Source organism: Giraffa tippelskirchi, chromosome 13, assembly GCF_054371585.1.
Source record: "Giraffa tippelskirchi isolate mGirTip1 chromosome 13, T2T-mGirTip1v1.2.pri, whole genome shotgun sequence".
Classification (NCBI taxonomy): Eukaryota; Metazoa; Chordata; class Mammalia; order Artiodactyla; family Giraffidae; genus Giraffa; species Giraffa tippelskirchi.
In genome coordinates, this window is record NC_137287.1 from 82,488,927 (window position 1) to 82,558,516 (window position 69,590).

The following is a 69,590-nucleotide window of genomic DNA, read 5'->3' on the forward strand; positions in this document are numbered from 1 at the left end:
TACCTGCATGTGAATGGTGCCCACCCGGGCAGCGCGTTCCTCAAAAAGACATCCAAGAAACTGGCAGCTCTCTTGCAAAACAAGCTGGCATCCTCGCTCCAGGGAAATGCCAATCTGAGCGAGGAGGAGGAGAAGTAGGAGATGGGCCTGGATGCCAACTCTGCCACGTGTCCACGGATTCCTGGTCTTGCAGGTCCCCTGCCCCACGTGCTATTCCAGAGTCCAAGTGGTCCGTTCATCTCTCTGTCCTGGGGGCCTCATTGGGGGCTCCGTGCCAACACTGTTGTTGATAACAGTGGCATCAGGCCCCTGTCACCCGGGCCCTCAGGAACGCTATCACACTAATGGAAGCTTGTGGAGGGGTGTGATCACCATCTGGGTCTAGTTTTCGTTTTTGTTTTGTTTTTAGGATTTTCACACGTGGAGGCAGGGGTGTTCTGAGAGAAACACCCTTGGAGAGATTGATATGGTGCCTTGAAATAAAAGTACTTCCACTTGAAATACTACTCCAGCAAGGAAAATGAATTCTGTTATTCTGAAAGCATTGGCCGGAATTATTCTAATAAAGGGGACATCCTTGTGGAATTATCCGGCTCAGAATACAACAGGAGAGTGCTGACCTGGTGCTCCCTGTCCAGGGCTTACCGCGGGACCTTCGACTTCAGGTTGTTTGGGGGTCGATGTTTTGTACTAGTGGGTGGGTTTGAAGAAGTGAATCTTGAGCGCTGGGTAAAGGTAAACATATGGCTGGAGAGCTGGGCAGAGGCGCTGGGCTCGGCTTGGATGGGCTCACAGACACTCTCGGTGGCCAGGGCGTTCCTGTGGAGACGCTCTGGCTTCCGGGGCCAGGCCTGCTGGCTGAAGGCCGTTGTCCACCCTCCTTGAGTCTGTCACTGGAGCCAAGGCTGGAGCATGAGGAGCCCCGGAGCATACTCAGTGCCCTTGAGTGGTGGTGGTGGGGGGGACAGTGGTGGCATCAGTATCTCCTTCAGGGCCTGTGAGTGCTGAGCGCAGTGACCTTCGGCCACCTGCACCTCCTCACCTGGGACGTTAGCGATAAAGTCGGCCTGAGACTGAGATGGAGCAAAAGGGAAGCCAGGGAGGTTTCCAGGGTCCCCCCATACCTGGAGGGGTGGGAGGAAGGACCCGGATCTCCCCAGAGCCACTGTGGCCAGGAGAGGTTTACTCCAGTCCCAGGAGCTGCCTGAACCAGGCAGGAGGTCTGATCCACAGCACCTCGTTAGACTTCGCTGCCCCTTGACCCCTGGGCGCTGGCCGAGTGCACAGGTTCATTTCCCCTCTGGAAAGTTAAGAAAACCTTGGCCTTGGGGCTAGTCTGGGAACGTTCCGACCACGTGGCCGTTTTCTTCTTTCCTCCCTGCCCGCATGGTCCTCCCCCTCTTCCCTCCCCCATCGCTTCCACCTTCTCTCCCCCACTTCCTCCCCCTGCCCCCAACACTGTGGTCAGGCCTAAGGCTGCAGTCTGGTTTAAGTGGTACATCCTGTAACTCAACGCTTCTCTGTGGAGTCAGCAACACTTTTCTTCAGAAGGACGGAAGGAGGAAATAAATTCTCTTTTCACACCTATGATGCACCAGGCACCAAGCCAAGCATGATGTTCTCTGGTCGCTCCTATAGGGTCAGCATCTCTGTGCCTGGAGCTGCGGCTGGAACTGGCCGCTGGAGGAAGGGTCCAGGGATCCTAAATCTGGTCAGAACTCCTTTCCCCTCCTCTCTCCACCCTCCCTTCAGAAAGGAAAGACAAGGCCTCAGGTTCAACGTTGGCTGTACCTGAGGCTGGTGTGAGACAAAGGCAGGCTTTGGGGAATCCTCACCACCTGTGTCACCTGCCCTGGGGCAGTGGTGAAGGGCAAGACAGCACTGAGGGGCCACATGGGTCCTGTTCACTGTGTCTGAAGCTCTGGCTGTTTGGTTTGGGGCTGTGGTGCCATGTGGTCTGAACAGTACATTCGAGCATCAGCCGTGGCAGGGTCACCCTCGGGACCCACGGCGGCACGTGGGGTGGGATGAGGTGGTTGCCGGGTGCAGTCTCCCGGGACAGAGCCAGTGCTGAGGGCTCAACCCTGGCTCCAGTGAGCGGGTGGCATTGGGTCTCAGCACTTGATGCAGGAGAGAGAAGCTGGGAGGTGGCTGGTTCTTTTTCCTGGGTTATCTGACATGCCTGTAAGGGAATACCTAAGTGACTGTCTGGACCGGCTGCCCTGTGGCTGGTTTTGGACAGGGAATTGTGAACTAGCTGATGTGTTCTCTATAGGGTCAGATTTTTATTAAACAGAACTCTTCTTGTTGCAAGTGACAGAAAATCAATTTAAAATGACTTTAATGGACAAAAAGAATGTATTAGCTGTAACATCTGGGGTTTTTCCAGCTTCAGGGGTGGCTGGGCCTAGGTGCTTAAATCATTTGATCCTGTATCTTTTTTTCTTTTATCCAGTTTTCCTCCAGGTGGCTTCTTTCTCAGGCAAGTTCGAATGGGGGCTGGATGACCATCCAGTGTTCTGGACGGGGCTTTATCCTGGGCTGATGCTTCTTGTCTCTGATTGGCCCAGTTTCTCTCTCATCACTGCCTCCCCTTGACCCCAGCCAGTCACTATGCTCTGTGCCCAGGCCTGACCTGGGGCTCCTGCCTCTTCTGAAGCAGGGCTGAGAGGGCAGGCTGACTACACCTCTGGCCTAGGAGAGGGCTGAGTGGGTCCCCAGCAGGAAAGCAGGGTTCTTTGACCAGAGAGGACATGAATATTGGGCAAGTGTATCAGCTAAGACAGGGCACAGCTACGGGAACAAAGATTCCCAGCACGTGATGTGGCTTAAAGCAGGATGTTTCCTCCTCACCTGGTGGCTCTGGGTTGGCAGGTAGCTCACCTCCATGCCATTACTCAGGGATCCGGACTTCCCGTGTCTGTTGCTCTGGGACCTTGTCAATATGTGCTTGGTTGGAGCTGAGCCTCTGGGTTTTGGCCAGTAAGAGAATTGTCATGGTTTGGTTTCCTCCAGAAGCTGCTTCTGAGGTGAGAGTTCGAGGTCAAGTTGCTGGTTTAGGAGGTGATCCCAGGAAAGAATAGGTGTAGGGTGTTGGGGAGTGGGACAGGAGAAGGAAGACAATCCAGGGACCATAACTAGGGAAGCTGGGCTTCCCCAGGTGGCACAGTGGCAAAGAATCCGCCTGCCAATGCAGGGGACGTGGGTTCGATCCATGAGTTGAAGATTCCCTAGAGAATGAAATGGCAACCCACTCCAATATTCTTGCCTGGGAAATCCCCTGGACAGAGGTGCCTGATGGGCTACAGTCCATGGGGTCGCAAAGAGGGGGACATGACTTAGCGACTGAGCATGCACACACAAATACAACCAGGAAAGTTACTGGTGGGAAGTTAGAGCTTAATCCCAGTGGGGGTTCTCTGGGAGGTAGTTGCCCACAGGAGGGGCACAGCAAGCCATTGTCCACTGGCTCCGCATGCCTGGGGTTTGGTTGAGGATGCTGGCATGGGAGCATTCATTTCTGGGCCTTTCCATCTCGCCCTGTGCACTGACCAGGCATGCCTCAAATGCCAAGAAAACCCCTCAGGCAGAGCCTGAGGGCTTGGCCGTGAGCAATGTTAATACACTAAGTACAGCAAATGCTGAGGGGACATGGATGGGGCGTCACTGGGTCTGGTTCAGGTGTGGACAGGTCCCACCCACCCTCTGAATCTGCTGGCCAGAAATGGCACATAGCCCTTTTAGTCACATTCCAGGGTAAGGACTTCGCCATGTTAGGGAGGGGGGCTGGGGAGGGAACACAGGTTCTCAGCCACAGGCTCTCATAGGCCAGGGCAAAGGGGGCAGATCATGGGAGCAGTTTGCAGATTCTGCCGAGGCAGGCAAAACCAGCTGATGACCACCCGAGCCTCTGTCCCCTCCTCCCACCCGTTTGCTTGTCCTGCTCTCAGCCAGTTGTCAGGAAATCCCGCTACAGCATCCAGGATCAGGATTTAGGGCACTGGTTCTCAGGTTGGCAGCCTGGAAACTTAAGTCCGTAGTGGTGAGGATGGACATGGATGAACCGTTGTCAGTATCTTCTGCCCTCATCGGAATCCATCCATTCACCTGTAGGAAGTCAGGCTAGGTCAGGAAGGTCTTTGCTGTTGGTTGATCTTCAGTCAGCACCGAGAATGGAAACGAATTCTTGTGCTCTCAGACGTGCCTCCTGGCTGTTTGTTTTGGAAACAGGAATCTGTTATCACCTGTGTGCTGTATGTGCTTGATGTCCTAGGTTGGGTACCTTGAAGCAGAGCCTGAGACCGGGAATCGAGGGCATGTGGTTTACTGGGGGAGGCTCTCAAGAGAAACCAGGAAGGAGGTAAGGGATGCCAGGTACAACAGAGAGAAACCAGGCGAGGATGTGTGTGCAGCTGGAGTCTGGCTGCAGCCTGATCTCAGGTGCCACAGACGGTGTCTCACCTCGAGGCCGAGGGAAGCTGCTGGCTGTGGCTCTATCCCTGGGAGGTGGTGGGGAAGCAGGACCACCGGGCTGTTAAGCAGCCAACACTGTTGGAATCCAGGGGTGGTTCATGTGGCGGTTTCCAAGGTGAGGGAGGGAGAGATCATAGGAATGGATTCTTAGCTGTGAAACCGATTGAGGTCCAATATTTACGTTTTGATAAGGGACCTCCTTTGGAGCTAAAGGAGTGAATCACTTATTGCAAATTATCTTGTGTTTGGGAGAGAAATAAAAAATAGTTTTAAATGTATGCAAAGACAAGTCCTTCCCCCACACGTGTCTCTCATCTGCCAAGCCTCTCCTCTACCATCCATCATGATCAACCACTGTTAGCTTCTTGGGAACCTTCTGGAATTTCTTTACTCCTATAGAAGCAAATAAGAACATATGTGTCCTTGTTCTTTACTGTTGTTTTTTAAAATTAACATATAGCATCATGCATACTCTTTGGAATCTTGCATTTTTCTTTTTTTCTTTATTTTTTATTGAAGTATAGTTAAATTACAGTGTTGTGTTAGTTTCTGGTGTACAGCAAAGTGATTTACTTACACGTATACATATTCTTTTTTGTATTCTTTTCCATTACAGTTTATTAAAAGATTGAATATACTAACCTGTGCTATATAATAGGACCTTGTTGTTTCTATTTTATATATAATAGTTTGTATCTGCTAATCCCAAACTCCTAATTTATCCCTCTCCCCACCCCTATACTTTTCTTTTAATAATACATCTCATAGCTCTTACCGTAACAGTACAAAAAAGAAACCTCATTCTCCTTTATAGCTACCTGCTGTTGTATCCTGTGGATATATCATTAACTTCTACTGATGGGCATTTATGTTGTTTCCAATATTTTGCTACTATGAAGAATGCTACAGTGAGTAACTTTGTACATTTGTCATTTCACATATGTGCAGACATATCTGTAGGATAAATTCCCAGAAATGCAATTGTTAGGGCTAAGGATAGACCCTCCATAACACTGATCAATATGGCCCAATTCCCCAACACAGAGATATACCAATTTGATTAGCAGTCTCACAAAGTGTGAGATTGCCCTCTCTCCACACCCTACTGACCTTGTTTTGCCATGGTTTGGGATTTGGACCAAGCTGATAGGGGACAAATAGTTTCTCAGTGTAATTTTGTTTTGTTGTTATTGTTCAGTCACTAAATCTTGTCCAACTATTTGCAGCCGCATGGACTGCAGCACGCCAGGCCTCCCTGTCCCTCACTGTCTCCTTGGAGTTTGCCCAAGTTCAAGTCCACTGAGTCAGTGCTGCTATTTAACCATCTCATCCTCTGCTGCCCCCCTTTCCTTTTGACTTCAATGTTTCCCACTATCAGGATCTTTTCCAATGAGTTGGTTCTTCCCATCAGGTGGACAAAGTATCAGAGCTTCAGCATCAGTCCTTCCAGTGAATATTCAGGGCTGATGTCCTTAAGGATTGACTGGTTTGATCTTGCTATCTAAGGGACTCTCAAGAGTCTTCTCCAGCACCAAAATTCGAAAGTATCAATTCTTTGGTGCTCAACCTTCTTTATGGTGCAATTCTCACAAGTTTTGTTTTCTTACATTTTTCTTATTCTGTGTAAGAGAAAGAGGTTGCATACTCTTCATTTGATTAAGGCCTGTTTGTAGCTCCTTTCCCCATGAACTGCCTGAATGCCCATTTTTCTGTTGGGATGTTGGCCTTTTTTTCTGTCCAACCAGTAGAAATTTGTTTGTTTGCTGGTTTTCTCCCAGATCATCATTCATCCTTGAATTTTGCTCATGCTGGCTTTTCTTGGCCAAGCAGAAGTTTTGTGATGTTTCTGTAGTTTGAATTGATCCATTTTTTCTTTTATGGCTGCTAGAGTGTGAGTCGTAGCTAGAAAGGCCTTCCTACTCTAAGGTTGTATCGGAATTCTGTCATGTTTTTTTCTAGGACTTTAATGGTTTCATTTTATCGTGTATAAATCTTTGATCCGTTTGGACTATTTCCTGGTGTATAGTGGGAGGTATGGATCCAACTTTATCATTTTCCAGATGGCTGACAAGAGATATTTTTTAACAGGGAGCTGGTCCAAAACACACCAGAGAACGCTGTCTTCAGGAAAAGGTCTTATGCCTCGGCAGAAGGTATTGCGAATTATAGTGAGGAGCAGTTTTCTTTAATTAGCAGAGATTCGTGTGTTCAACGAATATTGACTGAGTGCCCACTGTGTGTGCGGTACTAAATACCGAAGCTGGAAGAAATGGACCCAAGTCCTTGCCTTCCAGGAGTACTGTCTCTCTTGGGGGAAGACAGATGGGAAATAAGCAATAAACATGTACTTTTTGGGGGGCCATGCTGTGTGACTTGTGGGATCTTAGTTCCTAGACCAGGGGTTGAACCCAGGCCTATGGCAGTGAAATTGCCAAGTCCTAATCACTGGATCACCAGGGAAGTCTCCTATGTTACATAGTATAGAGAAGATCAGACTTGGTGTACCAATTACTGTGACCATAAACATTGTGCCAAACTTGGCTCGGGGGTAGGGGGGAAGAGACGGGAACAGGGCACAGCACGGGGCCGCAGGGACGGCCGCCCTCCACTGTAGGGAGTCTGGGCCTCAGGCCCATCTGAAGGCTGGTTCTCTTGAGCATCTGGTACCTGATGCTGGCTGTCGCCTGGGGCCTGGATTCCCCTCCCCGTGGGCGTGTCCTCATTGTCTCTCTGCGGGTTTCCTCTGACGTGGTGGGTTCCTAGGGAATGTTGTGCAAGGAGCGTCAGGCTGCTGTCTCCTGTGAGGAGGCTGTCTCCAGAGTCCTGCTGGGTCACTTCTGCCACATTTTCTGTCAGAGGCAAGTCCCTAAGGCCAGCCCACATTAAGGGGAGGGAAATGAGTTTTCCCCTTTGGTGGGAGGATGGTTCTAGATGAGCTAATGAGAACCATCCATGTCTCTGTGGTCCTTTTTAGGCAACGAAATCTGCCATCTACAGCAAGGACAGTGGGACAAGGGAAGACAGAGGGACAAGGGAAGACAAAAAAGGTGGGGAGTTTTGGTGTTTTGTGTTGGGGGGGTGGGTGGGGACATGTGGCCTGGAGAAAGTGAGGGCAGAGAGGAGAGCCAAGGCTGAGGTTGGGACAAGCATGTGCTCAGCTCAGCATGTCTGAGAGCAGGGGCTGAGGAGAGCTGGGCGAGTGTAGACAGGTCAGCAAGGTGGGACAGCAGGAGGCCGCTGAAGGCCATTGTGAAGACAGCAGCTTTTCTCCTGAATGAATTGGGAGACCATTGAGAGTTCTGAGCCGAAGAGAATAGTGATCTCACCAAGGTTGGAGCGGGCTGGTTGTGGCTGCTGTGGGAACAGATTTGGAGGCGGGAGGGTTGGGTGGAGGTGGGGAGACCAGCTCGGAGGCCACTGCAGAAATAAAGGCAGGACACAAGGAACGTTTGGACCAAGGTGATGGTGGAGGAGGTGGTGAGAATGTCCAGAAGCCGGGTTATGTTTTTCAGAGTGGAGCTAACTGGGTTTGTTGATGAATTGGATGTGGGTTATCATCAGACCACACATCTTTCTTTGTCTGGGGCAGTTCCAGTTTAAATATGAATGACATGATTGTCACCCTGGAGTCAAGGATGACTCCAGAGCTTTTGTGCAAGAGTCAGAGTGCCGTTTACTGCTCTGGGGATGACCAAGTGTAAGGAGTTGGGTCCGGGGAGGTCTGGAGTCAGAAGTTCCAGTTTGGATCTTTTCAAGTTGATGAGATGTCCAGGAGTCTGGGAAGGTGAGAGCTCTGGCTCAAGATTGGAGTTGGATATGGGAGCCTGAGCCTTGCTAGAGCAAAAAGAGCATGAAGACATGAGGCCAGATGCCAGTGTTCCAGGGAAGAGAAATGCTGTAGGTTCATGGGCATGTGGGCAGGCCAGTGTGGTGGTAGGGAGTGAAGGAGGGCCCAGCGACAGGGACTACGAAGGAGCTGCCATCGGAAAGGAGGGACGCGGTGGGGTGGGCACAACTTCACAGGTATTTTGTCACATTTTCTTTGTGGCCACCTGCTTGTCCCTTTGAATGAAAATCTTTCACAGATGTGTGTACTTCCTCATCTTAAACTGAAGATGGTGAACACAATCTGATCTGTTATGAGTGACCTGGTCACTTTATAAATGTCGCCTGCTGTCACACCGTTTGTGGGCAAGGCTTCCCGAGCCACCATGGACCATGGGCTGCTTGTCTCCATGCCCTGCAGCTCAGATGGCCACACTTGCCCCGATCTCACTTTCTTCATGTTCTCTCACCGCCCCTCCACCTTTAACCCAGGACTCTCTAGGCTGTGATGGTTGGTCTGAGGACTGACTTGCGGGGCGCACTGGGGTCACAGGTGAAGTCGAGGCTGTCCTGTGACCTGCAGTCTCTATTGAGGCTATTTTCTTCACTTCTTCATTCTCCCTGGATAATTGCTTACTGGAAGGTGACTGAGATAAATGGAGTGAACTATTAATATAAGAACTATTCTGTTGCCAAGTTAATTTAGTTATTCATTATTTACTAGGCAGTCCCGTCCCATATGTCCCAAACATTGTTAGATCAGGACGGGGGTGGGGGCGTTGCAGGGAGTGACCGATTAGTTTGCTCACACAACAAGTATTATTCATGGGCCTGCACACAAAGCCAACCCAAATCCCTGCCTGTCTGTTCACAGTACGTTTTGATTTACAGAAGGTCAGGAAGATCCCCTGGAGGAGAGCATGGCAACCCACTCCAGTATTCTTGCTTGGAGAATTCCAATGGACAGAGGAGCCTGGTGGGCTACAGTCCATTGGGTCGCAAAGAGTTGGACATGACCGAGTGCACATGCACGCAGGACAGAGGTAAGATAAATGAGTAAAACTTGGGAACGTGTAGGGGGTGCTCAGAGCTGTGGCGATGTCATTCAGCGGAGGAGGTACGTGCAGAGCCGTGGACGGGAGGCTGCAGGTGAAACAGGGTGGTCCTGGGGCCTCGGTGAGAGTGATGGGGAATCTGGACCAGAAAGCCCAGGATCCAGCAGCACTGAGACCAGGGGACTGTTGTGGGTCCTGGCAGGTCACAACTCCCCGACCCCCTTCCCTGGCCTGCAGGCTGCCCCCGACCTCACGGCCCAGAGCTTGGCTCCAGCCACAGTGGACTCTGCTTTCCTCTCACAGACCAAGCACATCCCTGCCTCAGGGCCTTTTCACGCCCTGGATAGCTGCATGCTCACCTCTTCACTTTATTCTGGTCTCTGCCCAAATGTCACACCATCATCAAGGCCGCTGGGTGACCAGCGCCCAGTGAACCATGCCCCTCAGTGCTCTGTCCCATGCAGCTCCCCTCCTATATGGAATCTGGGTTGGTCCCATGACTTATTTTAACTGACATGATGTGTCAGAGGTGATGCTGTGCCAACTCTGGACCTAAGCCTTAACGTGGCCTGGCAGCTTCTGCTTTTTTTAAAATAAAATTTTATTTATTTTTAAAATTTATTTTGTTATTTTTTGGCCATGCTGGGTCTTCATTGCTGTGAGGGCTTTCTCTAGTTATGGTGAGTGGGGTCTCCTCTCTAGTGGCAGTGTGAAGGCTTTTCATTGCAGTGGCTTCTCTTGTGTAGAGCATGGACTCTAGGGAGCTGGCTTCAGTGTTGCGGCACACAGGCTTAGTTGTTCCATGGCATGTGGGATCTTCTCAGACCAGAGACTGAACCTGTGTCCCCTGCATCGGCAGGCGATTCTTAACCCCTGAACCATCAGGGAAGTCCTGGCACCTTCTACTTTTGAATTTGGGGAGCCTTGAGCTGCCACATAAGAAGTCTGACCACCCTGCTGGAAAGGCTGTGGGAAAGGCCACATGGACAGGCCAAGCAAAGAGGGGACAGCCCTGAGACTGCACGCAGAGGGGGCTCAGCTCTTTTGACATCCCAGCAGGGCCTGGGCTTCTCACCATCCAGCCGAGATACAGGTGTGTGAGTGAATCACCCCGAATGTTCCCACCCAGCGAAGCCTCACACAATAGCAGCCCCAGGAAAACTCTACAGGGAGCAGAAGAACCACCCAGCTGAACCCAGTCAGTCTACAGAATCTTGAATGATAATAAAGTGATTGTTGTTTCCATCACTCAGATTTGAGGATGTTTGTCATGTGGCCCTGTGGAACTGGAACACTGGAACACTGCCTGATTACCACTCAAGATGTAGCCTCTATCTCTGTTTCCTTTCCTCTGTGTTGTTTTTCTTCACAGCACTTAAAACTTCCTGACATTTATACATGCATTTGTTTACTATCTGTCTCTCCCACTGCCCTGCAATCTCCGCAAAGTGGGCATTTTGTTTGTTCTGCTCACTGTGTTATCCCTGGGGCTGAGGACACTGCCTGGCTTATGGTAGGCTCTCAGTACATACTTGTTGAATGGATGAATGTGTAAGGACCCACTCTTCTGAGATCAAAACAGCCTTGGTGAGATGACCCCTTTCCTCTGAGGGAAAAAACATCCAATCTCCAGCTCACAAGAATACAGAGATCTTAGTTTGGTCCGCCTGCAGCCCACTGCAGTGGAAGCATGGAGTCCTAACCACTGGACCACCAGGGAAGTTCCAAGAATCCACACATTCTTATTGTACTCCTGCCACATGGAAGATTGATTGGAAAACTAATAGATAAACATATTTAATAGCAGCTTTAAACATATCCAGTTTTATGTTTGGGGAATTGCCTCTGTTCCCAGAGAGGGGACAAGAAGCAGGAAGGAAAGGAAGTTGGAAGAAGGGGCAGAGGCACCAGGTAGATGAGTGAAGGGAGATGGCCCAGCTGTTCACACCTCCCAGGGCCTTCCCTGCACCCCACACCATGGAACAATCCCCTGGAGAGGCCTCCTGGGCCCCGGAGTCCTGCCTTCTGTGCCGAGGCTCGAGTCCTGCGGCCGCCACGACAGTCCACAGGGTTGCTATTTTGGGTTTCTCCTCGGTTCCATCCGCCTGACGTTTTCTCAACCGGTTCCAAGCCCAGTGCACCATTTTAGCTGGCGTGGGGGAGTGTTTCGTGGGGACAGCAGATGGATGGGATGACAAATAGCAGGCTGGTGGGGACAGCTGAGAAGTGCTTTTCCTGTGCGGGAGCTGTAGGCTGCGCACGTGCCCCGTGTGGTCTGGACGCGCCAGGAGCAGCAGCCTGCACGGGGCGGTGGGCAAGCTGCGCCCCTGTCCTTTGCTGCCAAGTGTCTTGTCCGTTCATCCAGTTGACCAGCTCACGACTGTCCGGGCAGCAGACAGGGCTGTAATGTGGTCCCAGGGAAGTTAAAAGGAAAGAGAAGCGAGCCCAGGGTTAACCAGGAGCAGGTTACTGCTGGGGGCTCAGGGCTCCCTGATGGGTGGGAAGCTGGCTCTTCATCCACCACGTGTGATCTGTTGGCTGAGGGTGGCCCCAGGGGCATTTAGCCTCATGGAGCTTTGGTCCACCTGCAATACCATGAAACCTGCAGGCTGAAGTTCTCAGCTTCTTACTAAGAAGCCTTAGCTCAGGCTGCTATAACAAAGTACCACAAATGGGGTGGCTTAGAAACAACAGAAATGTATTTCTCCCAGTTCTGGAGGCCACAAGTCCAAGATCAGGGGTCAGCATGTTCTAGTGAAGGTCCTTTTCCGGTTGCAGATGGCCACCAAATTCTCACTGTGTCCCCGAGAGGCAGGAGGAGAGCAAGCCAGCTCTCTGGCTTCTTCCTGTAAGGGCACTGATTCTATCATGAGTGTGCCCACACTTGGTCATCTGTCTATACCAGCAGCTAGCAAGCAGGCTTTCCCTTCCTCTAACTTCACCCCTTTGCACCCACTTCTTCATGCCTGGCCTCAGGGACTATCCACACTACCTGCTCTGTTTATACAGTAGTTTACAGATTAAGAAGCAAAGTGATATACAAGTTCGTTCACAATTGGTTCTTATGGCTACTTCGTGAGGCACGTGAGAAGTTACCAGCTGCATTCTGCCATTGAGGAAACCAAGGTTTCCTACATACCAATGGATGGGCCCAAGTTTACGTGGCTAGGAAGTGATAGGTCCAGGAGGCACACCGGAGACCTTGTCCCACGGTGTGTCCCCCATCTTAGAGCCCCTCAGAGGCCCACGGCCATCACAAGGGTGGGAGGGGGGCCAGACAGGCATTCTCTCCCTCTGGTCTCTGGTCTGGACTCAGTGTTTTCCTGATGACTCAAGTCCATTCTGTGTGCTGCTCCAAATAACCTGAGCGCACTATGAAAAAGGCCTCTTATCTCTCCAATTATACTAAGAAGAAAACCTCTGTAGACTGTAGCTTTTGGCGCTTCTTTAACCAAGAGAAAGTGGGCCTCAGATTTGACCTTCAGAAAGCAAGGGAACTGAGTTAGAATGAAGAGCACTGTTTTGTTTCTGTTGTCTTTATTTTACGTTGCCTTCTGTTTACAGCAGGTCATAGCTCTTTTTCAGAGTGGTGGCGAGATAGTTTGCTCTTCAAACAAATTTCTTCAAATAAGAAGAGCGAGAGTGTTGAAAGAAAACCATTGTGTAAATAACTGTGTAAGTGGTCCTTGGGTATGGTGAATGTCCTGGTGGTGGTACAGGATTGACAGAGATTTAGCAAACACTCGTGCCCAATAGAGATGAAACATCTTCATTACTCACAACAATAACACAGCTACTACTGAGTATCGGTTATGTGCAACGGGCTTTACATTTGTTATTTCTAATCTCTATAAAAGCCCTACGAAGTAGTTATTATCTTGCCCGTTTACAAACTGAGGCTCAAAGACTTTGTGTAACTTGTCTGGGTCATGCCATGACCCATGGGGTAAAAATAGCCCCATTTCTTCCCTTCCCTGGATTCACGCACCTTTGCAAGGTAACTTTTTGGCCTTTCTTTTCAAGAGGTGGAGTTTAACACTGGTATATTTAAAATGGATACCAAAAACGACCTACTGTACAGCACTGGGAACTCTGTTCAATGTTATGTGGCAGCCTGGATGGAGGGGGAGTTTGGAGAGGAATTGAATACATGTGGATGTATGGTTATGTCCCTTTGAGGGTCACCTGAAACTATCACAATGTTATTAATCGGCTATTTGCCAATACAAAATAAAAAGTCTAACAATTAAAAAGTTTAAAAATAATAACAAATAAAACAGCAACAAGAAAAGGGGTGGAGTTTATTTCTGTAGCTCTAGACTGTAAACTCCATGTCTGTCTTGCGTCCTCAGCGTCTTGCCCAAGTTGTCACAAAACAGACACTCAGTAAACATACGTTGGGTGAAGGGGTGAATAAATCTCTTTAACTCACAGCCTGTGCTTTTCTCATCATCCTGTCCTTCTCTATCCTGCCTCACAAAGCCCACTCTACAGGCCTGTCTCCTCTAGCCTAGATCTACATATAATACCTTTCAAATTGCAGAGCTCTCAGCAAAGAGCTGACCAGAGCTAACCAGAATGTCTCTGGGGGCCGCTCTGACTGCCAGGTCTTTTCCTGCTCTCCTCGGGCAGGCCAGTTCCCTTTCATTGTTTGTCCCTCCACTCATCTCTCTTAAAATTGTTCCCTGTGACTTTTATCACCCTCTTTCATTTTCTTGATCTTGCATTCAGGATGTACCCAGGTTCACAACTTGCGCCCACCTGGCCCTTGTGTCATGTTCTGTGGTGGTCACCAAGTCTTGGATTTTTTAAAAATTCCCCACCTTGTGTGTAACTGCTGATCGTGGTGATGGATAAAGAGGCATTCACACGTGGGGCAGTTTTATGAGCACATACACGGATGTACTGAAGACCCCGCATCTGTCCAGCGCTGTTGATGTGTCCTGTGAATGGGGAGCGACACAAACATCTGGAAGAGTGAAGTGAGAGAAACGGTAGGACACGACTAAGAATGCAAATGGGTGGTGAAAACAGTGGCTCCAGAGGAGTCCAGAGGAGGGTGGAACCGTCACGTGCTGATTGGTGCCAGCTCCAAGGAGGATGGAATGGATGCTTGTCCGGTACCTCTTCCATCTCCAGCATCATCACCCGTTTCCTTGAATTAATTTTCCCGACAGCACTGGGGTCAGAACTATCCCCAAGTTACCTGATGAGGAGAGAGACACAGGGGAGGGGAGTGACTTGCCTGACACTGCAAGGCTGGACCTGGGTCCAGCCCGCCAGATGCTGAGGCTCCCGGTCTCTCCTCTGTGCTGGTCAGTGCAGGCTGGGGCTCAGGTCTAAGCACGTAAAGAGCTAAGGCTCGGTCGAACAAAGGGATGAAGGGAAGTTGTTTTCGGCAAAGGCTTCGGTGCCAACAATAGCTCAGAGACGCGGGAGCCCATGCTCTAGATGGGACTGGCCCGAATGGATGTTTCTAATCACATTTGACCTTTGCTTATTGTTTAGACTTTGTTTTCTTTTTCTGTAGTTTCCTATCCCATTCATTTAGTGACCGTCCTGACTTACAGACATGTTATATGACATCTCAGCATCATTGCTTTTTTTCAGTGTGGAAATCATTTAATTAAAAATTTTATTGGAGTACAGTTTTACAGTGTTATGTTAATCGTTGCTTTAAAAAAAAATAGTTTTATTTATTTATCTTTGGCCTTGCTGGGTCTTTGTTGCTCTGTGTGGTCTTTCTCTAGTTGCGGTGAGTGGGCTTCTCATTGCAGTGGCTTCGCGTGTTGCTAAGCATGGGCTCTAGGGCACATGGGCTTCAGTTGTTGCGGCTCCCAGGTTTCAGAGCACAGGCTCAATAGTTGCAGCGCACAGGCTTAGCTGCTCTGTGGCATGTGGAATCTTCTGGGACCAGGGATTGAACTTGTGACCCCTGCATTGGCAGGCGGATTTTTATCCACTGTGCCGCCAGAAAAGTCCCAGTCGTTGCTTTTTAACACCCTATCGTTCATGGAACATTTTTTTAGAGATCTTTTAATACGTATCTCTAACCTTGATTAGTATGGATTAATATTTTCATGTTGGAAAGTGTCAGATTTCATTTTCTTGGGCTCCAAAATCAGTGCAGTGACTGCAGCCACAAAATTAAAAGACGCTTGCTCCTTGGAAGAATAGCTGTGTCAAACCTAGACAGTGTTTTAAAAAGCAGAGACATCACTTTGACGACAAAGGTCCATCTAGTCAAAGCTATGGTTTTTCCACTAGTCATGTACGGATGTGAGAGTTGGAACATAAAGAAGGCTGAGCACCTCAAAATTGATGCTTTTGTACTGTGGTGTTGGAGAAGACTCTTGAGAGTCCCTTGGACTGCAAGGATATCCAACCAGTCAATCCTAAAGGAAATCAACCCTGAATATTCATTGGAAAGACTGATGCTGAAGCTGAAGCTCCAATGCTTTGGCCACCTGATGCGAAGAACTTACTCATTGGAAAAGATCCTGATGCTGGGAAAAATTGAGGGCAAGAGGAGAAGGGGGTGAGAGAAGATGAGATGATTGGATGGCATCATCAACTCAATGGACATGAGTTTGAGGAAACTCAGGGAGTCAGTGATGGACAGAGAAGCCTGGCGTGCTGCAGGCCATGGGGTTGCAAAGAGTTGGACATGACTTAGCAACTGAACAACAACATTTTCGTGTACTCATCTTTCTTGGCTGTGATCTTAGAAGTCTTCACAGCAGACCGTCCAAGGCCCTGGTTTGGAAGGACGTTGACTGGGGCTCAGCTCAGCCCCGGGAGGCAGTTTTTTGGCACAGCCCTGATGACCGCCTGCTCCCAAACCTCCCCCCATGGGATGACGTTTGCTCAGTGAAAGCCTGCCGGGCTGCAGCCTCAGAAGCTGCCGGTCTGTAAACAGCTTTGTTCCTAATCTACCCCACTGCTCTTGTGAGCCAGGGACCCAGAGTCATTGGCTGGAAGAGGCTGCTCAGGACTGTCGTACCAGAAAAAGTGAGGAATCATAAGCTGCCTCAGATGGGAAGAAGAGAAGAGACCTCTCATGTGGTTTGCTTCAGTTCAGATGCGTGTGAATGACTGAAATGCCCAAGGAGGTACACGTGGGCCCCCTCATACTTGGGTTTCTTGCCCCAACTGCAGGCCATCTTCTCCCACCACTAGGTGGCAGTCCTGTTTTAACACAGATTTTAGAGGAGCCTGGCGGGCTCCATTTATTGGGGTTGCAGTCGACATGACTTAGCGACACAAACAACAACAATTCAAGCAATAACGCTTTTGAAGCTATAAAGTAAAAATTAACTGTTTTCACCCCATCGTGCTGGCATGTTATATGCTCTTAATAGTAAAGATGCAGGAAAGCAGGACATTTCAGCAGCACTGGTGGGAGTGGGAAGGGCTTCCCAGGTGGCGCTAGTGGTAAAGAACCCGCCTGCCAATGCTGGAGACATAAAGAGCCAAGGGTTCAATCCCTGGGTCGGGAAGATCCCTGGAGTAGGAAATGGCGACCCACTCCAGTATTCTTGCCTGGAGAATCCCATGGACAGAGGAGCCTGGAGGGCTACAGTCCATGGGGTCGCCATGAGTCGGACATGACTGAAAAGACTTAGCATGGTGGGAGCGGGAGCTGACATCACAGTGGTGGGGGTACTGGGCAGTGATGCTCACGCTGGGCACAATGGGGACCCAGCAGACATGGCAGGCCTCATCTCGATGAAGATGACGATTGCCAACAGGTACTGGTTCCTGCCGTGTGCCAGGCCCGCAGCCACATTTAATCTGCACAGCTCAAAGAAATGCTCTCATTTCCTGTCAATTTACAAATGAGGAAGTCAGCCACAGAGAGGTCAGGTAACCTGCCCAAGGTCACGGAGCTGGTAAGTAGCAGGGCCAAGACCCACATCTGCTTCCGCTGCACTGCGTGTGCCTCACGTGTCCTGTGAACAGGCACACATCGTGGTGCTCACTGCAGCGCTGTCGGCGGGAGAGGACAGTCTAACAGCCCACAGGTGACACTGTGAAGCAGGAGGGGACATGCTGAGCGGCTGGGGGCCCTGCACTGGATTTAGGGGCGTCAACCTGGATGGTCTTGAGACTCATGCTGAGATACAGAGGTAGAAACCAACACAGAAAGCAGAACTGCCTGTTATTCACGGAGACCAGCACAGGTGTAAGTTTTAAGACTGTAAAAGGACATGCTAGAAAGAGAACGCACCCAATTTATGATGGTGTTTATTTCAAGGGAGGCTTCCCTGGTGGCTCAGACGGTTCAAGAATCTACCTGCAATGCCAGAGACCCGACTTCTATCCCTGGGTCAGGAAGATCCCCTGGAGAAGGGAATGGCTACCCACTCCAATATTCTTGCCTGGAGAGTCCCTTGGACAGAGGAGCCTGGCGGGCTACAGTCCATGGGGTTGCAGAGTCGGACATGACTAAAATGACTTAGCAGGCACACACACACGTCTCAAGGGAGAGGGAAACTGGATTAGGGAGAAGGGCTTTTATGTGTAATGCCTATTATTTTTTTCTCTCTGACTCCCCATCTTCCTCCCTAAACCTCTTGAGCAAAAAGGAAAAATCTCAAACCCCACTCTAACTCTGAATAGCGTTTTATGATTGATCTTTACAAATGCATTTCTTAAACCTGACAGCTTTGACTGTCAAGGCACCAGGGAAGTCTGCTCATGTAAGGCGGTCTCCCTAGAAATTCTCTTTGGTGTAAATAGCTTTCAAGTTCAGCGGGTTAGATGCCAGCCAGGACGTCTTGTTAACCTGGAAGGAAAGGAAGGAGGTGGTGGGAGCCCAGGAGAGTCACTTCTGTCTTTTACTTAGTAATTGATTGGTTTGGTTTAAGACAGTGTTTCTTCTTAGGCACCAACTCCAAATGACTAAGGTGTTTCTTTAAACATAAAAGTCCCAACCTTCCTTGCTTCAGTTTTTGTGTGTAGGAGGAGGGTAGGGTAGGTTATAATCAAAATGTTTAATTGTTCAGGTGGAAAAATCAGTGATTAAAACAAATTACCCCCTCCAACTCCTTCTAAAGCTTGTAGGCAAATTAAGTAATGATTTTATGTGCTCAGTCGTGTCCGACTCTTTGTGACCCCATGGACTGTAGCCCGCCAGGCTCCTCTGTCCATGGGATTCTCCATGCAAATTGGTTACCTAGAAACACAATGACTTAGGACTAACCTGCTTCCTGTATTCACTAGGGTGAATGCTTACAAAGATCATATGTTGGATTTTGTTGACAAGCTTTCCTAGAACTGGAAGAGGTTTATAGAGGTTAATGGTCCCAGATTAACGGGGGCTAATGGCTCTGAGCGAGAAGCCAAGTCTGAGGGGGAAAAAATTGAAAATTGGCTTTCAGTGCCACCATGGAGCTTTTGGTAGCTGCTAAATGCATTAATAATAATGCGTAGGGAGTTTCCCGGTGGTCCAGTGGTTAGGACTCTGCACTTTCAGTGCCGGGGCTCAGGTTCAATCCCTGGTCAGGGAACTAAGATTCCACAAGCCACACTGCCCCCCCCCCAAAAAAAGTGTAGGATTGCAGAGGAAAAAGGGGGATAGTTTTTGAGTAGACACCATTGCATCTACCGGATGCTCTCAAAGCTCGGGGCAGTTTAGCTGTTCTGCACTTTTGTGAGGAAGTCTCAGGAGAGCCATCTGCACCTACTTTTCAAAATGTTTGAATTATCCTCAATTAGACTCTCTCCTTGTTGCAAATCCTGCTTCACTTCAGTGGAGGTTAAAACACCACGTCACATACAGGAGCAGGAGGAATCCAAACACCGGTAACAGCCACGGTGACTCTTGAAAAGCTGTGGCTCCTATAGATGTGCTCTTCTGAGCCTCGGCAGTGAAACAAACTGCTTTCCGCTTGACCCCCCCCCACACCCCCCCCCCCAGGCTGAGCGTCCATCACTGGGGAGGCTGAAGGGTGGGGGCTGCAGGGAGGCTGTAATTGTCCTCGCTCCCAGCAGGGCTTCCTGGGCAGACTTAGGGTCCTTCATGGAACAATTGGCGCCACCTTAGCTTGGGAGCAAATTGCAAACATCCACTGCATCATAGAAAAAGCAAGAGTTCCAGAAAAACATTTACTTCCGCTTCATTGACTATGCTAAAGCCTTTGACTGTATGGATCTCAACAAACTGTGGAAAATTCTTCAAGAGATGGGACTACCAGACTACCTTACCTGCCTCCTGAGAAATCTGTATGCAGGTCAAGAAGCAACAGGTAGAACCAGATATGGAACAATGGACTGGTTCCAAATTAAGAAAGGAGTACGTCAAGGCTGTATATCGTTACCCTGCTTATTTAACTTATATGCAGAGTACATCATGCGAAATGCTGGACTGGATGAAGCACAAGCTGGAATCAAGATTGCAGGGGGAATATCAGTAACCTCAGATATGCAGATGACACCACTCTTACAGCAGAAAGCAAAGAGGAACTAAAGAGCCTCCTGATAAAAGTGAAAGAGTGAAAAAGCTGCCTTAAAATTCAACATTCAAGAAACTAAGATCATGGCATCTGGTCCCAACACTTTATGGCAAATAGATGGGGAAACAATGGAAACAGTGACAGACTTTATTTTCTTGGGCTCCAAAATCACTGCAGACAGTGACTGCAGCCATGAAATTAAAAGACGCTTGCTCCTTGGAAGAAAAGCTATGACCAACCTAGACAGCATATTAAAAAGCAGAGACATTACTTTGCTGACAAAGGTCCATCTAGTCAAAGCTATGGTTTTTCCAGTAGTCATGTATGGATGTGAGAGTTGGACTATAAAGAAAGCTGAGTGCTGAAGAATTGATGCTTTTGCACTGTGGTGTTGGAGAAGACTTTTGAGAGTCCCTTAGACAGCAAGGAGATCCAACCAGTCCATCCTAAAGGAAATCAGTCCTGAATATTCATTGGAAGGACTGATGCTAAAACTGAAACTCCAAAACTTTGGCCACCTCAGGTGAAGAGCTGATTCAGTGGAAGAGACCCTGATGCTGGGAAAGACTGAAAGCGGAGAAGGGGATGACGGAGGATGAGATGGTTGGATGGCATCACCGACCCAATGAACATGAGTTTGAGTAGGCTCCGGGAGCTGGTAATGGACAGGGAGGCCTGGCGAGCTACAGTTGCAAAGAGTCAGACATGGCTGAATGATTGAACTGAACTAGCTTGGGACTGAACTGAACTAGCCCTGGGTGCATACTGACAGGTCCAAGGTGTGACTATCTTCACCAGAGAGAACTTGCTGGGTCTGGGCTTCTGAACTCCAGGGTGGTGCTTGGTGGGGCTGGGGCTACACCAGCTGGGACACTCCAAATATTCTCACATGATTCCTGACTTCGGAAATTACAGGAATATAGGCTGCCTGAAAGGCTTCCTTTGTGGCTCAGCTGGTAAAGAATCTGTCTGCAATGTGTTAGTCCTGGATTTGATCCCTGGGTTGGGAAGATCCCCTGGAGAAGGGAAAGGGTACCCACTCCAGTATTCTGGCCTGGAGAATTCTATGGACTTGATAGTCCATGGGGTCACAGAGTTGAACACAACTGAGTGACTTTCACTCACTCACTCACTCGGCTGCTTGAAAAGCACGAGAGGGGTGTGGAGTCATCACAAGGTCTCCCTCAATCCTCTGTCCCACTCAAAGCTCACTTTCCCTATGAGGTGACCGTGTGTGCATATACGTATAACACACCCCAAAGCTACTGGGTCAAGATTAAGATGGTTAAGATTCTGAATTTACAAACAAAATCTAAACAATTCCAGGTTTGTGAAATCACCCTGTAAATGCACACATTTAAATAAAAAGCAAAACCAAAAGCCTTTACTTCATCTTTTATTTCTTATAATTAATGGCTAATAAAAGAAAAAAGTGACTGTAGCACCTACTATTTCAAGATAGCAACTGTAAGTTAAGTGCTAACCTACTCCATGAAACAGGGAGCCATCCCCCAGGGCGGTAGTGGGCGTTTATTTAGGTTTCCCAAACCCAGTGACTACTAATCAATTTTATTACTGATCAAACATAGGAAAAAAAAACCAAAACGTGTCATTATTGTTCCCCGTAGCTGGAAAATTCCATAAACAATTTTCTCCATGTACACGATTCCTTGACTCAAACCAGAAGATAGCTACCAAAATACCCAGAAGTACATTCTCAGAGGGGGCCCAGCCGCTTCTGAGGATTATCTGGCGGGAGGCCAAGGGGCAATGCAATGATTCAGGGAGTGTGCACCGTCTTTCCGGAGAGCAATGTTTCTGGAGGCTGAGAGATCACATGTTTATTCCTTAAAAATGGTAAATGGATGTTTTCTCCCTCAAATGAAATACAGGGAATCCCAAAACCTAAGGCATGATTTAGGAACCTCCACTGGCAGAAGCAGTTAGCTGATAGGAATTCTCACTGCACACATACCCTGGGGGTGTGTGGCCCCCTCCCGCAGTATGCCCCAGGGAAGCACTTGGCACACCAAGCCTCACTGCCCTGAATGTCTCAGTGCGAAGACTGAGACATTCTTCTGTGTCCAGGGCAGGGTCCATCCTGCCCTGGACACAGAAGGTCTGAGAGTCACCAACACTGTGCCAGTCCAGTGCTGCCTGCCCCTTATCCAGGGAAATGCCAGCCAGAGGTAGCAAAGCTGGTCTTTTACAGGCGCGAGTCCGGCTCTTTGAATTTAACTTTTCTGGCTTCACCTTTTTGGTTGCAATAATTCCAACAAGTTACTGGTTGTGCCTGTGTTGATGCAGCTCTCATACCCTGTGGCACCTGATCTCAGATCACAGCAAACAGCAACACATCTTCCCGAATGTGAACAAGCGCTTCCTGTTCCCATGCGGCTTCCTGCCCCTAATCTAATTTCTGGATATTCTGGCTCTTTTCCTTCTTTGTATATTCTTCCAGTCGAAGAAGCCACTTTGCCCAGTACTGGGAGCAGAGCTCAGCATCCATGAAATGTGAGTGGGCGGGGGACCCGTCCTTGTAGGCCACCACGATCAAGCCGCACTGAACCTAGGAAAGAGTAGGGCGGTTCCAGAGTCTAGAGCAGCACCAGGACAGAGGCTCACTCCCTCCTCACTCCAGGGTGAGCCCAGAGCAAAACAATCAGCAGTGAGAGCTCCCACCTCAGTTTCTAAGACAGGCTGATGATACACAAGAAAAGAAAGATGAACATAAAGAACCCACTGTGACCATTAAAGAACTATTAATAACAAAAAGCCCAGGAAGTGGGGAAAGTGCTCTATGGAGTGTAGAAGGACAGAACAGAGGAAGCGGTCAGATACACACAGGACAGAACCTGAAGGAGCTATGACCTGGCATGGGCAAAGCCTGAAGTAAGCCAGGCTCTGTGTCCTGACCTGAAAGCTGTAGTTGGCGTCATGGTTCACGGCACCGACATACGCCACGACTTGCAGGGGGTTGTCATACGTGTTTCGGATGAAAGGCTTTGGCTTCTCTGATGTCTTCCAATCAATCACACAAAGCTTGCCCCTAGAGAGAAACCGAAGGAAGCCCTTGAAGGTGACAGCTCAAACTGAGACTCTGTTAGGCTAACCCTCTTTTTACTATAGTTTGCTGCTTGTCACCCAATGACTATGGCTTCCATTCCCCCCTAGTTCCAAGCAGACAGCCCTCCTGAGCTTTACTTGAAACTGAAGAGGTGTTGAGCCCCTCATTCAGGTCAGTGATGAGGTGTAAAGGGGTTCACCACAGGGCTGCAGTGAGGGCCCAGGTCCCTGGGCTGGGAAACAGTCTCCCCAGGGCAAGCCTCTAAACTTTCTAGGCTTCTCTTTGGACCTCCATGGTTTAATAGTTGACAAGGGAATTGAAACTACATCTGCTATTATCTTAGTTAATTTGCTTCAATCGTTCATTCTGATAGAATGAACCACAACAGACCAGCAGCAAAGTCCCCATTTAAGGGACCAAGCATCATGGTGCCTCAGAAACCAAAGCTGGAGTTCAAGTCCATCAACACTTAAAAGGTAGCAGCAATATGTAGAAATACAAATGAGAAGACCTGGTTCCTGTCCTAAAAGTTTACACACAAGGTAGGGATATATTACTTTCTATTAGGGATCTTGGGAAAAGAAAAAAAAAGTCCTGCCACTTTTTTTTTTTTTTTGGTAAAATAACCAGTACATTCCTCCCTCTCCCCCATCCTGGTGGGGTTTTACATTTGCCAACCACACATGTCAAAAGGACTGCAGGGCAGATGATTTGAGAACCAGTGACCCTCAAGCGGTCTTACTGCTCTGTCTTGACTTCAGGTTCAAAACCAGCTGTTCAGAGGGAGATCTTCCTGTTAACATAACCTTGGAGTTAGAACCTATGCAAGGTGTTTATAAAACCAGGCTAGAGGAGCGCTGTCTAAAAGAAAGAAAATGTGAGCTATACACACCACTTAAAATTTTCCAGTAGCTACATCCAAAAAGAAACAGGTGAAATTTTTAATATTTAACCCAATATATCCAAAATATGATCATTTCAGTATATAATTAACATTAAAAAATTGTTAATGAGATATTTTAAATTCTTTTTTTGTGCAAACTCACTGAAATCTAGTTTGTATATTTACAGCACACATCAGTTTGGACCAGTCCCAGTCAAGTGCTTAGTGGCCTATAGGGCCCACTGCTACCCTACTGGATGGTGCAGATGTAGAAGTAATACATCATCTTTGTAACTGTTTTCCATTCTGTAAAGCTTGACAATCTCTGCAAATGAAGAGAGGCCCCAGTATCCCCAAGGGGGCTACCATTCCCAGTTCTCTCCCTTGATAAAATCAAAATATCCTACAGTATTGACTTCTACCATGTACCACTGTTTCCAGAAATGTACTATAACTTATAGAACTTAATACTATGGAAAAAAAAATCTTAGTAGTATAAACCCAAATTAAAATTGCAATAAGACAGTCCACAAATAGCTATTTAATAAATGAAAAGGTGCTTAGCCTAATTTATTTTGAAATGCCAAATGAAATGACGAGACATAGGGTTAAAACACTTGTTCTCTGTGACCCCACAATTTCCCTGTCAGGTCTGTACCATAGAGCAATGGTTTGATATCCTGGGTGCAGGTGACAAGCCTGGAGAATTGAAGTATTCATGCCCAGGCCTACTTCAGATTGACTGGATTTATTCATGTCTCACAGGTCACTCACCAAAACAAACCAGTGAACCTGTGCACCTGCTGAAAGAAACTGTCAGGACAGAACACAAGGAGACCTGGTCACTGCTGCAGTTTGTAACTGTGAAAAACTAGAAATAATCTGAGAGCTCCCAATATGGAAGTGGATACAGTTCATTCACACTAAATAGCAGTTAAAAAGAGAGAAGAGGGTCAAAATAACAAGGCTAACACTTTCTGAGCAGATAGTATGCATTTTAAGTACTGCACCAGGAATGTCTCATTTAACCTCTGTAACAAACCTGTGAGGTAGGTACTATTATTTGTCCTATTTCACAGATGAACAAATGGAGGTACAGAGAAGCTAAGTAAGTAGCCCAAAGTTAAGAAGAAAACCCAGAAACCAAACTCAGGCAGCGTGTCTCTGGAGCCCTGTATCTTTTAACTAGAGTTCCATGGGTTATACTAACAGATTTTGCCCCCACCCTCTTTATTGCTCACATGCTTTTTTGGGGAATACGGATATCTGCAGGTTATATCTACCCTTGAAATCTGGAGTAAGTGGGAAAACAGTAACAGCAGCAATTTAAAGACCCTAGGAAGTTTTAGTGAGCTTAGCGTTCCTATGCATGTCAAACACTGCGTGGAAGCCTTGAAGAAAGCTGATTTTCAGGGCCAACAGACCAAGGTATCATTTTTAGCGAAACAGGAAAAACAATGCAGGAATCAAATTGGATCTTATGGTTGGTACCTTGCCTGAAGGCCGGGAGCGGGGGAACATGCTGGAAAACAGGCCATCCTAGCCATACTGGACAGTTACACCTTTCCTCCACCAAATACCCTGACTTGGGCAAATAGATTGACAAGGATGACATGGCTGTCACCTGATGTGACTTTGCACAGGCTCTACCTTGAAGCAGGAGTTGAGAGGTAAAACTAGTGCTGGATGGGAACCATGCGTCCCACCCAGAATTAATTCACCTCCACACTTGATGTGAAAAAGTAAATATACTTACTGATAATCAGCCACACAGTCCAGCAGACCCACATACTGTAAGACCTCATGTTTAACCGCACTTTCCAGGGCCCGCACTCCACTGACGTCTTTCAAAACATGCTGCACGCTTTGGATGTAGCCAGATTCAAGGAGACTTTCATCTCTCTCTTTTAAACTCCCCTGGGGTGAAAGTATGCTTTCCAAGGCTCCATGAAACTTCTTCCCTTGTAAAAACATGTCTGAAAGAAAATCAGAGAAAAGGGACAACAACAAAAAATACCCCAAACAAAGCTAGTACTAAAGAACAAATACTCTATAAGACTCTTTACATTGAAATTAAAAATCACATGAATTTCCTTTAAGTGACAACTTCTAAGACACCATATTTCAGCCTCCTGTGAAATCTAAGAATGCACTTTGAGAAGAAAAGGGACTAGAAGAGCTTAGATAATACAATGGATTAAAATGAAGCATTTATAGCAGAATTAGGTCAAAGCTAGAATTGAAGATTTGGGGGCTGCAGAACCATACCTAGTGAATTCACATAGCACTGTGAATTTTAGAATTCATTTAATGTAGGTAACCAGTAAGTTAACCAGCTGTGATAGTTAGACATTTAGAGAACTACACTTGTTTATAGTTCTTTTTACAACCAAATCTGACTTATGAACACTGGTGGAGGCGTCCTTTACCAATAGGCTTAGTGACAGGAAAGGCATGAAAATCAAGGCATGCAGGAATTAACAATATGGGGCTTGGGAGGAAAACATGTGGCATTCTGCACCTGCGCTTGCTTTTAGGACGTGAGCAGCCTGAGATAGTGGCTCTGTCCTCAATTTTTTTTTTCCTCTTACACTTTTAAGTTAAGAAAAGAGGACACAAACATATTCAACAAGTGCAAGATATACTATATATTCACTTGACTCTTGATTAAGGAAGGAAAGACAGAGGGTGTTGCTATGCTAAGCGCTAAGTTTGGCACTTTCAAACTGTTAACTTTCAAATACAGCAACCTGGCAAGATAAGGATCTTCACCCCCATTTTAATGAGGCCCAGGCAGTGCTATTAAATTGCCCAAAAGCATAAAGCTGGATGGGCCTGGCCCCAGAGCCCATGCTCATTCCAGCCCGTCACCCAGTAGAGCAAGAAGAAAACTCAGGGACCATCAGGTAGAGAGACACACAGAAACAGAGGAGGAAATATACGTGCTTGGAGACACACCCACAGAAAATGGGGAAAGTCATCTCAGCTAATGAGGCAATTATTATTACCATATTACCTTTGCCAAGTAGTTTTTACAAAGATTTTGAAAGGTCAGTTCTATTACTGGCAAAAAATGGAATTGCTCTGAGGACACGACTTAGAAAGTGAAGTGAAATTCAACTGAGGACCTAAGTTATTCCACTCCAAATTTACCTGGCTTAATTGGACTTATCAGTACATAAAAGGCCTACAAATGTTTAAGACTTATGGAATTAAAACCCAGGGAAAGAAGTGTAGTATTCATCTACAGATTAGCTTTAATGAAGACACAAACATGTTAAAAACAGGAAGGAAAAAAACTGCTTTATCAAGAGCCAAGCTAAGAGACAACCCATTCTCCACTGCAGTCTTTACCCCTGGCAAGGTCTTCACATGTAAGGTGCAAGGCAACAAACATGAGGATCTGGGTTACAGGATCCCTTAGGATTGTAAAGCTAAGAACATTAAACATGATTCAACTTGTGAAAATAAATTTTAAAAGATTTAAGAGTTATTGCAGATAGCAATTAAGTTAGAGTGTTCTTTGAATAAATTAAAGGAATAAAAGTGCAGTGTTTTCAAGTCTTATGTTAACAACAAAAAAGTCATGAATCTCCTATATTCTAACTGACAAGCATGGATATTTTATAATTAAAAAAAATTCAATGTAGCAAAAAAAATGGAAAAAATAAACCCCAGCTTTCCCACCAGGATCAATACAAGTATAAATCAAAGTCAGACTTTCTTATCCTCGCAATCTTCAAAAGGTAAATTGGTGCTTGGGAAACTGACCCTATGTTTTGGGGTTTTTTTTGGTCACACTGTGCAGCATGTGGCATCTTAGTTCCCTGACCAGGGATGGAACTAGCGCTGCTGCAGTGGAGCCACTGGACTGCCAGGGACATCCTTTCCTGCTCTTTTTCTTTCTTCTTTTTTTTGGGCCATGACATGCATCTGTATGTGACTGCCCATTATTTAAAAAAAAAAAAAAAAATTAATTCTGCCTGTTTAAGGTTGATCCTAAATTGACAGAGAAATCATATCATAGTAATCTAGATATATACAGTTGACTACATGGAGTCAACCAGTTTTCTCTGCCTGGGATAGTGGGCTGGCTCAATCCAAACAACTCCTCTCCTTTATCAAGGAGCCAGCAAAGTACTTCCTTTCTTTGAGCTACAGACCTAGGTTTGCAACATCCCAGCAGCTTTCTTAGATTCCCACAAGCTATGATATTTCTGGTTTAAAGAGAATAAAAAAAAAAAAAAGAGAGAATAAAACAAAACTTTCCATAGGAAACAATGTCCATTTTAAATTCTAGTGTTTCAGATAAAAAAACTTAAATGCCATTAAAGTATTTTAAAAAAATATTGCTTGTTTAACAAGCTGAGAAATTTGGTGGTTGTTACTAATTAACTAAGTTAAGAAGGTAGTCAGCCCTGGCATGCAGTCCTTGGCTGAGGCAGCTGAGGAATTTATATGGGGCTTGACCATTTTCACCATATCCAAATGCCACCTAAATACTTAACATTTTTCCTTTAAAACACATGTGATTACAGGTTTAATGTGTTACACATACACATATCTTTGTTCTAAGATGCCTCAAAATAAGTATTCCTCTTACGTTAAAAATTAAAGTGCTTCTGGACCACTACGGGTGCATGTCTTGCTCTCTGGGAAGCGTGGACTAAAGGATGCTCAGTGTAAACTTAGCTTTAACAACTGTGATCCTGCTGGGGAGCAGCAAATTCACCTATACTAACGGTCTCTTCTTTCATCTTGCTTTTGGGTGGAATCTGTTTTACAAAAGCTATTCTCCTTAGTTGTCCGAGAAGTTAGTGAGTTAGGACAGGAGTTGCAGGCTCTGAACATCTGCCTCAGTTTATTAAGATCTAAATACAGATCACACGTTCTGGCTTATTGCCAGTCTTTAAATTTACAAGTCAGGAGAAGGCAATGGCACCCCACTCCAGTACTCTTGCCTAGAAAATTCCATGGACGGAGGAGCCTGGTAGGCTACAGTCCAAGCGGTCGCTAAGAGTCGGACGCGACTGATCGGCTTCACTTTCACTTTTCCCTTTCATGCACTGGAGAAGGAAATGGCAACCCACTCCAGTATTCTTGCCTGGAGAATCCCAGGGACGGGGGAGCCTGGTGGGCTGCCGTCTATGGGGTCACACAGAGTTGGACACGACTGCAGCAACTTAGCAGCAGCAGCAGCAAATTTACAAGTCAGTCTCTGCTGATAAGCAGAGCAAGGGGGCATTTACTAGATTCTGAACAGAATGCCTAGCAACAACTAGAACTCCATTATGTGATAATCGACTATTCCACTAAAAAAAGACAAAAAAAACAAGAAGTTCTAATACTTAAGTCTATAGCTTATAAAACAAATGAATTTTATACACCTTTTAGTCAAAGTACTTGATCTCTCTGATTTATCTGTGAAATGGGGATAATGGCATCTGTGCTTCATAGGGTTGTCATGATAATGAAGTGAGTTATAAAAAACGCTGTAAATACTATCATCTGAAAGCAGCTCCTCACTAGCTATAGTGGTGCCCTCTACTCTGGGAAACATAATAACCGTAAGAATCAGGATTGAGAAGATTACTTGAAGTATATTCGGCAAAGCCATCCTCTCCAAGTTCCAGAATCATGCGCTGCCTCCACTTCTCCAGGTAGAAAGTCTGTTCTGACGTCATGGTCTGCTGCAGGACTCGGGTCACGCTTGGTATCGCATTCCTTTGAAAAGGGATTTTCAGAGGAACTGGAGGATCCCTTGCTGGGTCTGTTTTTACGCTTTTCTCTGGATTGAACAGAAGACACCAGTTTTGTGGAACTCCTGCTGCTTCTTCTTGCTTTGGGGCCTTACTCTTACTCACTGGTCCGTAGAGTAAACCGTCTTCCTCGAACAGAGACTGTGGAGTCCGAACATGGCCTCTGAACGACAAGACAGACCTGACCAAATCAGAGTATTTTTCCTGGTCCACTTGTTCATAAGGGTTCACTCTTTTCTTCCGGCCAAGCAAATAAGAGGAAGTGGAGAAAACAACACGAGGAGCTGCTTCTACAGAAAACCTCTTTGAACTTTGAAGCTTCCTGCAGATGGTCTGAAATACCTTCATCTTTAGACTTTTTTTCACCTCCCTCTGGTCTACTTGTAACGTTGAAGGCCTTTTTAATTTTTGCTTTCCTATCAGAGAGAAAGTGGTGTTAGATATCAGATGTGTTAAACGTTTGAACCATCAAAGTGAAAGCTGCAACAGTATGATAGTGCTCTTTAAAATTGTATTCAACAAGCTTTTTCGATATATTTAACAGAGAAGAACAAACCTGACTCTATATTGGATCTATTCCTTTAATTCTAACCTTAGTTCTCTGCTGGGGCTTAATGCAGGCTTTTCACCTTTTGTAAGAGAATGTTATGCCTACAGCCTGGAATATACAGGAGGGCCGATTCTCAAGAGTTCTGATCTTTAAAGGTATTAACACTTATAAAAGCATAAGAAGTTGCAGAACAGAAAATAATTGTCTTGTTTGAGGTTTTTAGGAGCATTGTGACCAGACCTTCCTGGGCAGCTACAAGAACAAAGGATTCCTGCACCAAGAAGTTTGCAACAACCAGCGACATTCCCTTCTCTTTTAGGATAAAAAAAGTCTCAATTCTAACTCTGGAAAAATGGCTCTTAGGGGCACAAGGCCACCATCCTCTGGGTCTGCTGGCTTTCCAAATAAAGTTGCTATTCCTTGTCCCAACAGCTTATCAGTCAATTTCTTGTCTTGTCCCGCAGCTGAGCTTGGAATTGGTACTATTTGTACAAAACGACTTCTGAAGGACCAGCATTGGTTAAATGTGAAATAATAGACAGCTTGGGACAAGGTGTCCCTAATACTCACTATGGTGCCAACTGCCGCCTATGAAGGGAGCTGTGTGTGATACAAAGAAACACAGGACAGGACACTAGAGGGGCCTGGTGGTCACACTTAGCAGTTTAACCACTAATCCCTAAACATCAGATTTCTAAAAACAAATTTTTTATTGGAGTATAGCTGATTTACAATGTTATATTAGTTTCAGGTGTAGAGCAAAGTGAATCAGTTATACATACACATATATCCCCTCTCTTTAAGATTCTTATCCCATATAGGCCATTGCAGAGTATCTAGTAGAGTTCTCTGTGCTTTACAGCAGGTCCTTGTTTGCCTATGTGCTGTGGTGTCCGACTCTTTGCGATCCCATGTACTCTCTAGGCAAGAGTACTGGAGTGGGTTGCCACTTCCTTCTTCAGAAGTAGGGGGATATGTGTCACAACCCTTTCAAATTGTGGTGCTGAAAAAGACTCTTGAAAGTCCCTTGGACAGCAAGGAAATCAAACCTAGTTAATCCTAAAGGAAATCAACCTTGAATAGTCACTGGAAGGGCTGCTGCTGAAGTTCCAATAGTTTGACCACCTGATGTGAAGAGCGGACTCATTGGAAAAGACCCTGATGCTGGGAAAGACTGAAGGCAAAGAACGAAGGGGGCAAGACAAGATGAGACGGTGAGAGCATCACCATCTTCACCGTCTGAGCCACCAGGGAAGCTCACGTCACCAACTTGATGGGCGTGGATTTGGTTCAACTCCAGAAGACGGTGGAGGACAGCGGAGCCTGGCGTGCTGCAGTCCATGGGCCGCAAAGAGTCGTCGAAGACTGAACAACAGCAACGACATATCACTCCCAAATCTCCCATTTCTCTCCACTTCTCCCCAGGTAACCACAAGATTGAAACACGAGACTCTGAAAAGTAGCATGGAGGGAGAGCTCTCACCTAACCCCTCACACCCCCTACAGTGGGCGCCACTAGGACCCACTCAAGAGTGGGCACTCGCGCTCCCGACCGGTCTGAACCGCCAGGGGCGGTCAGCAGGGCCCCGCCGCCCTATACGCGCTTCGGCAGAGCCCCCCAGGACCAGCCCGACGGCGGCCCCTCGCGCGAGATCACGGTAGGGAACAGCCGGCAGGGAGATACCTCAGAAGCCGGCGCCCTCCGCTAGCTTCAGCGAGCTTATGGACCCCGCGGGCCGCTCCTTTCGTCGGTCCCGCGCTTTGCCCTTAGGCTAGGCCCCGCCCAGGCGCGGCGGTCCCAGCAAGCACTGCGGCGCTCATGCCCCGCCCCTATCCCTAGTCCCCCAGCTCCGTCCATTCTCCCGTGCTCAGTGGGGAAACCCTCCCTCTGGCGGGAGCGCGGGCGCCTCCAAATCGCGCCATTTCTCTCTCGCGAGATCTCGTGACGTCAGAGCTCGTCGCCATCTTGCGCTCTGGCTGAGTAATAAATTCCCCCGGCAGAAACGCGCGCCCTTTTCTTAAGACGCGCCTATCTGCTACGGTCCCTGGGCTTTCGCGTCCCCAGGCCGGCCCTGCGGTTGGTGGCTTCCGCGTGGCCCGGAGCGAGGGTAGGCCCCCGTGTAGCTTCTTTGCCCGACTCCAAGATGGACGGCAGCGGGGACGGGGGAGGCCGCTCTGGGGGAGCACGTGGGGGCGCCGCTCGCCTTTCCCGGGGCTGCTGGGACTGTGGCGGAGTCTCGAGGCCTCCCGCCGCCGTCGGGCAGGGAGGCTGGCGGAGGCGGGGCCGCGGCCGCCCCTTCCCCTGAGAGGCGCCCCGGTGGCGGCGGCGGCGGCGGCCCAGCCTCTTCTTTCCTCGCACAGCCAGGCGGCCCCGCTCGAGACCCGCGTCGCCATGGCCGCGGTTCCCGAGGTGTTGCAGCAGCAGGAGGAGGACCGCAGCAAGGTGAGGCCCTGGCCGCGCTCGGGCTCCGGGCCGGGAGGCCCCGCCGGCCTTCTGGGCCCTACGCTCCTTCACCGGGCCCCCAGGGGACCCTCCACGCCCTCCTTCCGCGTCCGAGGCGCTCCCGCGGGACCCGGGCCCGGGTCGCGGGCTGCGCCTGTGTAGTACACAGCTCTCCCCCGGGGAGCCTGGCTGCGCACGTGAAACCCGCTTTGCACGGTGCGAAGGAGCTCCGAACCGCCCCCAGCCCTCCAGAAATCCTGGGGAGATTCTGCCCAGGCCGAAGTCGGACCCATGTCCCCTGCCACTTCACTAAGCGCTCAGTGCGCCGCTGCGGGACTTGTGTCATTTTAGGAGGTGCTCAAATAGCTGAACTTAAGTTTTCGCCTTTTAGACGCTTGTGGATGTTAAATTACCCTTCCCTGCCACTCGAATCTGGAGATCTAAAAGGTAACCAGTGCAATAAATGCGTGTTACCGTAGCCGATTAAAGATTGGATTAGGTCTCCGCTTTTATTGGTCCTGTCTTCGCAAGTTACTTTGGAGAATACAGGGGTTGGTGTGAGCCACCGCGGTTTGTGCAGAACCGTCAACAGAAAAGTTTTTCTAACAGAAAATTGAAAAATGGTAATCTAGAAACTCGAAGTGCTCTCAGATTTAGTCTGGAAGGCATCGCTTTAGGAACCAAAGCACGTTTTTTGGTCCACAGGTCTTTGGAGAAACCTTTTCATCTAGTAGGTGCCGAGCCTCCGTACGGCTGCTGGGTTAGTTACTGAAAGCGTGAGGAGAGCGTTTTCGTTGGGGGTGTTTTTATTTCTTTCAAAGCTGAAAGAAACTTTTTTTTTTCCTCCCTAAAGCCAGAAGTGGAAATTTGAGAAGACTTTTGCTGGAAGATTCCAAAGGTAGTTTTCTCTCTATAAGTTTAGATGGCCGAATAGAAATTTTGATATCCCCCACCTTGCATCTCCTTTCTCAACCCAGAATTAGTTTTACACTGCTGTTTAAAACTTCAGTCGACCTTTCTGTTAGTATTATATAGCCCTGTTTGGTTTTAAGTAACTTTACCACCCTCTGACCCTCCAGCATGACAGGATTGTGAAGGCTACTTCCTTCTGGTTTTAGTGACTACAAGAAAAGACTATATAGAATTATTTCCCTGATTTCTTTTAATTGCAGAAGTAAGGAAATAGGAAACTTACATGTTACTCTTAACACATTGCTTCATTTTTCTTCCTCATCTCTGATATTGGTCCTGTGATGTGGATTAAGATGGTTTTTGAAGTGAAAGTTCAGTCTTGTCCAACTCTTTTTGTATAGTCCATGGAATTCTCCAGGCCAGAATAGTGGAGTGGATAGCCTTTCCATTCTCCAGGGGCTCTTCCCAACCCAGGGATTGAACCCAGGTCTCTGGCATTGCAGGTAGATTCTTTACCAACTGAGCTCTGAGGTTTTTAAGAAACCAACATTAAGATGGTTTTTAATGTTAACCAAAAAAGGGAGTCCCAAATGGGACAAGAGGGAAATAACAGGAGGACAGATCTTGGGCAGACAGTTATATTGCTGTAATACAGCTTTGTTAGTTAACTGAAAAGTTTTGCTTTTTTGCTGAAAATATTAGAAGTTCAAATTTTCCGATTGTCTGCTTAGGGATTTCCATGAGGATAGGGGTTCTTGGTTGGCCCCACTAATAAGGCAGGGAGCATAGTTGATCTCGAGGATTTTGAATCTGTCTATAGAACTTGGCTCGCAAAACAGAATTGGCCTGTATCCAGTAGCCTGGTGCTTCCATTTAGTGGTATGCTTTTGAGCTGAAGGTGTTGGTTTGTCCTCTTGCCCAGAAAGCAGTTGCATGATTAATTTGGTTTTTAACTAATCCTATACTGATGGGAAAGATAGTGTTATGGTCATTAAATTTAGGAAAGTAAGGTTTTGCCAAGTCTAGCCCCTGAAACAGTTAACTAAAACTTTGATACCATTAGGTTCATCTCCAAGATAAATCAGTGCAGTACTGAGGCGCCACATCCCCTCCTCCCCCAACACGTGCACACACTGCCCGGATCAACATCCTAAGGGGTCTAGTTTTTAATGGTTGGGGAAAACTGGAGGTTATGCAGAACCTTGTTCCCCTAAGATATTTATTCAGGCCTTCAGTCATTTGCATGTTCTCCAGGTCTCCTGTTCACCTCAAGGTTCTTTAAACATCACATTTAGGTTCCCACCCAGAGTCTCAGTGTGTGTCTGTTGTGATCCTGTGAGTCTTGCCAACCTGTGGCAAATGAAGTGTGGGTCCTGATTGTCTGCTGGGGTAATTTTTGACTCTTGTTAGTGAGCTGAAGTCAATATGCCAGTGTACACAGATTTGTAAGCCCACTCCCCCCTCCCAGCCTAGCTTCGTTACTTTCACCTTCACTTTTCACTAGTTGGTTACCTGTGCTTTGGATGATGTTTTCCTTTTCAGAGCCAGTCATTAATGTTTTACCTGCTACTGCTCTGATTTGCAGGCAGTTAATACGTGTGGAAATTGTCTGTAGGGACACCACTCTGCCAGCCTAGATGGAGTGTCCTATAACTTATATTACAGGGACAACCTGAATTTTCACCAATACTGCAAAGTCCAGAGTGAGTGATTCTTGTGGGCTGAAGTTTTCCGCTGTGTTTATGGCCTGACTTTAAATTCGAGAAGTATGACTTCTCAGTGTTGCCCACGCCTTAGTTCTGGATCAGCAACTTGCACAGTGTCTTCAGATCTCCCTTTGTGAATACTACCGTGACAGATCACGGTCTTCCCACTTGATCTGCTGTGGGAAGAAATGGCCCAGGGAGATTATGAGAGAATTTTTTGGATTCTGAGATCTAAGTTCTCCTTTGGTATAAGACCTAGTAAGAGACTAGGATCTAATAATGTAAAGAGCTTCAGTTTGAACCAGGGTTTCTTAATGTGAGCACTACTGATAGACATTTTGGGCTTCCTTAGTGGCCGTTAAAAATAAATGCAGACATTGTCAAATGTCTTTTGGTTGAGAATCACCAGTTTAGACTTTCTAAGATGGTATGATGGGGTAGGTCAGGTTATGTTAGAGGCTAATCTTTAGTGTGCCAGTTTGTTTCTAGTTTTTTTGAGATGTTTGATAAATTCTAAAGAAATAGCATATAACATAAGCATTGTTGACTGTCTTTGACATTAATAGAATTAGCCTTCACCCAGTATTGAGGAACCTGATCGAAAGATGCTGAAGGGTTCTGGATAGTGGAGGGTTAGAAAGGCTGCTGCGTTTACCCTGTTGGAGTTCACCACCCACTTCGGACAGTGGAAACCTGAGGCTCTGATGCCAAAGTGGTGTGGGGCAGAATTGAAGTTGATTGAGACTGTGCCGCAGGGTAGAACGTGGTTTTTTAAATATGTTGCTCTCTGTTGTCCTGATTGCTTGAGGAAATTAGGATACAGTTTTGTAGGTCAGCAGTACCATTGACCAGTGGTGAAAGGCATATGCAGTGAAGTTAAGTAGTATTTACGGGAACAACCTTTCAGTGAACCCAGCTTTATAGAGGGAAGGGATGGTGGGACATCATGTCTTGCATGAATAGCAGATTTGTTTATGGGTCTAAATTGAGAGGTATTTTCACATTACTGTGAGAAACTTGCTCCTTCCACCCCCACCCTGAAAAGGATACTTCACCCCCAACACCTGTGTGTTTTCTGATTAGCCATTGAGTTACTGCTTAAAAAAAAAAACAAACCACAATTATTTATGTATTTTAGCTGCCCAGTTCCCTGACCAGAGATCGAACCTGCCCCCCTGCACTGAGTAGCCCAGTCTCAGCCTCTGGACCATCAGGGAGGTCCCCACGGAGTAACTCTTAAGAAGAGATTTTCCCCCTCTAAAAGGGGAAAGTGGAATTTCTCAACTGTCTTGTACCCCAAAGGCAGAACATAAATACATAGACAAGAGTGAAGGTGCAAGAGCAACTGACCTTCAGTACAGACATTGGGTCCTTGGCTTGACTTCCCCTCTTTTTACATTTTTGGTGTAACTTGTTCAGATACTGATAAATGGTCTGGAGAGAAAACTGTAGTTTTCTCAATAGTTGCTTACGTTAACCTCTGGTAGGTGTTTTCTGTCAGAAGAGTTTATGGTTTACTTGTTTCTGAGGGGTGGCTCCCCAAGCCCTTGGGTCTAGTTAAAGTGATAGTACCTGTGGTATGGGGCACAAATGCAAATGTTGCCAGCCTTATCCTCAAGAGCAGGACATGCAAAGCTTGCATGTTGTGCTGGGGGGTGCCAGGTAGCTGGTGAGTGATAAAATGAGGTTAAAATACTTACATCTGAAAGATCTGGAAAGTGTGGTACCTTTACCTAAATAAACACAAGAATCCCACCAGGAACAGGCAGTCTTTTCTTCTCTGTTGCTTTTTGTGTCTCAAACTCAAATGACACAATCCTAAGCTCAGGCAGCTCTGTCCATGTTGCTGAGTAATCTTTGTTGGTGATAACGGTAAATTTTTTTTTTCTCAAATTTTTCTCTTTGATCTTGGGTTGAACATAAAGTAAGACTGCTTTGTAGTAAAGAGTTGTGGACTTGATCGAGTGGGAACTTTTGGTAGGGAGACTTCATGAAATCAAATAGGTGAAGTGAAGGTCACTCAATTGTGTCAAACTCTTTTGCGACCCCATGGACTAGACAGTCCATGTCGTTCTCCAGGCCAGAATACTGGGGTGGATTGCCTGTCTTTTCTCCAGGGGCTCTTCCCAACCCAGGGACCAACCCAGGTCTCCCGCATTGCAATCGGATTCTTTTATCAGCTGAGCCAGCAGGGAAGCCCAAGAATACTGGAGTGGGTAGCCTATCCCTTCTCCAGCGGATCTTCCCAACCCAGGAATCGAACTGGGGTCTCCTGCATTGCAGACGGATACTTTACCAGTTGAGCTATCAAGGAAGCAGTAGATGAAGGGCTTTAGCTGTAAAGAAAGAAACTAGTCTGTGTGTGCACATGTGTGTGGCAGCTATGTCCTCTGTAGCAGTGGTATGTTGATTCTCAATAGAATTTCTGTGCTAGGAGATGCTTATAGATCTTGTAGTTCAACCTTTCTCTTGTGAACTCTTGAAAATAATCCAGATATCTTGTAATTAGATGGATTTCTCAATGAATTTCATTTTAGCCAATGATTCATCTTAATCTCTTTTTGGCTCCATGTTGACATCTGACTAGCTCATGGGCTTGCAGCCTTGTGAAGTGATGATTCAGTTTATCCATTCGCTGAGTGCGCTGCACTGACCTTCTTCCAAGCCTGGGTTCCTGTTCTAGGAACTCTGGGTTACGTGGTCGCCAAATGCCCTGCAGTCTGCTGTGTTCGTTCTACTGTGGACGGCTTGTGTGTTGGTGGACTACCGGTAAGAATGGCTGGTGTCAGCAGAGATGGGTCCTGTGGGCTCATCTCACCAAGATGAGTGGTGGAAATCTGATCACTTGCTGCAGCTCTTTATCTAGTTTTTAATTAGTGACTTTCCATAGCTGTTACGTTTGTGAGTAGACAGATCTTCTCGAAGTCTTTGGTTCTGTGTTCCTTGAAGACTGAGGTACAATATTGGCAGGGCTGGAATTACAGGGAGGGGAGAGACAGTAGTGGAGGGAGGAAATAAACCATAGATACAGTGCTACCTGGAAGGGCAGAGCTCTTGTGTTGGTCACAGTTCAGTTTTTCACATACCAGTGCCTCAGGGGTAAGCTGGTATAGAACACAGACAGGTTTCAGTTAGCTTCAGGGCAGAACAACTTGAACCATAAAGAGAAATTCAGAGAAAGATAGATGTGATACTAGAATTTCTTACAAAACACTTCTTTCCTGTGAGCTGAAACAGTAACAGAGTAATGTATGTTTCATAAATATGCATCATGTGAATCTGCTTTCAGAAATTGCTGCAAATCCAGTAATTTGGATTTTCTGCAGCAGAGTGTTTTTGGATTTATTTCCTTACTAAAGCATATTGGACTGAGCTAGGCATCCCTCCCTTTCCAGCTGAAATAATGGCCCCATGCCGCTTACAGACCATGGGTGATCGATCTGTGGTTTTGGTCCCGTCCCCGGTAGGGGTCTTCGGTATGTTAGGCAGTCAGGTGAAGGGATAGCAAAGGAACATCCTTCAGAGAGCATCCGTTTGATGGGAAGAATCTGGTGTAGCCCATGCTGGCCGGGTGCTTTCTGCTCTGGGACTAGAGAAGGGAGAGGCATTTAAATATGAAAGGCAGCCTTTTCTCTGCCTGTGGCAGTTTCCGTGTAACGTTCACGTTAACCTGGAAATACTGGGGCTGGCATATTCAATTTCTTGCATATATACAAAACTGGTTAGATTTAAGTAATGTTCAGCTAGACCCCATTCTAGCAGATGAGAGTCACTGTGGAAATGGTTTCTTCTCCCCATTGTGGCTTGTCATTTGGCCATATGCCAGTAGTGTTAACTGGAGTCTGTGGCCAATGGTAAAGTTTATTATACTTTATCTTCCACCGAAGGTTCTGAATTTCTGAATCGAGCTTTGTGTGTTGTCCAGCCACAGAGGTACTCTGCCATCTCTGAACCGCTTCACCTGTTGAAGAGGGGGTTTTGCATATGGTGTTAACTTAGCGTTGTACCAAAGTGAGTCAAGTGTGAGATCCGGACCCTAAGTGTCCTTAGCAGCTCAGAACTCTGCAGACCATCCTTTGGCCAGTGTCAGGTGTTCCAGCGCTGATAAACAGATGAGGGAGTGCATGGGGGTTTTGGTTTTAGTTTTTGTCCTTTTCAAGTTCTCTTATCAAACATTCAGATTCCCTTTTTGGGGGGCCGCGAGGCATGTGAGATCTTGATTCCCTGACCACATAGCAAATCTGTACACCCCACAGTGGAAGCACCAACTGGTAACCACTGGACCACCAGGGAGGCCCCCCAGTTTCCTAAAACAGTTAAAATTTTGTTTTCCAAATGAAGAAATGCTTGTTAACTCACTCTTCTTCTCACAAAGATCACTGTAGTCCTTACTATAAGGGTTAATGTGATAAGTATTTTGGGAACTGAAATTCCACCTAACACTTCGTATGTGATGCAGTGGTTTCTGTAGAAATCTGCAAAAGAAAGTCTTTTTTTAAGCTTGCCTTCCACATAGAGTAAATATGTTTTAAATTTGGTTCTCACAAGTGGCCTAAGGGAATGAGAAACAAAATTAACATGCCTAATGGTTCTGAAGCCTCCCTTCACACGGTGGCCGGCCAGCAGGGCCGAGGCAGCCCGGGCATGTTTGCTGAAACTAGGGGACAGGTGGTGAGTAGGGGCTTTATGTGGAGGCGTGCCATCCGCTCCTGTACCCTCCACCCTGTTGGTTTATGTATTTAGCAGGTACTGTGGCATGGGACTGTGGGGTGTTGGTTCTGTTGACAGAGCAGAAAAAGGAGTGCTGAGCTTGTAATCACACTGGATGCTTCCGGAGTGAGGATACAGTGCTGACTTAGAAGCTGGAAACTTTTCGCAACTTTTTACTCCTCTGTGATTTATCTTTTCCTTGTCTGGAGAGCTACAGTATAAGGAAGTTCCTTTGACTTGTGAATAGGGACGTTTTTGAGTTGGTGACGGTTTGCATACTCAAAATTTTGCACCTAACTTTTTTCGGACAATACCTTAAGGCCCAAATGCAAACTTTTCGTGTTATCTGTTGTGAGGGGTTTTTTTTTTGAATTGTTGATTGTTTTGTCTGTGGGAGAAGGGTGTTATATCGTGTTAGGGGGTGAGATTGTTCGGACTCCCTTCCTGGGGTGATGACAGCTGGAGAAGAAGCTGGGTGCTTGATGTTCTGTTAGGGTGCAGTCTTTCCAACCTTGAGTGACTTTTGTTAATTCTTTTGTGTCCTTATCACACTATCTTACACTAAAGAATGAAATAGCTTTGCTGACCAAAAAGGAAGACAGGAAAACAGTGAAAAGTCTGGGGTTACCTGTGTGGTTGGAGATGTGGGAACAGGGCCAACCTCAGCATCCTCCTGTGAAGCCCATTGCAGCTTTGACTCCTGCTGTGATGAGCCCATGTACATCTGCCTGGGTACCCCAGCCCTAATTCCAGAGGCAGTGCTGGTGGTGCTTGCTGGCTTATGGGGCTTGGCACATAGATGGAATTGTCAGCATATTCAGAAATTGAGAAGAAGCCAGGATTTGTGACCTCTTCAGGCAGCAGTCTCAGGAATCATGGCCCTTGTTGCTGAGCTCAGGGAAATGCTCCTTAGTCCTGGCCCCGGGTCTGTCCCGTCTTTCTTTCCACCATTAACCAGACCAGCTTTATTCATGTACCGATTCTGACACATAGAAACGAAACATCAGGCGGGTGGCCAGTACTCTCTGCAGTCAGACTGTGTGTTGTGAGTAGTGTGTGTGTTGTGAGGTTTTTCTGAATGCTGTATTTGCCCAGTCATGAATTATCAGGAGGGAGGTTTTATCAGAAATGTGTCAAGAGCCAGAGTCACAGCTCTGATAAAGTGAAGTATCCCTGACCTTGGAGCTGTATCTTTGTTTGCAGAGATATCATAAATGGACGTGTGAAAATTAAGCCAAACAAGCAAATGTTTCATAGGTGTCATCAAGAATTTATTTGAAATACGTGTTTAGGTTGACATGGCAGGAGCTATTGTATGTTGTGGTCTCACAAATACCTGATATTAAAATCAAGTTCTGGTGGCAAGAATATGAGGCTTAGTTCTTCTAGCTAGGAAAGCTGTTGTTACAAGGCTCATTCTGGCTATTGCAATCAAAATTTTTTTCTTAGACACAGTGCTGAAGAAAAACGGGACGTACTGACTCTTCCTGAGATACTACAAAGAAGTAAGAAGTAATCCTATGCACTTTTAGAAAATATATTTAATCTTTTTATACCTGATGGAACCAATTTTTCTGTCTTCGGTGGTTTTATTTTGAAGAAAAGAATTCAGAGGGAAATACTTGGGATTCCCTGTTCCCTCATCTTCTTACAGTCTCCACTTGGCATCTCCATCTTCCTGTGTTCAGTAACCCAGAGTGTCCCGGCAGCCTCACTTCAGCTCTAGGTTACAGTTGTGGGCCTGGGGAGGGATGAGATGGTTAACACAATTTCTCATCTGATAGGCCTTCAGATCTACTGTTAGCCTGTCTGTCTTAAGAATGAAAGAATTTACCATATTTTAGATTCAGTAGGAATTTTTTTTTTTTAAGGAAAACCATTTAGCCACTTTTTCCCCCAATAATCCACTTCTTTAAAGAATTCTTTTAAAACTGGCAAAACTGGAGTTGAGTATTATTTTCCTCTTGAATTTCCAGCTCACAAAAATCAGTTATTTTTGTTTCCATGGTAGTGCTCGCCCTTCTGCTTTATTTATATGTAATCACAGTGGAATTCTGCTAGTTGACGCCTTTGTTGGTTTTTACAGTTCATCTCCTGTTCTAAATCTCTCATCTCCTTGAGACAGTCCCTGAATATACATAGGTCCATTCTGGAGTGGATTTTTCTCTCCATCCAAGACCTCACACCGCATGACTGTTCTTTGTATCTTCTGTCTCTAGGGTATTCCAGCCTCTAACTTTTAACACTTCTTAAATGTTTTTGTAATTTGGGCATGTATGTAGGAAGTTCATGATTTCATTTTTATCTATTTGAAGCCTTCTTAGTACAGTCCTTCAAGTATTTGGTTAAATGTATTTTTCACACAAAGTGTGTAATGTGCATGATACTAGAATCATGTAGCTGCTTTGTTTAGATTATAGGAATCCACTGGACCCACCCATGCACTTAAGAGCGGATGTCCCCACAGCTGCAAATAGACACCTCAACTGACTTTGTCTAAATGGTCATGGATAGATTGCTAAAAGTTATTACTAGCTCCCCATTTTTGGATGGATGCTTTTTAGGACTAAAGTGGACTTGAGACTAATAGCTAAAAAATGTATTTCAGCTGAGATCTGTGTCAGTGGACCTGAATGTTGATCCCTCGCTTCAGATTGACATACCTGATGCACTCAGTGAGAGAGATAAAGTCAAATTTACAGTGCACACCAAGGTAAGTGACAAGAGTGACTTCAGTAGTGAAAACAGTGCCAGGTTACATCTCTGCTACAGTGGGTGTGAGCTAGAGTGCTGCTGAAGGGTAGCACTCCTGAGTGAGGCCCCTCCTCACTCTCTTCAGATACCTGCTCCTGTTACAGCCCTGTGCACTGTGGGGGAGCCTTGGGCCCCGCTCTGCTGGTGTGAGTGTGGCTTGTGCTCTGCCTGGGAAGCACACCAGTCCTGTACTGCTCCACCTTTGTTTCTAATTTGCATGCGTGGCAAGTGCTTGCTTTCCCATCTTTGCTCAGTTCTTGGCCATCACCTATCCTATTATGATTCAAGACTTTTTCTCCAAATTTTAAAAGTTTTATTTTCAAGTGTAACTGATTTACCATGTTGTGTTAATTCTCCTCCAGGTTTCTAATTTGACAAAAGCGCTATGCCAGTCTAAAAAGTATAGAAAGTTTAACTTCTGAGAGTCTTTCAGGAACATTTTTAGCCCCTTCCATGCTAGTTAAGTGTACTCGGTGCTTGTCTTATGCCAGGCACTGTTTTAAAGAGGTTACATGGACCTGATTTTCTCTTACTCTTATGATGTTTTCTGATGGCGAGGGACTGAGGTACAGGTCTAGATAAAGTAAGTGGTGGAGACGGTCTGAGGCAGGACGTTTGGAGCGAGAGCTCCTGGCGGGTGCCTCCCCCAGCACATGTGTGTCCTTGAGGTTCTCACCCTCATGGGTTTCTCTGCTGCCCTGGTGCGTGATTCGCATACCTGTCCTTCAGGAGGCAGTGTGAATATATCTGAGTCGACCTGAATGGTGGAGCTGTGTGACTAGAATTCCTTGATGAACACATTGAATCTTAGCTCTGACTTTCCTAGTGGTAGGGAGGTCTTGTGTTGCCACTTTGTTCTTTATTAGATCTCCTAAAAACCGGATGATTTATTGTGCATTTTTCCCATTGTGCACTGCACGAAATCCAAGCCACTTTTTCGGAAAATGGTGGTTAACTGTCACTTTGTCTTTTCTTTACAGACCACACTGCCCACATTTCAGAGCCCAGAGTTTTCTGTTACAAGGCAACATGAAGACTTTGTGTGGCTACATGACACTCTTATTGAAACTACAGACTATGCTGGGCTTATTGTAAGTGCATTTTGAATAATCAGATAATTAATGAAGCCAGTTTCTAATACCTTGCTATTCATTTTGTTTTGAGAGATTTACCCACTTTATATAATGGGTTGTGAAAATAGTCTGAGTTCATCTGTCAACTAGAGTATATGTTAGCTGTTATTGGTCAAGTCTAAAGTGAAAACAATGTTAGAAGCACACACAGTCTTATAGTCTACAGTAACAGTTCCAGGGTGTAAAGACTGGTCTACTTTTGGGTGTGGCATTTCCTTTCATCCATCAGTTGAATTGGTTGCTGGTGGTGGTGTGTGTAGTCTGCTGAGAAGGCAGTTGTTTTTGTGCTCAGCTGTGAAGAGTTGATGCCTGGCTACAGAAAGAGACTTAGCTGATTTTAAAGAACAGAGAAATGTGGCTTGACCTGCCAGGCCAAGAATCTGGCCAAATAGTTAAAATCAGTACTGAAGCTTATGTTTAAGAATGTTCATGCAAAATTAGAATCTTTAATCCTGGAATAAAAAAATTCCTTGTAAGTCCAGAGGTTATTACCTAGGTGGTGCTTCTTCATGGGTTTCATTTTAGCATTGGTTGTAATACATTGATTAGATAGTTGCAGCAGGATATACAGTTTGCCTTATAAATTGTTCAGTTATTAACCGAACAGATGACAAAGTGAGTGCCCAGTTGTAGGAAGGACCCTTCTTTTTTACATGGCCAAAAGGAACGAGGGTAAGAGAAAGCACAGTCGATTTTCAGAGAGCCCCCCTTCCCCCGCCTCCTGTGGAGTGGGGGGTGGGCCGTGAGGGTGCTCAGGAAGTCAGTGCCTTGCCTGCAGATCCCGCCGGCGCCGACCAAGCCCGACTTCGATGGCCCTCGAGAGAAGATGCAGAAGCTGGGAGAGGGTGAAGGGTCAATGACGAAAGAAGAATTTGCCAAGATGAAGCAAGAGCTAGAAGCGTAAGTGACTTTCCTTGATGGGGCCCTGTCTTCTGAGGAGAAAGGTCATGTTGTACAGCAAAGAGAATCTGACAGCTAAGTTTTTCAAGCGTAGCAGTTAATGAGTTGCGTGGCTACTGTTAATGAGTTGCGTGGCTACTGTTAATGAGTTGCATGGGGGTGTGGGGGCCTGGTCTTGAGACGATTCCCTGGTGATACTTGGAGAAGGAAATGGCAACCCATTCCAGTATTCTTGCCTGGAGAATCCCATGGATAGAGGAGGCCTGGCGGGCTACAGACCATGGTGTTGCAAGAGTCGGACATGATTTAGCAACTCAACTACCTGGTGATACTGGATAGACTAATTTTTCTCTTTGTAAACCATGCTAGTCATGGATGTTGGTCTGACAAAGTGAAGAACTAAACCTTTGACTCTAATGTACAAAAGCTTTCTTCCCTGACACTTGTTTATTGGAAATACAGTTGAAACTAGATTGTAGCAAGTGCTGTTAACAAGGAAGCATTCTAACAATGGCTACATTGATGGCTTGAAAGAAGTCCAGGTCTGCAAGAAGCTTACTTTAATCTGATTGTAATTCTTTCAAACAAAAGTGGATTCTTTATGCCATAGTTGGAGGTTTGCACGAACTATCCTTCTGCTCCTTCCTCTAGCCCTTCCCCTATTCATTGGGGTCCATTTCAGCAATTCTTGCCAATACCCTGCCACAGGCCCAGGTGAGCTAGGCCCAGGCTCACACTCCTGCCAGGCTCACACTCCTGGGCAGCTCTGAGGACAGAGCACCAAACTTGCAAACTTGGTTTCCTGCTGTTGAGCGTAGAGTGTGTAGGTTGAGATAAAGCGACTTTGTAATTTCTGATAGTTCCCAGCTTTGTTAGACTCATCGCTGTGTACATGGCTGCAAAATTAAAGGACTGTCATGATTTTAAAGAAGCCATTGTTGTGTGCTGTAATTGCACGTGGGTTTGGGCTTCACAGATGTGCCCATCAACTCCGGTCATGTCACTTCCCCTTCTGTGGCTATTGCAAAAATTCTATATGAGAGCTGCCTCATTACCTAACTGGATACTGAATTATACCAAGCTGCTTGGGTCCAGTTCAGGTGTTGTTTGTAGCTGTAGGACAGCACAGTGGTGTCCCGGGAGTGGTGCTGGGTGGTGAGCTGAGCTGAACCTTGTGCCTTGTATTGCAGTGAGTATCTTGCTGTCTTCAAGAAGACTGTGTCTTCGCACGAAGTCTTTCTTCAACGGCTCTCCTCTCACCCTGTTCTCAGTAAAGACCGCAACTTCCATGTTTTTCTGGAATATGACCAAGATGTAAGTCACTTTAATTCCATTTCCACAATCACAATGTACAAAAAAAACCCATATTTTCTGAAAAATTGACTTTCAAAGTTGGGTTTCTTATCAATGCAATGGAAACCTTTCTTAGACCCCCCTGCCAACTCTCTCTCCCCCACCTGCTCACTGCCTCTGCCAGGGCAGTAAGTCCAGTGTGTATAAAACTTTGCATGCAAAGATTCTGACCCTTTTCCCCCTCAGTTAAGTTTGGGGTTATTTGAAAGTTGATCCACATTTGTTTTTTTCATTGAAAGGAGATGTATGGTTGCCTTAAAAAAAACATTCTTTTTCTTTATTATATGTGAGGCAAGGACTGACTTACAAATTTCCTCATAGTCTTCTAACCAGTGAATAATAACATAACAGCAGTTTTACCCAGAATTTAAGGGCACTAAGACTTGATGCCTAGGTAGTTTTTCAAAATATCTCCCAAGTCATAGAATATGCAAGAGACTCTGGTTCAATCCCTGGGTCGGGAAGATCCCCCTAGAGTAGAAAATGGTAGCCCACTTAAGTATCTTGCTTGGAAAGTTCCATGGACAGGGGAACCTGGTGGGCTACAGTCCATGGGGTTTAAAAGAGTTAGACATGACTGAGCACGCACACACAAGACTTGATACATAGATAGTTTTTCAAAATACCTCATGAGTCATAGAATTATCACCTGTCCTTAGGTTTAGTTGTTTTGTTTGATATTTTAGATGTGGTTATGATGTGGTTAAAGGTGTCTTGGGTGTGCTTATACTAGTGAACAGTTATTTGGGATGTGTTCAGGACTTGATGGAAAATATATGTGCCATTAACTATTTTGAATTTCTTTTCAGCTGAGTGTCAGGCGGAAGAATACGAAAGAGATGTTTGGTGGCTTTTTTAAAAGTGTGGTGAAAAGTGCTGATGAAGTTCTTTTTTCAGGAGTTAAGGTAAGTGGCCTTTAACTGTTTAAGAAAATTCTCTTCGTGTGAATAGGTGACCTTTTCTTTCTTCAGAATAGGTATTTGTGAAACAAATGGTATTAGCTTCTCAAAAATGGAAATATTTTCAAGTTTTAGTTATTTTTTATCAACTTACTGAACTTTCACTTATTTTCCCAAAATACCTGTTCTTTCCCAGGAGAAGGGATAAGAGCCTTACTCTTCAGTTTTCTTGTCTCCTTTTCTGTAAGGAAACAATACTCAGTTATTCTTAAGAAAATAAACTACACGACCAGACTTTGGTGCTATTCTCCACAGCTGTACTGTCCCTGTAGCCCCAGCCTTGTGTGGAGTTGAGCACTTGACCAGTGTGGTGCCCTGGTGTAATTAAGGGACTGAATTTTCTATTTTATTTACACACTGGATTTGTAGGCCTTTGATATGAAGAAAATGTAAAATATGAGAAGTAATTTTACCTGTTTCTTTTTATACTGTGGCTACTAAGTAGAAAGTTCTAAGTGACATGTTTGGCTCATGTTATTTCTGTTGGACAGTGCTGTTCTGGAACATAAATAGATGTCCAGGTTTCTCAGCCTTCCAGGTGTGGTTTATATCTTTGCTCCTCAGTTACTGTCTGGTGTCTGACTTGGCCACTTGTGGTCCTGAGTAAGGAGACTAGGCTGTGGGTAATGCAGGCCTCGTCAGAAGTTTGGGAGCTCTCAGGCCGTCTCTGGGTGGCAGTGAAGGTGTGCTGATACCTGTGTGTAGTGGGGGCGTGCGGCATCCCTGGTCATTTCCCCCCAGATGCCAGTATTGCATCCCAGGCTTCTTATGTCTGAGCTTATTTTTAAAATATAAAATACATATTCATATGTTTTGCTTCTTTGAAACTTTTTCCTTCCCTTTAAGGAGGTAGATGACTTTTTTGAGCAAGAGAAGACTTTCCTCATCAACTATTACAACAGGATCAAGGATTCCTGTGCAAAGGCTGACAGGATGACCAGATCTCATAAAAGTAAGTACACTCACCCGCTAGCCCCCTACCTGTGCTCAAGTGCCAGCTCTGTTCACATGAAAGGACTGTCCTTGTTCCCACAGATGTTGCAGACGATTACATCCACACCGCAGCCTGCTTGCATAGCCTGGCTTTAGAGGAGCCTACAGTCATCAAGAAGTAAGTTTTTGGTGGGAGACATTTTCTCTCATCCCCTAATTGAAAACTGTTGTGCAATTAAGAGTATAATGAGTAAGGACTGCCTAGTTCAGTTCTGTCTTGAGTACAAGCCTATCAAGGGTGGATGGTTTCCAGCATGTGTTTTATACACCCTCTAAACAGGAGTACTTCTAAGCCGTCTATAGGGAATTCATGGCACTTCTGTACCAAGTGTGGTAGCTGTTGTCAAGGACTTAATTGCTGTCAGACTTACATGTGTCTGTTTTCGTGGGGTTTTTTTAACTTGATTTTTGACTGCCCTGGGGCTATTCTCATTATGGTGCATGGACTTTTTGTTGTGGAGCTCAGCGCTCTAGGCATGCAGCCTCAATAGTTTTGGCACATGGGCTTGGTTTCCCTCTCACAGCAGGTGGAATCCTCCCAGACCAGGGATTGTCTCCTGTGTTGGCAGGCAGATTTCTATCACTTAAACCACCGGGTGGTTTGATTAATTTGATTTGGAGTTGTCACTGAGTGAGGTTTTTCAGTGTCCCCATTCAGGTTATTTCTGATGTGAGATGGCACAGTTGGCCCCCTCCATATCCATGGGTTCTGCATCTGCAAACTAGAAGAAACTGCGGATAGAAAAACATTTTTTAGAAAGTTCCAAAAAGCGAAACTTGAATTTGCTGTACATCAGCCACTATTTGCATAGCATTTACATTGTACTTACAACTGTTTGCATCCGTTTACATTTTATCGGGCACAGGAAGTAATCTAGAGATGATTTAACATATATAAGAGGGTGTGCATGTATTTTATATATCAGGGGCTTGAGCATCAGTGGATTTTAGGGTCCATGCAGAGTGGTGCTGGGTCCTAGAGCCAACGCCCAGCTGTTACCATGGAATGACTGTTCTACTAGGCTTGGTCTCGTGGGCGGTAGTATATTTAAGACCTTAAGTCAGAATCATGTATATTTGCAGGTACCTGTTGAAGGTGGCTGAGCTGTTTGAAAAACTTAGGGTAAGGATTTTTACGTTGGTCTTCATAGTATATATTTTATAATCTGTAGATTTCCCCTTAGATGATGGTGGCCTTTGATTTGATTTTTTTTTTTTTAACAGAAAGTGGAAAGTCGAGTCTCATCAGATGAAGACTTGAAGCTGACGGAGCTCCTGCGATACTACATGCTCAACATAGAGGCTGCCAAGGTGAGAGCTTCTCCCAAACGAGGCCTGGTGATGCAAGTGTATTCTCTGGGTTAGAAATGAAGGGAGATGGGAATTTGTTAGGATCGTTCATGTAAGGGATGTCACCCTAAATAAAGTAAAGTGAGGCAAGCGCCAGTTTATTCAGGAATAGCAGAGGAATTGCGTGCCGCATGGGAAGCCACAGGAGATTTCACTGAAGCTCTGGAATGGGCTGTATTTTGGGGCAAGGAGTGCAAAGATAGAGTCTGGGAAGGCATGTCATTGGCATGAGGGCGCTGGTCCTGAGCAGAAGAAGCTCATTGGCTGGGCGTTCACTGCTCAGGAGGGGAGGTCAGGCTGGGTCTTCTGTGCATCAGCTATTTGTGGAAGTTAGTCTCTCAGTTCCTGTGTTCCATTCTGAGGGGGCGTGTGTCCCCCAGGCCCATCTTCAATTGAGATCTTCTCAGTGATGTGCTTTCTTAGGTGTGATGATACCAAGTCCTTAGTGAGTGTTCTTCAAGGGCCTGGAGCAGGAGGACTGGTGCCAATAAGAGTTTGGGGAGTTAATACGCTGCTGAATGGGGCCATAACTGGACATACACCTAAGGGGCTCTTTCTGAGGCAGGAAAGGCTTTGGGGCTTGTTATCTTTTATTGAATTGTAGTTGTCACTGCATCCTTTGAGTCATGAAGCATCGCTTAACCAAAAGCAAGATGAAGTGTAAACAGAGCAACATTTGGGAATGGAACGCGTATTCTTCACTGTCTACACTGTCCTGATGACATGTTTAAATTATTTTTATGTCATCATTATCTTTCGGTCACTAAGTTATGTCCAACTCTTTGCGACCCCATGAACTGTAACACACCAGGTTTCCCTGTCCTTCACTATCTCAAATTCGTCTGTTGCTCAGACTCATGTCCATTGAGTCAGTGATGCCATCCAACCATCTTATCCTCTGTTGCCCCCTCCTCCTGTCCCCAGTCTTTCCCAGCATCAGGGTCTTCTCCAGTGAGTTGGCTGTTTGAATCAGGTGGCCAAAGTATTGAAGCTTCAGCATCAGTCCTTCCAGTGAATATTCAGGGTTGATTTCCTTTAGAATTGAGTAGTTTGATCTCCTTGCGGTCCAAGGGACTCTTAAGAGTCTTCTCTAACGCCACAGTTAGTATCAATTCTTTGGCTCTGAGCCTTTATGGTCCAACTCTCAAATCTATACATGACTACTGGAAAAATCATGGCAGAGTGGTGTCTCTTTTTTAATACGCTAAGTTCATCATAGCTTTTCTTCCAAGGAGCAAGTATGTTTTAATTTTGTGGCTGCAGTCACTGTCTGCAGTGATTTTGGAGCCCAACAAAACAAAATTTGTCAGTGTTTCCACTTTGTCCCCATATATTTGCCATGAAGTGCGGGGAACCAGATGCTGTGCATGATCTTTTTTTTTTTTTTGAATGAGTTTTAAGCTAACTTTTTCCCTTTCTTTCATGCTCATCAAGAGACTCTTTAGTTACTCTTCACTTTCTGCCATTAGAGTGGTATTATCTGCATATCTGAGGTTGTTATGATTTTTATATGAAATATTCTGAATTAGGCAGCATAAAATTTTAAGCTAATGGGAAAAGGTCATCAGGAAGTAGAAATTGTTTTCCCCATAGTTTAATTTTAAGTGATTAGTCTTTGACATGTTTTCTTTTGGGAAATAACCCTGTGGTCTTCACTGTTTGGTTCCTTCTCTTGATCCATGTAGAGAAGTGTGGGAAGACATTGCATTAATTAATTGCCCTTCCCAGCCTCATATTGAGATCTTAAGGGATGAAAGTACATGAGGTGGCTGCCGTCTGAGAACCTTTCAGGCAGTAAACCAAGGTACTTGTCTGGTTCTTAGAGACTTTAGATGGTCTTCCTGTTCTGTTCTAGAGATTTTTCAGTATAGGTTTAACTACCATGTATCATGTCTGTTGATTTTCTTTTTTTTTTTTTAATTTCATTTTATTTTGGCTGCACCTCAAAGCATATGGGATCTTAGCTCTCCAACCCAGGATCGAACCCATGCCCCTGGCCTTGAAAGGCAATGTCTTAACCACTGGTCCACCAGGGAAGTCCCGTGTCTGTCGATTTTCCTTCTAGGATCTCTTATACCGACGCACCAAAGCCCTCATCGACTATGAGAATTCAAACAAAGCGCTGGATAAGGCCCGGTTAAAGAGCAAAGACGTCAAGCTTGCTGAGGCACACCAGCAGGAATGCTGCCAGAAGTTTGAACAGCTCTCTGAATCTGCAAAAGAAGGTGAGCAAGGCCGCGTCTTTCTTTTTGCTTTCTTTTTTAAAGATATTTTTATTTGCTCTGTCAGATCATAATTGCAGGATGTGAGATAATTTCGTTGCTGTGCGTGAACTCGAGTTGTGGCACACTGGCTTCATTTCAGCACATGGTATTTTTGTTCCCTGACCAGGGATCAGACTCTTACCCCCACCATTGCAGTGCCGATTCTTAACCCACTGGACCTCCAGGAAAGTCTCTACTTTCACTTTTTACTGGGAAACAATTTTAAAAGTTTACAGAGAGAAGTTGTCCAAATGGTGCAGAGGATGCCCACATGTCCTCTGTCACCTGCACATGTTCATGTGTTCCTACTTGTGTAATTTTATAAACATATCTGGGTGGTTTTTTTTTTTTAACTGTTTGAGATTAAGTTATATCCTTCTTAGTCATTTTATCTGTAAAAACTTGGCTGTGTTTCTGCAATACAGTTACCAAAGTGGGTTGCATTTAGTTTTCGTTCTTAAATCTCCCTTAATCTGGAGGAACACATCTCAGGTTTGGTTTGGTTTTTTTTTTTTTTTTTTTTTTTTTAATCACATTTGTCTTTTGGAAGATCGATTTCTTTTACAAATATTAATAGATGTCCCTCACTTTTGTTTGGTCTGTCTCTCCATGACTGGATTCTGGATGCTGTGTAATTGTGTCCTTTTGAGGGCGTTGCATTTGAGGATACATTGTGTCCATCTTCCCTTCATCTGTGTGTTTTGATGACACAGTCGGGTTTGTCCACTGTGTACTTGACTTTTTTTTTTCCCTATGAGCCGCTGATGAACAGACTGTAGGAGACAGTGTAAGACCAGGCATCGATCGCCCTTCCTCCCTGACGTGTAGCCAGAGGCAGTTGTCTCTCCTCCACTCCAGCCCTCCTTTTCCAGATCAGCCTTCAGTGCTGTCTATCCTTTATTAACACGAGCTTTCCCTTCTCTCCCTTACTTCTTTAAAATCATTTTTATTATGATTCTGGATTCCTATTTTCCACAAGTTTTAAAGTTTTTCAGTGTATTAAGCTATTTTGGTGTTTATACTGTCCAGACTGAGCTCATGGGCATGCCTTTAAGCTGGCGTGTCCTGTGACACCCCCATATTTTTGAGCATTTAGATACTCTGTTTTAGTCTTAGACTTCTCCTACCCCAGCCCTGAAAACCACCATTTCTTCAAGGAGCCTATATTGAGTACTCTCTGTGCTCATTGCTTCTGGGGTGCTTCTGCTCCTAGACCCTTCCACTGACAGTGAGGAAGTGTCAGGGTGTGTGCATACACACCTACTCCTCAGGGACCACAAGTCCATGATAGTGACTCAGTTCTGGTCCATCTCCAGGGTTCTTTCTTGCCCTCTACCATTCCAGGATAATGGGTTTTTTAAAATAATTTAGGACTTCCCTGGTGGTCCAGTGGTTAAGACGCCACACTTCTAATGCAGGGGGCACAGGTTCAGTCTCTGGTCAGGAAACTTAGATTCCACATGCCAAAAATAAGAAGATAAAATATAGTTTTATAACTTTATTTGGAGATGGCATACCATTTCCATTAAACATGAGTGTAATAGGTAGTCTTTTCCATAGGGGATCTCGCTGCCCTGAAAGTTCTTAGGGGCCGTGGAACATACCAGAGCAAAAGTTGAAGACTGTTGTCTTACAGAATGTGAATGTGTGTTATAGTGGATTCTGTACTGGATTCATCCTCAAGACACCCTCCCCCTTCAAAACTCTAGGTTGCCATGTGAAAGCCGTATCTCATCATAAGACTATTCTCTCAGAACATTCCCCTCCTCCATAGTTCTGAAGTCTTGGATCTGGAGGGTTCTGCTCCTTTGTTTTGGCTGAGTCTGGCCAGAACCTAGGGGCCCTCCCTGGGAGGGACTGGGCTCCTCTGTGCAGTCTCTGCTCATGGCCTGTGGACACGCCCATGTGGCTACCCTTGGGATTCTTTTAGAGAGGAACCTCCTCGCTGCCCTGTACTTAAAGTAAAATTCTAGCTTAAAAAAAAAAAAAATAGCTAATTTAAATGTATAAGGAAAAAGGAGACTTCATAGCTACCGCATTGAAATCTCAGGTAATTATATAGACCAGGAGTTAGTGGCTTTGATAATTTTTGTGTTTTTCTTAAAATGGTGCCAATTTAGGCCGACCTCTGTTGCGGAAGGTTTGTGGCAATGGCATTTGATAAGCCTGGGTGTACTGCCTGTAAAAGTGCCGTGTCATGTAGGATACTGAGATAAGTGGCTCTTGGCCTTGTGGCCCTAGGTTGAGGCTCTGAAGTTGGGGCTGACTAGATGGGAGCTGTTGAACAAGACAACACGGTGGGCAGGCGTCCTGGGAGACCGATGGGTGTCTCTTGAGTTCTGTCTGGTCCTGGAGGGAAGGAGGAGAGCTTATTATGACATCCGCACGACCAGCCTGATAATATCTGAACTACTGTCAGTAACGCCAGTATATGTTTCTGAGTTTTTACGTGGCTCTTAACATGACATTTCTTTTCTACTCGGTGCTGTGTAGGTAAGGTTCGAGAGGGTGAGTTTGCTTCTCAGACCCTTGGCACTCGCTGAGGCTGAGGGGGATTTGATCAAAGGAAGTTTAAAATATTCCATAAAAAGACCCTTGCTGCGAGTCTGTGTGGCCCACCACCTCCCCACCCACTCACTCCCCACATGCACTTCATCCTGGAGGGAAAGGCCAAGCAGCTCAGCTCAGGGAACCCCAGGTGTTCAGGGATGGTTTCCATGTCAGGTGTGTGTCCTGATGGCAGAGAGAAGTGAAAGGTGAGGTGTGGTGGGAACCAGAGCTCTGGAGATCATTTTGTTTGTGAAAATGAGGTATGGAAATTAAAGATGGAAATTGTTCAGTTTTTCTTGGTAAACTTTGTTTTGTAGAGCTAATCAATTTCAAACGGAAGAGAGTGGCAGCGTTCAGGAAGAATCTAATTGAAATGTCTGAACTGGAAATAAAGCATGCCAGGGTAAGTGTTACCTTCACACGAGTCAGCTTTGGAGGGTGTTTTTCAAATTAACTTCCCAATTCACTATTCCAGTATCGTCATGCAGTTAGGGCTGGCTTTGTGGTCTTAATCCCCTGTGGGTGGATGGGAGCCACTTGATGGAGTATTTTTTTCCACTGCACACCAAAAATCTGAAATGCTGTCTTGATGAAAAGCTGCTTTGTGAGAAGAGCATTCTTGATGGTGGTTACCCTGTTTCCCTCCTGACGCTCTGTGGGCCACGCTATGGAGAGTTTGTCCTAGTAATTTGTGAGCAAGCTCCAGTTTGCCAATTTGCTAACTTTAGACTTCTGATACTAATTCCTTTTTGGTTTAAAAAGGAAGAAAAACGTCCTTATATATGTAATATGTGTAGGGTAATTTAGCCCAGAAGAGATAGAGAGCAGTGGTTCTCAGTGCTGGAGCACGTTAAGAGTCCTGCTCGAGCTCTTCAGGGTTTTTTTGCCCACACCCAAAGCTCTTGGAGTGGTTCCTGGGTGCAGCTGATCCTGACCCCCTAGGGTCCTGTCTGGTCCAGGGCGGTTGGGTCAGTGTCACTGCTCATCCGCACCGGTTAAAGCAGGGAGACTGGACATTTGTGTGTATTTTGAATTCCTTTATTTTGACCACAACAGAGATGTTTCCTCACTTGGTTCTTTAAGTCCTACCGTATCTGATCTTCTAAATTGGAGTTTTAAAATATCATGTGTGTGTCATTTATACATAATGTTTGTAATATTCTAAGCTATTTGAATTCTTTTAAAGTGAGAACTTTGTAAAACATTTCCCTCCAAGTCCTATGTGAATATTTATCATCTGTAATCTCATCCACAACTGATTTTTAGCGACTTTTTATCCAGTCTTTCCAAGGCCTTTGATGTCTCATCGATATCCTGTGTAGGTTCAGCCACATCAGTGGGATTGGCGTGGCTGTGAGAGGAACAGACCTGGGGTGGGGTGGGGGTGCTGAGGGCAGTGACCAGAGCGAGGGGACTTGTGGTTCAGGTGTCACTGCACGAAAAACAAGCACCAGCCCAGATGTCCGTGGGTCTGAGGCCTGAGCTCAGATTACTTGGAGGTGGGAGGCCTGGAGCACTCACTGGATTCCTTTCTTCCAGAACAACGTGTCCCTCCTGCAAAGCTGCATCGACCTGTTCAAGAACAACTGAATGTAAAGAAAGCCAGCATCACTTGCACTCAAATCATTACCACAGAAGATTGATTTATCTTGACTTCAGTTTAAAATTATGTGAATACATATTTTGATTTCTAAAGATCTTAACACTTAACCATGTTGGTTTAAAAATATTTCTATTGCATGCTCCTTGGACATAACTAATCTTGATGCAGTTAATACCTCAGTGGGTAGAATCTTAAGTACTGGGTTCTCCTCTGATTTGTAGTAATGAAGAAAGGGTGCGGAATCACGTGCCTTCTGGAGCGAGTGTAATCAGCAGGGGCCCCACACATGTCGTCTCAAGTTTCATGTGCTCGGGTCCCTGTAATTTAGGGTAGGTGCCTGTTAATAGCAGATGAGTCAGCTACTTGTTACAGGTAACAGACATTCCATCCCTTTGTCAAGTGATTTTCCCCTTTCTTACTCTCACAGATCGTTAGTCACCTTCAGTTGTTTGTACAAGAGCAAGAAAAATCTCATATCTTTATATATACCCTTTGCAACTCCGTTTTTGTAGCTGGGATACAAATACTTGTGGGGAGAGGCTTATCTTGAGGGTATAAGAACAAGTAATGTGAACGCCTCCCTTCCTGGTGGTGGCGCAGTGTGTGTGTGCTTGGACTTTTTATAAAGCATCCAATAAAATAATCCATGCTCTCCTGTCTGTGGAGTGAGTCTGTGGGAAACAGGCCCAGGGCGCCGAGGCTGCAGCCCAGCTTTGGGGTCGTGAGATAGCTGCCTGGTGCTGTCCTGGCCTGTTCTCATCCTCACATTCAGGGGACAGGCCTGTTCATAAGGGTCTGTTGCCCCATCGTCCGTCACTGAGCCTTGAGGTGGTGTCCGCCAGGTTTCCACCTCTGAAGTACTTTGAGACTAGAAAAAAGTTCACCCACCCTACTGCTTTTAGCAGTCTTAATTAGTTGTAACTGGTGTGGGGGTTGTAAAACATTGGTTTTGAACAAATGTTAAACTGATGCTGAAGTCTTGCCTTCCCAGCCAAGCAGCTAAAATTTACTCAACAGGCCTGGACACAGTCATTTCTGCTCTCTTGTTGATTTAAACAGTCTGGGTTCCTAACCATGTCTCCGTACTGCTCACCTGGCAGCGCGGTAACCAACCCTCACCCCGGCCACAGTAGCACAGGTGTGTCAGGTTGCACCTGGACCCAGGAGTTGTGGCTGCCGGCCCACCTTGCCTCAGGGCTTAACGGGGGGCTGTGAGGGGCACTTGGTTTGGACAGCCATTGCTGGGTGTGGTAAAGGTGACCAGGATGCTGGGGACCAAATTCTGGTCCTGCTTAGTGGCTCAGGGGGCTCCCCTTCTGAGCCAGACAGGTCTGTAGTGCAGCAGTGCTTTAAACTAGGTACCCCTCACGGTAATGTGCTTGTGTTTACCTTCTGCATTAACATCTTAATGTAGTATGCTGGTCACGAAGTTCCATGGGGTTCTGGGTGGGTGGGGGCGTTTCTGGTCCTATCGCCTCTCGCCCCATGTCCGTCAGTGGAGCCATTACTGCCTTTCTGCAAACCTGGGCTCTTCCCCAGGGGCCAGGTGAACTGGGTGCCGGGAGGAAAGGCTCTCCTGTCCCCACACCCCTCAGTACGGACAGGAGGCACCCCTGCCTGTTCGAGCAGAGCGTAGTGATTCCTTGTTGCCATTCAAAAGGTATTCACTTTCTGTTCATAATCTTTATTTCTGACTACTAGAAAGAAATTCAAACTAAAAACTAGGAAGGAGAAATCCTCAATCATACTGCATCCCATGAAAGTCAGTTACTGAATGTTTGATTTCCCCTCTACCTATGCATGTAGTTGTTGGTATTTTACAGAAAACGATCCAGGGCTTGGTCTCTGGAGCCTCTAGAGTCCAGAAGCCTAAACACATGTGCATCTCTTTGTCTGGACTGTCAGTCCCACCAGAAAAGGCAGGACTCCCTGCAGACAAATGTGGAGGAGGTGAGGGGGGCCACACAAACACAACCCCACCCCCGCTCCAGCAGCCTTCCTCCCCATCCTGCAGAGGCTTCACTTAGACGGAAAGATTTAGCATAGCCATTTTAGGAGGATTTTAATTTTAATTGGGTCTTACTTTAATGCTTTACAAAACCTCTTTTTAAAGCTTGTTAAATTGTGAAACCTGTAATCTTGGGAAAAGAGCCCGTAATCCCAGCCCACAGCCACTTCATCCTACACCTGCCTTTCAGCTCTTGCATTAATTCATGTGGTGCACCCTCAGCCTAAGGAGAGTTTTTAGCATCAGTCAAACGGGTGGGGGTTTTGACGGGGTCAGGAAAGACTGGCCTCATTTTTTAACTACCGTGTCGCAGACTTGCCATTTTGGTAGTTTGAAGACTGGAGTGGAAATGATGTGTCTGAAACCTGGCATGCTGCAGTTCCTGGGATTGCAAAGAGTTGGACACGACTCAACAACTGAACAACTCCACACTGGAAGGTCACGGGAGGGGACTCTTCCTGCTCTGAGACCTAAGACCAGGCAAGATTCTGGAGCAGCAAGTTAAAGCCCTGCTAGGTTTAGGCTAGGACCAGTTTTTCCCAGATTCAGGTCTAGTGTGGTAATTCTTGGCCTAGTGATGGAACGCCCAGCTCCCCACTGGGGAGCCTGCAGGGAGGTGCCTGCAGACAGCTGAGGGAGTCACTCCGGGGTGAGTCACTCATCTCTGCTCCGTGTGGTTGATTGTATCATCAACCTTTTCAGTCTCTTTAGCAGGCAAGTGGCCAGGCATGGACTTAGGGGCAGGAGTGGGAGGAAGAAAAACCCAGGAAGAGGCTCCTCAGGACCAGGGGAGACGCAGCCATTGAACGCCCACAGGCAGGTGATGGATGAAGTCCATTCGTTCCGGGAAGCTACCCTGGCCCAGAAAGGGGCAAGTCTGGGTGGATTTTTCCAGAAGGAAACTGCTGTGAAGCCTGCGGGGCTCACACAAGTGTTTCTTATTTGTGTCTTCCGTCCTTGACCTCTGCACTCCTCGCAGAGCACTTGTCCCACAGAGCGGGGCTGGGACAGAGTCAGGGCCCCAGAGACAGGCCAGTGTTGGCAAGCTGAGGAGGGCGTCGGGGGTCAGGATTGTCGGGAAGCCCCTGCATCACCAGCACTTTTAGCCCAAATTCACTCTGGCCACATCTGATCGTGACCCTCGTCTACAAAAGACCCTTCTGATGCGACACAAAGGCCCAGTCCTCACAACTGCAAAGCCCCACCTGACTTGCAGACGCTGCCCTGAGGTGATTTGCTCACAAGGCATCCAGTACCCCACATGTGCTTCTGTAATGAAACTGCCCAGCCCAGGAGTCTGATTTCCCTCCCCTCAAACCCAGGCTGGCTTTGGTGACATGCTTGTAATCCACGGAATGGGACATGACAGGATGGATGAGGGTGGAACCTTCCCATAGGGACAGGAGGAAGCCTTGCTCTCTGCTCCCTCTGGTCTCCCAGTGCCTGTCTGTCTCTCCAGCTGCAGTGCTGGGAAAAGCCAAGCCAGGTGCAGGAGGGGCCAGCTGAGCACAGCCTTGAAGCCCTCCCGGCCCGGGAGCCAGGCGGGTGAATGAAGGAATCTCCAGACCCACGGTGACCAATAGGACTCCATGTGATGGATGGGAAGGTTCTGTGTGGTCCAGAGGGGTGGCCATTGGCCACATGGTAGCTCTGGCTCAGAGCTACTGTGGGAGACTTAAAATGCTGAAGCCCGAGGACTCCCCTCGTGTCCAGTGGCTTAGACTCCTAGATCTCCATGGACACCCCCCTGCAAAAAATACAAAACAACAAAACGTGTTAAAAATTGCTGATGCCTGGGCCCACCCCCAAGGTTCTGATTCCAGTGTAGGGGGTTCAGTGGACAGCACTCACCCCCTGGTTCTGATGTAGAGGCAGGATCAGAGCCCCTTGTTTAGGTGAATCCAGTCATTATCATGAGCCAAGTGCTCATTAGACTGATTTTACAGATAAGGAACATGAATCTCAGCTGGACACACAGGTTAAAGTGTACCTGTGGGAACCCTTGGTCCCTCCTAGAGTCAGAAGCCAAGCTCTGTCCAGAAGGCTGTGGCTAGGCCCCCCTGGGTTTTGGCGAGGAGGCCCTCAACCCCCCAGGAGGTAGATTTCGTCTCCCCAGGGCCTGGGCAGGGACCGCATCTAATCAGCCTGATGAGAGACTCTGAACCGCCTACTCCTGCCCTGTGAGCCGCTCACTGCCCTTCCCTCTAATTTTATTTTGTCTCCTCAGCAGTTTCCCAGGACCTGGGGGCTGCAGTGGGAGTCCCCTCCTTGCCTTAATGAAGGGGCTGCCTTTTCCGGCTGGCTGACTCCTCTGGGGGGTGAGGGTGGGCAGCAGCCGTGTGCAGAGCCCTACAAGAGGAGGGAGAACCTGTTAGCAAGCGCTCTAACAGAGTAGAGCAGGAGGCAGTGGTCCACCTAATGCTGTTCTAGGTGCTTTTGCAGACGCTTTAGAGAATTGTCACGGGACTGTAAAGAGAGCAGGGGCATGGCAGTCGGATGCCCAGTGTCTGGCCCTGGGTGGTTCCCTCTCCTGCATCCCTGCGGGATGATTGGGGTTTAATTCTCCTGCTCATTTTCCTCCCAGGCTCGTTCCTCTGACTGGTCTTTGTCTCCTGGGGGTGATGACTCTGATGCTTTCTTGTTACCCAGTGGGTTGGCTTCTGCTTCCCTCCACCAGCCACTCCTAAAGCTCACACCTCTGCACTTTTTCATGGGGGCAAGGGCAGGGTTGGGGGGGTGCTGGAGTTGTTGGGGGGTTGCCCTGAGCACAACAGGAGGGCCAAGATGGGGAGGTTTGGGGCCCCGTATGTGTACCTGAGGCATTGGAACATCATTCTTGTCTTGGGTAATAGTCCCAACTAGTTGGAGGAGCTGTGAGGACTGAGGGGGGTGGTCCAGGCAAAGGCTTTGGAAGCACAATACTCAGTGCATAGTAGGTGCTTCTTGAAAGTGATGGTGTCCCCTTATTTGTCCCCATTGGCTCTTGGCTGAGGGCCATGCACACAGCAGACTCCCAGTTAGGGCTGTTTGTTCCACTGGTTTGGAGCCATTTAATATCAGGTGCTCAGATGCTGTCGTGTCTGATTCTTTGCAGCCCCATGGACTGTAGCCCACCAGGCTCCTCTGTCCATGGAATTCTCCAGACAAGAATAGTGGAATGGAAAGCCATTCCCTTCTCCAGGGATTCTTCCTGACCCAGGGATCAAATGTCTTACATCTCCTCATTGAGTGTGAGATAGCGAAGGATAGGGAAGCCTGGCGTGCTGCAGTCCATGGGGTCACAAAGAGTCAAACACGACTTAGCGACTAAACAATAACAAAAATACCATCTGGGAAGCCATTTACCTGGGGGCTAATTCTAGGAATTCCATCTCTGCCTGGGTTCCTATCTCAGGCGTCCACAGAGCAGCCAAAGGTTGACAGGTTGTGACTTTTCTTGCCCAGGCAGGCAGCCCCTGCAGCCTCTAGACCCCTGCCCCGGACTGTGGAGGTGCATGCCCACAGGGGCCGTTTAGTGGGTGAAGCCCCTTGGCTGGGGGTGGGTGAGGTGGGTAGGGTGGGAGGCACCTCAGAAAACCCAGCACTTGGCCCTAAGGGGGCAAGTCAACCACACGAGCCCTCCGCTTCCCTTGCCCTGCTCTGTGGACACCCCACCCCCTGGGAGCCACTCTTTGGTCTCTGTCCCCCCCAGGCACTGCAGGTACCCTGGAATCAACACTGACCACCAAGACCACCCGCTGCTGTCCCTGCACACACAGCGGGCCCTCTGTCCCGGGGCCCATCTACTCCCCCAGGGAAGGACCCCACCTGAAAAGGGGCAGGAGCTGGGGGTCCTTGGCCGTGGTGGGATGGGTTGGAGGTGGGGGTCCACAGGCCCAGATCCTGGCCCCCTCGCCTCTGCATTCCCTGCCAGGCCTCCCAGGCCGCACCGTCCGCCCTGATAGTCCAAAGAGCCTGAACCCCAGCAAACAGGACAGAGCACTCTTGGGAGCTCCAGAAACTGGCACTTGATGGTTTTCCTCCCCAATTACAGAGGAGTCTGGCGGGCTATAGCCTGTGGGGTCGCAAAGACTGAGCACGCAAGCACTCCTGAATGACCAGTATCTACTTCAAGGGGCCCACAGGGGTGAGAGGGAGGTTGAGGGGCAGGAGGCAGCTGCCCGGAGGTGGCAGGGCACCCCCTCCTTGCCCCTCTCCCTTAGTCTCTGAAGGTCTTAGTGCAGAGGGGCCCCGAGGCCAAGGTCCAAGAGCCCTGCTGTTGGTTTCACACTAAACAAGGCTGAGCTGAGGTCAGCATCTTGAGGCGCTAGGGATGCTGGAGCTTCTACTGCAGGGAGGGCAGGTCAGGCGCAACTTTGAGCAGGAAAAAGGGTTCTGGTGGGGTCTCCTGGCTGGGGGTCCTGTGGGGCCCGGGGCCAGGAAGCAGGAGGCGCCTCTATCCAGTGGTCTGAGGGAGTGCTGGACAAGACGTGCCTCCAATTACCCCATCTCCTTGGACAAGTCACTCAGCCCCTGGTTTCCCACCTGAAAAGTAAGAGTAGAAGTGTCCCCAGGGGTGGAAGCATCCCCAGTGATGGATGGAGGGAAAGGGGACCACTAGGTGACGTGGAGACACATTCACACTCTAAAGGCATCAGCGTTCAAAGGCAAAGACCAGGGCAGTGAGTGTCTGGAGTGAGGCAGGCCGAGTGGGGGGTGCCCAGAATGAATCTACCCAGGGTGGTCTACAACCCGATGAATAGGAGTCACAGGAGCGTGAGGCGAACCCATCACTCACTCTACCAACAGCCTGAACCGTGTGCTGGCCGTGAGAACAGCAGGGGATGAAACACACACTATCCTTGCCCTCCTGGACTTTATTCTGCTGTGAGTGTGGGGGCAAGAGTGACAGTGAAAAAACGAGCAGGTTCATAGAGGTGTTGCGATGCTGCTTTGCTGAGAGTCACCCGGGAGGGTGAGTGGGGCTGGCGCCGTTATTTTACATAAAACTGCCAAGGGTGGCTTCACTCAGCAGAGACCTGAGGGTGATGAGAGAGGCCCGTGGTGTTTGGGAAGAGAGTCTAGGTGGAGGGAAAAGGAAAGAAAGAGCAAGGATATTCAAGAGGGAGGGGACATACATATACCCATGGCTGATTCCTGTTGATGTTCGGCAGAAATCAGCAAAACTCTGTAAAGCAATTATCCTTCAATTAAAAAATAAATAAATTTTAAAAAAAGAAAGAGCAAGGACGATGGTTGTCCAGTGGGGCATTTTTAGTGTCTGTATCCGTTAGCTAGTGCTGTGTAACAACCACTCTAGCACCTAGTAGCTTAAAATAACAGCTCTTGATTTTTAATGGCTAGACTCAGCCATTACTCCACCAGCCAAGGTTAGCTGCCAGGCCGGCGGGTGTGGGGGCTTAGAATGACCACCTCTGGGAAGACTGGTCTCAGCTCTGTGGAGTCCTGGCCCCCAGCAAGCCTCACCCGGCTTATGCTCATGGCTGCTGGACAAGCTTCCAGGAGAGTGAGTCTGGGCTCAGAACCGGCACTGTTACTTTATTTTTTAATTTTTATTGGAGTATAATCGCTTTTACAATGTGGTGTTAGTTTCTCCTGTACGACAAAGTGAGTCAGTCATACATATACATATATCCCCTCCCTTTTGGATTTCCTTCCCATTTAGGTCACCACAGAGCATTGAGTAGAGTTCCCTGTGCTATACAATAGGTTCTCATTAGTTGTCTATTTTATATTAACACACAGTATCGATAGTGTATATATGTTAATTCCAATCTCCCAATTCATCTCACCCTCCCAGCACTGTCATTTCTGATGTATTTTGTTATCTTATAAGATTCAAGGGGAGGGCTATTTGACCCAGCTTTTTGATGGGAGGTGCTGCAAACATCAAGGCCATATTTGCAACTTCCTACAATCCCCTGTGTTGCAAGCGACCAGCCAGGGCTCAGAGTGACCCACCCGGGGCCATATGGCCACGGACACTCCAATTCAGCCTGGTTTAATGTCACAGTTTGTGCTTTTTTTTTTTTTTTTTAGTTTGTGCTTTTTTTGTGAAAACTTCTTCTTGTCCCCCAAGTTTCTTAAACTGTTTAATTTCCCCCAAATTACATGTTAAGGGAGAAACTACAGAAAAGTAAGTGAAGTCAGAGTGGCAGGACAGAGAGGGGAGACACCCAATAGCCTTGCAGGCTTTCCTTCTGCACAAGTGTGACACCCCCCTCCCCTGCTGACACCCCACCCCCAGGGCCTCCTTCCTGGGCAGGAGGTGGGACTCCTATAGGCAGGGATGAGACCCCCTGGCCAGAGGGATGGTCTGGACAACCTGGTGGAGGGAGGGAAAGGCGTTCCTGGCCAAAGTGGTGGAAGCAAGCTCGCTGCTCCTGGGGGCTGGGAGAGGTGAGGTGGACGCCTGGCCCCTCCACCCTCCCTTGCTGCCCTCCTCCCACCCTTGCAACCAAAGGAAGCTGTGCCCGCCCACTTCCTGCTCTGAGTCTTGACTTACTCTTCTGTGAAATGGGTCTAACGGGCCTCACACCTGAATGGGCATAGAATCACCAGGGAAGGTGCTAAAAATGCACAGTCTGAGGCTCCATCCCTGAGTGAATGGAGGGGTGTGGGGGTGGGAGGGCTGAGGGGAGGAAAGTACATTTTTACCCAGCGCCCCTGGGGGGCCTCTGATGGCAGCCCCATGCCCATATCAAGAAGCTCCTTGCCCCCCGAGGATGCTGGCACGATCCATGCCCCCGGGACCCATGAAGCACCCACTGAAGCAGGATTGGATTTACCTAGGATCTTCCAGACCTGGCACTCATCACAGACCACAGGCAGCCCTTTGGGGCTACACCTTTGCCAAACACTGTCCACCAAGCCCCTGGCTTGGCTCCCGTCCTGGCCACTGACCCCAAGTGCCCCAGCAGCATCTCAACCAAAAAGCCTTGAGGGCGACATGTGTAAGGGCCCCTCTCTGAGGCCCTGCGGAGGGGAGCTCCGTGGCATGGGGATCTCGGGGCTCCCTCCAAGGACTCTTTCTCAGCCAGGCTCCCTCTGTGGCCTCAGCCTCCTGGCCTTGTGCTGCTCCTCACTCCGTCAATATTTGTTTCTCCCCTGGCTGCAATCGGCCCAGTATTTGCTTAAAGGGCTGAGCAGACGTGGCAGCCCTGGGGGCTCCCTCCTCTCTGCAAACAGGCTCCCCGGACAGCCCCGCCTCTGCTGGGCCTAGCACAGCTCTCCCAGGTCACTTCATATCGAAATGGTCCTCTGGTCCCCCACACGTCAGGTCTGCTCCCAAGCACATTCCCCTAAATGTCCCCCAAAGTCCCCCAAATGCTCCTGGCTGTGGCAGAGATCCTGATCCCAGCTTGAACAAGCAACATGGAGGTTGTGGGGACAGGATTTGCTCTTGAAACAGATTTGCACGTGGTTTTCTAGGAAACCAGTTCCTGGCCTGGGTGGGTTTGGCACACAAGCCTGGGAAGCCCCAGCTGGGACCCCAGAGTTGTGAAACACTCTTGATGAGTGTGTGACTGGCCCTCGGACAGGCCACTGAACATTTTTTTCTGCCAAATTTATTCATATTGGTGTTGTTCAGTCATGTCTGATTCTTTGCGACCTCATGGACTGCAGCACACCAGGCTTCCCTGTCCTTCACCATCTCCTGGAGCTTGCTCAAAGTCATGTCCATTGAGTCAGTGATGCCCTCCAACCATCTCATCCCTTGTCGTCCTGTTCAGATGGGATCTTGTAATTTTTGCCTTCTCTGAAGCTGGGGACCTTGGCTCTTACCTCCCTCCCACACACAGCAGAATATTTTGAGGTCCGTCGCCCTAGTTTTGAGCATCGCTCACATCAACACAGGTGTGGCAATTGTTCCTTTCCTAAGATGGACTTTGATGGCAAACTGGACATTTGCTACTTCTTAAAAAACTTTTCATTTTGAACTACATTTCAAGAAGTACTGCTAGTAAAGTTGCAAGGACAGTACAGAAAGCTTCCCATCCTTCTCTTCCAGCTTCCCCAATCTTACAAACACGTAGCCCAGCGGTTAACTCTGACACTAACACCCTGAGTCCAAGCCGAGACCCTGCATGAACCTCACCAGCTTTTCCACGAAAGTCCTTCTTGGCTCCAGGAACACATCCACGACCCCGCATGTGCATCTGCTTGTTCTATGTCTCTGCTGTGTTGCCCTTGGCAAAGGTTCCCAAGCTGTTCCTTGTCCGGACCCGAATACCCGCGAGGAGTGTTGACCAGTCACCTGGCCAAAGGCCCCTCAGCCCAGGCTTGGTGGGGTCCTCACAGCTGGGTGCAGGGCCTGTGCCTGGCCAGGGCACCGCAGACATGGAGCCTGGGATCCGGGCCACAGGGTTATGGCGTTGACTTGTGCAACGATGCCTGGCTCTCTGGGCTTCCCCAGTGGCTCAGCTGGTTAAAGAACCCACCTGCCAGTGCAGGAGACGCAGGAAACGAGGGCTCGATCCCCTGGGTCTGGAAGATCCCCTGGAGAAGGGAATGGCTAACCAGTCCAATATTCTTGCCTGGAGAATCCCATGGGCAGAGGAGCCTGGTGGGCTACAGTCCATGGGGTCGCAAAGAGTTGGACACGACTGAACTCACGCGCGTGCACACACTGGGCTCTCTGGTCAAGTGGTCCCAAGGGGCTTTCCCTCTGCGAGGTCATCGTCACTTCTCACCCCTGCCCTGTGAACAGACACCTCAGGAGAGATTCCTGGAGGCTGTTCAGGTGCCTTTTCTCCTCAAACTTTCCACGGTTCTCAGCCAGCAGATCTTGTCTGCAACATCACTCTATTTTCCCTCCCTCCTCACCTTCTTCCCTCTTTCCCTCCATGTGTATTGATCAGATTTCCACAGCAAGAAAGAGCTGTCCCTTCTGCTCCATGGACTTATTTAATCAGGTAGCTATTTCTATCAAGGTGGACTTCAGTTCAGTTCAGTCGCTCAGTCGTGTCCGACTGTTTGCGACCCCATGAATTGCAGCACGCCAGGCCTCTCTGTCCATCACAACTCCCGGAGTCTACCCAAACCCATGTCCATCGAGTCGGTGATGCCATCCAACCATCTTATCCTCTGTCGTCCCCTTCTCCTCCCGCCCCCAATCCTACCCAGCATTAGGGTCTTTTCCAATGAGTCAACCCTTCACATGAGGTGCCCAAAGTATTGGAGTTTCAGCTTCAACATCAGACCTTCCAATGAACACCCAGGATTGATCTCTTTTAGGTGGACTTAGGGATCTTCTATTCCGTGAGTGATAATCTGATACAATCATTTTTTATTTTATTCCCAGTTCTGCAGCCCTGGCTGCTAGGAGCGCCGTCAGGACTCCTGTGTCCTGTAGACCAGCCCCCATGTTTTCTGGCTCCTTATGGTTTCCCAGGATTTTGCTGCCCTTCCTTCTCGCTTGGCTAATCGTTAGATATTCTCCTCGGGTTCTGTGTGCCTTTGAGGGCAAGGTCACACCTTCTGTTTGATATCCATTATGGGCTAGATTTTACGTAAAACATATTCCTTAGTTGACTGGTGAGTTGGCAGAGCTGTGTCTTTGAAGGAAGCCATGTGGAGTTGGAGGTTGTGATTTTTGTATGGGGAGCTGTTCCAACCAGGCAGAGTCCAAATCAGCTCCAAAATGACTGCCTTTTACAGTTCCTGTCCCTTCTATCTTGGAGTCCCCCCAGGGAGCCCCCTAGGATCCGAAAGCTGGAGGACACCGGAGTCACACTGACTAGGAGCTCAGTTTGTGCGGCACATGGGCATGACGAGAGGTCATGATGTTAACCTTGACCTTTGTCCACGAGCTTCACCTGATCTTACCAACTCCTGAGAGAGCTGGGAAGGTCCTTAGTTTTGGGTTCCCTCAGAAGTCGACCTTGTTGCAAGGATTCAATGGCAAGGGCTTTCTACGGGCAGTGATCCCTGGTGGGGTGTGGGGAAGGGAGACAGAGCTGAGGGTTAGAGTTAGTTCTGGCTTCTTATTCTGACTCCTCACAGCCCCACCTGCGTTCCCAGCCTGTTCTCCTGCTGAGCTCCTGGGCCTGGGTTTTCCTTCTGGGCCTGGAGACCTGGGATCTGCCATCAGCTGTCTATGGTTCGTTGTGGGCCCCAGGTGCAGCCCTGCCTCCTTGCACAAAGAGGGAATCATCCTGGTCTGGCCCACCTCCTGGGACCACCTAGGACTTCAAAGCAGATGAGGTGACAAAAGGGTTGTCACAGTCCAGAGCCTGGTTGACTTCCTGGGCTCCAAGAAACGGAGAGACAATGAACGTATAAAAAGAAGTTCCACCTCCCTGGTTTTCGGGAACATGTGAGTAAAAAGTTCACCTGTGGGAATTCTCTGGTGGTCCAGTGGTTAGGACTCTGTGCTCTTACTGCCAAGGGCCCGGGTTCCATCCCTGGTGGGGAAACTAAGATCCTGTACAGGATGGCCAAAAGAAAAGAAAATACTAGTGATTGGTGTGTGTGGGGGGGTGGGTGGGGTGAAGGGGAGGCTGTCTTAGCCCCTTTGAGGGGCAAGTTGACACTGTCTATTATAATACAAAAATGCCCACATCCTATAACCAAGAGAATCACTTCTTTGAATCTGCAGAAGCGTGATGTCGTGGGTGTGTGAGGCTGATCACAAAAGCACTGCTTCTCTGTGATTTTGAGCAAGCTCCAGCCTTTATTTCCAACCTGTCACAAACTCATATATTTTTACTCTTACAGTAGAAATGAATTGCTAGATGAATAAAGTTTTTAAAACACAAAGGCTTACAAAATACAAGCCCACGATTTTTATTGTGAGATTTGACATAACATCACTCTACCAAATTGCTATAGAAGTTTCTCAGTGTTTACCCCCAGCCCGGGGCACAGGACCACAGACCCTGCGCTGTGATGCTCAGCTGTGTTGCTTGCAAAACAAACGGAAAATAACCTAAATATTTATTAATCAAAGAATGACTATATAAAGATGTTATGTCCACAGTATAAAATCCAGGTAAGAGTAAAAAAATAAAGATGAGAAATTTATAAGACCTAACATAGAAAGGTGGCTGAGACTCAGAACTGAAAAGATGCAGTGTTCTTATGTGTTAAATGTAAAAAAAAAAAAACAGGAAAAAAAAAAAGCAAACAACCCACAATAAAACAACACTTTATGTTTCCTATGGGCTTGTGAATACACTTGAAAATGTATAGACACGGGACTGGAGACACATCTGTCTGGTACAGACACCTTGTTTGGTTGCATATCACTTGATTGTGCTTTGCAGGCATTGCTTTTTTTTTTTACAAATTCGGCGTTTGTGTCAACCCCACTTTGAACGTGTCTATTGGTGCCACTTTCTCAGCAGCGTTTGCTCACCTCGTGTCTCTGTGTCACATTTGGGTAATTCTTGCAATATTTCAGAATTTTTCATTATTATCGTGTTTGTGATGGTGATATGTGAGTGGTGATCTTCGATGTTAGTACTGCAAAAGATTATGACTCCTTGAAGGCTCAGATGATGGTTATCATTTGTTATCAAGAAAGTACTTTTTTTGGCATATGAAAATTTGTTACTATTGTGCTTTCATCATCAGAATGTATGAGCTTGGTCTTTCCTTCTTACCTTTGTGTAAGGCCAAAACAGATACATTGTCTACTTTGATAACCTTGAAGTGGACTCCAGGAATGTTGCCAATAGCATGCCCTTTGTGACCAAAGCCAGCAACCAGAACTTCATCATTTTTCCCAATAAAATTTAAGCAATCATCATTGAGTACAAAGGCTGTGGGGTTTTTTGGTTTCTTTTTTTTTAACCATTCTTGATTAGATGAGCCCTGGCACACTTCCTGATGGCAGAATCTGGCTGTTTGGTTTCAACCCCTGCTTTTTTCGAGCACAAT

The 69,590-nt window shown here is 47.1% G+C and overlaps 3 protein-coding genes, 1 non-coding gene and 1 pseudogene across 16 annotated transcripts in view; 3 read left to right on the forward strand and 2 right to left on the reverse strand.

The window, feature by feature from the left end:
- The window catches only part of OVOL2 (ovo like zinc finger 2), a 25,056-nt gene extending 24,550 nt beyond the window's left edge, over positions 1-506 (forward strand). The window contains exon 4 of the mRNA XM_081552258.1: positions 1-506. This exon is cut by the window's left edge and continues 176 nt beyond it. Within this exon, the coding sequence (XP_081408384.1) occupies positions 1-138 (138 nt within the window). The 3' untranslated portion in view covers positions 139-506.
- A 20,684-nt stretch (positions 507-21,190) lies between these two features.
- On the reverse strand, positions 21,191-31,848 carry MGME1 (mitochondrial genome maintenance exonuclease 1). 9 transcript variants are annotated; one of them, XM_081558680.1, is made up of 6 exons: positions 31,754-31,848; positions 31,340-31,521; positions 29,354-29,935; positions 25,517-25,721; positions 22,727-22,859; positions 21,191-22,379 (listed from the first exon to the last, which is right to left on the reverse strand). In XM_081558680.1, exons 2-6 carry the CDS (start codon positions 31,452-31,454, stop codon positions 22,218-22,220), a joined length of 1,197 nt encoding a protein of 398 aa, XP_081414806.1. In that variant the 5' UTR covers positions 31,455-31,521; positions 31,754-31,848; the 3' UTR covers positions 21,191-22,217. The 9 variants fall into 9 exon arrangements, with proteins under 9 accessions (XP_081414806.1, XP_081414798.1, XP_081414802.1 ...); XM_081558672.1 differs by having other exon boundaries at positions 25,517-25,736; XM_081558676.1 differs by having other exon boundaries at positions 25,517-25,736; positions 31,331-31,521.
- A 200-nt stretch (positions 31,849-32,048) lies between these two features.
- On the forward strand, positions 32,049-56,351 carry SNX5 (sorting nexin 5). Of its 5 annotated transcripts, XM_081558681.1 has the most exons (14): positions 32,049-32,177; positions 32,431-32,512; positions 42,449-42,553; positions 43,575-43,685; positions 44,506-44,627; positions 45,818-45,941; positions 46,790-46,885; positions 47,786-47,891; positions 47,975-48,050; positions 49,016-49,055; positions 49,157-49,243; positions 51,348-51,507; positions 54,414-54,499; positions 55,636-56,351. In XM_081558681.1, the coding sequence occupies exons 2-14, from the start codon at positions 32,462-32,464 to the stop codon at positions 55,684-55,686; spliced, it is 1,215 nt and encodes a 404-aa protein (XP_081414807.1). In that variant the 5' UTR covers positions 32,049-32,177; positions 32,431-32,461; the 3' UTR covers positions 55,687-56,351. The 5 variants fall into 5 exon arrangements, with proteins under 5 accessions (XP_081414807.1, XP_081414809.1, XP_081414810.1 ...); XM_081558683.1 differs by lacking the exon at positions 43,575-43,685; XM_081558684.1 differs by lacking the exon at positions 32,431-32,512.
- On the forward strand, positions 37,737-37,975 carry LOC145533614 (small nucleolar RNA SNORD17). The gene has a single exon (XR_014074201.1). It is a non-coding gene; the product is annotated as a small nucleolar RNA SNORD17 (small nucleolar RNA).
- A 12,912-nt stretch (positions 56,352-69,263) lies between the features above and the next one.
- LOC145530964 (small ribosomal subunit protein uS12 pseudogene) overlaps positions 69,264-69,590 on the reverse strand; it is a 1,219-nt pseudogene continuing 892 nt past the window's right edge.

What these genes read in the sequence shown, in the direction of transcription:
- MGME1 (XM_081558671.1), bottom strand. Translation starts at nt 31,474, where the DNA reads ATGGGAGATTTGGGAGTGATATGTCGTTGCTGTTGTTCAGTCTTCGAC. An exon ending in CCTTCCAGTGACTATTCAAG is followed by an intron (nt 29,936 to 31,143) that starts GTTGATTTCCTT and finishes TCTCTCTGATAG; the next exon opens with GAAAGCAAAAATTAAAAAGG. An exon ending in ACGCCAACTACAGCTTTCAG is followed by an intron (nt 22,380 to 22,726) that starts GTCAGGACACAG and finishes ACTCTTTCCTAG; the next exon opens with GTTCAGTGCGGCTTGATCGT.
- SNX5 (XM_081558681.1), top strand. Translation starts at nt 32,462, where the DNA reads ATGGCCGCGGTTCCCGAGGTGTTGCAGCAGCAGGAGGAGGACCGCAGC. An exon ending in GATGACCAGATCTCATAAAA is followed by an intron (nt 47,892 to 47,974) that starts GTAAGTACACTC and finishes TTGTTCCCACAG; the next exon opens with ATGTTGCAGACGATTACATC. An exon ending in GAGCCTACAGTCATCAAGAA is followed by an intron (nt 48,051 to 49,015) that starts GTAAGTTTTTGG and finishes GTATATTTGCAG; the next exon opens with GTACCTGTTGAAGGTGGCTG.